This window comes from Tachysurus vachellii, chromosome 5, assembly GCF_030014155.1.
Source record: "Tachysurus vachellii isolate PV-2020 chromosome 5, HZAU_Pvac_v1, whole genome shotgun sequence".
In the NCBI taxonomy this organism is placed as follows: Eukaryota; Metazoa; Chordata; class Actinopteri; order Siluriformes; family Bagridae; genus Tachysurus; species Tachysurus vachellii.
In genome coordinates this window covers 4,377,445-4,449,533 of record NC_083464.1, presented here as the reverse complement: position 1 = coordinate 4,449,533, position 72,089 = coordinate 4,377,445, and the positions used below count along the sequence as shown (strand labels likewise).

The following is a 72,089-nucleotide window of genomic DNA, read 5'->3' as shown; positions in this document are numbered from 1 at the left end:
ACTAGGGATGTGTGTATGTGTGTGTATGTGTTTTTACTAGTGTACATTGTTCATACCATATACAGCACTGTATGTCTATCAGCTCTGTGTTGGCGGCTTTTAGTAGATTTACATGCAGGCTGTGATGTCCAAAAAACAATTTGAACCAAATGAATGAAAGACTGACTTTAGTAAACATTTGATTGCTGTGTTTTTAACAAACTAACAAAAAATTAGGACATGCCAGAATAAAACATATTAAAGTGTCTGCATGGACCACCTATATCTTATTTTATATATAAACTGTATAGTTGGTCCAAACATTTTTATTTGTCTTACTCTGGCTTTGATTATGTAAGTTTGATAATGTAAGTTGCTCTGGATAAGGGCATCTGCCAAATGCTGTAAATATAAGAATTCCCCAATCTCCAGTTCACTTGAATACAGAAGAAAATTCATAGCTCATAGTCCACTTTAACACTATTGCAGAGAAGTCATTTAAATGACCTTTAATTGTGGTCTATATTTCACAGAATTTGTATAAAGTATAAAGTTTCCGGTACCTAGATGTTCACATCACACAGGACCTGTCAGGACCTGACAGAGTCCTGTCACATCAATACCCTGGTGAAGAAGGCCCGGCAGCGATTGTACCATCTGAGACGCTTAAGGGACTTCAGACTGCCCTCTCAGGTGCTAAAGACCTTCTACACCTGCACCATTGAGAGCGTCCTGACGGGTAACTTCACTTCCTGGTTCGGGAACAGCACCATGCAGGACAGGCGAGCCCTCCAGAGGGTGATGCGGTCAGCTGAACGTACCATCCACACTGAGCTCCCTGACCTGCAGGAATTCTACAGCACGTGGTGCCGGACCAGGGCCAGGAAGATTGTAAAAGATCTCAGCCATCCCGACAATGGACTCTTTTCTTTGTTGTGTTCAGGGAAACGCTTCCGCTCCCTGAAAGCAAACACAGAGAGAATGAGGAGAAGCTTCTTCCCGCAGGCCATTCAGATCTTAAACCAGGAGACACCCAGGATCTAGCACTGGACCTCTCTCTCCATCCCAACTGTTCTATGCGCCCCCCCCCCCCCCACCCCCACCCCTTTTTTTTTTGCACTGACACTTTAATTCTGGACTGTCACTGTCAATTTAACTCTGGACTTGCACAGCACAGTGCCACTTTATACACTTTATACACTATTTACACACTATACTGCACCTGGACATTCTAAGGACACTTTAACTCTGGACTTGCACAGCACAGTGGCACTTTATACACTATTTAAACACCATACTGCACCTGGACACTTTAAGGACAATCTTTAAAAACCATATACATTTATGTTATATGTATATTTCTGCATATGTATATACATTATTTCACCATCTATATTTTCATATTTTTATATAGTTTTTATATAGTTTTCTTATATAGTTTATACTTTTTTATTATTCTATTATTATTATTATTATTTTTTTTGCTTTTTAAATACTTTTTATTCTTATACCGGACAGTTGCATAAAGCATTTCACTGCATGTCGTACCCTGTATGTATGTGTATGTGACAAATAAAATTTGATTTGATTAATTTGATTAAATCTGTGTCTTATTAAAGGTATAAAGGATATCATTTTGTGCAGGCTATAAATAGAACAAATATTGTAAGTGTGTTTAATGCCAGAAAATAACTGGTTAGGCTTTATTAGTTAATATTGTGCAAGAAAAACAAACTTTACGTCCAAGGACAGATACACAACCCTGTATGAGCAGTGCTAAAGCATGTAGTGTTGTCTAAGGTCTTACACTGAATATACACATTTAACTCAAGACATAATCTGCTGCATCACTTCCATAAACAGGGTCTGTTAATTTCATTACTGTGTCTGTAACCTTTGTGTTCATTATCTCGCTCCATTTGGTGTGTACAGCTGTGAATGAGGACAACGCTGCTGAACAATGAGGCTAGACAACATTTAAGTTTATTTGCTAATAGGTTGCTTAATTTCTGCTCATGCAAACAGCTTGACTGTTCATTAACAATGCAACCAATGACACAAAAAGGCTATTAAGGCTAGGCTGTGTGTTTAAGGCTGTCTTCAATTATTATGCCATGTACACACAGGCCCTAGCAGGTCGTGATAAGCATTAGCAAGTTCATTGTACTCTGGCTGTAAAAAGCAGTAAACCTGCAAAATTTGTGTTCTGAGTCATTCCATTTTAAAAGGTAATTAGTATCTGGAGCACATGGAGCCCATCCTCGCACCTTATTGTGTGTATTCACACAAGTTAACGTTCAGAATTATGCATTTCTTACATTCAGCTGCTGCAAATCAGTCTTTATGAGCTAATCTGTCTTTATGAGCTTTTGAGGTTTTATAAAAAGGTGAAAAGGAAGCGAGTGGAAAAGTGCTCATGTCATGCAGATTTATGCAAGAACAGGAAGTCATTTGTGATGAAGTGAATAACATTCGCATGATCATATGACCCATTAAGGGCTTTGGCAGTGGTTGACATTTGCATGCCTGACAGAACAAGCTCTCTCTCAGAAGGAAATTGGCTCTGCTGCTCTGTATGAATTCATCTTTGCTCCTCACTTCCCCCAGAGGCATTTTCAAATGATATCACAGAAACAGTTATAGAAATTGATATAAATGTATTCATTGATGGATGATGGGACAAGTTGTTTTGACACAGATTTCAGGTTCACTTAGATGTCTGTGTTTTATGCATGTTTCTTTGGTAGATCTGGATTTCCTGGTTTAAAACATTTTCTGGTTTAATATAGTGGGTTTAATGTAAATTAAAATAAAGTCCTTTCTACAACAGCTCTTAGTCGAGTGGAATGAATAAACAGGTTTGTAGATGGGTGCAAAAAACATTTCACTGCATGTCGTACCCTTATAAAATTGTGTGTAATACCTTTCAAATACATTACTGCATGTTATGAATGTATGCATTTCGTTCAGTTTGGTGTGACTAAAATGTGCATGATGTTCTTTTTATTTATTATAACACATTATGAATGCATTCATAGTCCAGGGTAAATATGGACTTCATAGACAATTTTCCCGGAAGTTTACTCATCTACAGGAGTAAGAAAACTTACTGTTTATTCATTCCACTCGACTTCAACTAGACTGTAAACTGTTGTAGAAATGACATTATTTACACTGACATTATTTCCTGTCCAGTGTCACCCAAATGAGGTTCACTTCTGAGTCTGGTTCCTCTCAAGGTTTCTTCCTCATATCATCTCAGGGAGTTTTTCCTCATCACCGTCACCTCAGCCTTGTTCATTAGGGATAAATGTTAAGTGATAAATAGGAACTTTACGATATTTATTCTGTTTCTATACTTCTGTAAATCTGCTTTGAGACAATGTCTATTGTTAAAAGAGATTTACCAATAAATTGAATTGAATTGCATTTTTTGTTGTATCACTGACACTTTTTACAAATGAAAGAATGTGAGAAATGTCTTTGGATTGTTGTCCTTCACACATTGTCACATCTTATAAGATGCCATTCTCTTAGCCAAAACTCAAATCTCATGGTGAAATCCCTTCTTTTTCACCTCTGATCCTCATGTCACTGCTGTCTGTAGCACTTAGACACCTTGCTTCACAGTCAGAGCAAGGCGAGGCTGCTCAGGTCACGCTGTCATTTCATAGCAGGAAAAGATCCAGGAGTATCCGTGGACAGTTTGTATCATCAGTTCCATTATTATTATTATTATTATTATTATTATTATTATTATTATTATTGCTAACATATTTATGCCAATCTGCTGGGAGTCACTGTGGTTCTTCCAACAGCTATAATTAATAATTGTCTATTACTAAAGGATGAATTACTAGAGCAGTGTTCTGACGATGACACCTTTTATTTGTCCTCTTTTTCAACTGTTCCATTCATGTCCACTAGATGGTGATGATAATCTTTGATATTCTTGCTTTCAGCTCTATATTTTACTTCCTTCAGAATAAAGCTTATACTAAACCTTCACAAGTAAATCCTTTTTTTCTCTTAACAAATTCCAATCAATCTAGTGTTTTTTCGCAAAAAATGTCATTTCATAGCAGAAAGAAGCAGGTATGCCAGCATTTCTTGCAGAAATAACAGATTATTTGAATTATGAAATACCTTGAATTATGCAAGCCCCGCCCATCCCCCATAAACCAGTGTAATATCAGCACCTTCATTTGCATACTGAAAAATCCTTTTTTATTATTTATTTATTTATTTTTTTTTATGAGTAATCCATTTGTTTCTCATGAGTTCAACACTAACACATATTTTCAGCTTCACGTGTTCAGCAAAATAGCCACAGTGAGAATTTTCACACACAAATAATTCCAATGTAAGTATATAATCATGAAGATATACATTTTGGAAAGATTAAGAAGACTTTAATTATGTTTTTTTCTATGATGACGTCACCTCACAGAAATTCACATTAGACCCAAAGAGACATTTATCATTGGGGCATTTCATATAAATTTTTTTGGTTTCAAATTTATGTCATCTATTTCCACTTCAGCTGGACACATAGGGATATGATTTATTGGTTTATTAATCATCCATCTCATTGAAGGTTTATTTCAGTGTCTGTTTTGCTTTCTTTTCATTACTTTTCATTTACAAAAAGTAAAAAAAGTTAAGTTTTTGCCTCCCATCTAAACTCACACCATGATTCGTAAAAGCTTATAACTCAACTCAGACTTAAAAATTACAAAGCAACTCAAGCTGGTCTCAGACCTTAAACTGTAAGCTTAAGAATTAGATTTGATTTCAAATAGTATGACTAGCCACTCAACCCAGATGTCAAAGCGTATTAGATTAGATTAGATTCAACTTTATTGTCATCATACATGTACAAGGAAACAAAATGCCTTATGATTCACAACTAGACTTCAATTTCAAATCTTATGACTCAAGACTCGACTCAGAATTGCAAGTTTATGACTCAAGTCAAACTTGAAAACGTATCTTGGACCTAGTCTTAAATTTTATGACTTACATCTAGACTTAGACTCCAGTGCAGACTAGGGATGCGGTAGCTTCATGGTTAAGGTGTTGGACCACTGTTTGGAAGATTATGAGTTAAAATCCCTGGTCCACCAAGCTGCCACTACTTTGCCCCTGAGCAAGGCCCTTAACACTCAGCTGAATAAATGAGATAAATGTAAGTCACTCTGGATACGTGTGTCTGCCAAATGCCTTAAATGTAATAAAACTAACTCAGATTACATAAAAGAAAAGAAAAACACCAGCATCAGAAATACATAGCTTAGTGAAATAAACTCTCAAAAAGACAATAACATTTCTGTGTGTGTGTGTGTGATATGCCACACCATGAAAATATACATATTTGATTTGATATCATGGATATACAAACCATGAAAAAAACACCATACTCCAATTCAGACATCTCGAATGAGCACTGGCCCCTGATGCAGGTGGAGTTTCACCACACTGAGTCACCTGGTGTTTTCTGCCCCCTGTCTCGTTCCCTGTGGAGAAAGCATGAATGTGTTCCTATGGTAACAAGGTCAGACTGGATGGAAGTCGCTGGGGTCAGGGAGTGAAGCTGTTTGTCCATCAAGATCATCAAACAAGACCTAGAAAAATATAATGATTTTTTTCTGCCTGTGTGAGAGATACAGTATAGATAATAACAAACGCAAAGCGTTTGGACACTGAATTCAAATGAAAATCTTTGCATAACAATTGAGAACATTAGTGCAGAGTCTGCTGTATCAAAATAAGAGGAACTGCTACATACAGGATGTTCATGTATAATGTTCTACACAGGACAGGTTTAACACTTAAAGCATACAATATTTCTCATTAAAGCATTATACAGCTGTATCAGCAATATTATACAGCAATATCACAAGTTAAACTAAGACCTTTCTTCTTCTTTTTTCAACTACCAGCAGGAGACATAGTTGGGCATTCAAAAGCCTTGCTTTTTTGCACTAAAACTGGGCTTTGCAACACCAAAAATTAAAAAAATGGTGATGTGGTAGCCTAGTGGATAAGTTGTTGATGAACCAATTGGAAGGTTGTATCCAATTGGAATGTATCATGTTGCTACAGTTGCTTGCGACACAAAATGTAAAATATTTTTACAATTGTTTAATTTCCCTATAGTTAGAAAATTGGTAAGTCGAACTATTGTAACTCGAAGAGTATCTGTACTCAGTTTTCAAACAGGATAATTTGACAATTCTGGTTCTCTGGCTTATGCTATTTAATAACTAGAAATATGTTTTGTGTCTGTTTATATGTGTTGTTTTGTGTAGCACCAGGCTCCTGAACGAACATTGCATAATTTCACTATGTACTGCATCAGCTATATGTGATTGAAATGCCAATAAAAGCTTCTTGACTTGACTTATCACTTTGAAGTACAATCATTGTTACAAAACTGCACTATAAAAAGTAGAGTTTATCATAGGAAAGGAGCAAAATAGAGGCTACACACAATAAGGAGAAACTTTAAGAGGGATAGAAATTTAAATTCACACAAATATTTACACTGAACACTGAAAGATAGAAGCACACAGTCCCACGTTTATGAAGGAAAGAATAACTATAAAACTGCTAATTAGAGTCTGATATTATACCAGATGTTTGCTACTGACATTCTCTTATTACCACTTGTCACCCAAACAGTACAGTACAGGATGAAAGAAAAGTATCTGCCCTGTGGCAGTGTTGTGAGATCAGTAACTTCATCCACAAACTATGAACCATTTTGTGTTACCAGTGGATTGCACTCATTCCTGTACTGTCCTTGGATCCCTGAGTCCTTATTAGACAGTCTCTCATTCCCCAGCATGCTTAGCAGCGTGAATAATTTGTTTAGTCAAATTTTATGTTAATGGACATTACATAGGCCAAGTAACATAAAACCTAGTGTAAATGCCTGATAGAAAAAACAACATGACATCATCCATGTATCATTATATACAACCCCTAAAATTGTGGGAAGTGAAAAGAAGTACATACTATTTTTTGTTTTCTTTTTTTGTCCATGTTTTCTACATATACTGTACTTATGATGCAAATATGCATAGATTTACTAAGAGAAGAAAATAATCTCAATACTAGTCAAATCTTACATAGATGTGTATCATTTATAGGTGAATGGATATAATGGATGCATTAAGAGACACATTAACCGTGGTTAAAAGAGACACTGATGGATTTTGTGTGCGTTAAGTGGTGTTTTTATGAAGGCTCTTAGAAACTAAACTAGAAAATATAGAAAGGTTACTGAGGTCTTCTTCTAAATGTGCAGAGATATTTAATTAGTGGCATATGTTTCCAACATTTTAGAGATTGATGTTTTTTATCTTTTGTGTCCTGCTGCAGCTAACAGAAATAAATAATAAACCATGTTATTAACCTTTGTAAAAAAAAAAAATAATAAAATTCTATGCCTTATTATTGTTTTATTGTATTAATTAGTGAATTATAGAATGTTACTCAGGCCAAGTATGTCGTCAACTTGTCACGGATAGCTTGGACAATTTGCTTATTTAATCAATTCAATTCTAAATTTTATTTGTATTGCGCAACAATACAATTGTTGTCTCAATTAGCAAAACATTGTCTCACAGCAGCTTTAAGAAATAGAGTACAAATAGTACCAGATTAATATTAGACTTTATATTAGGATTAGTATTTATCCACAATGAAGAGGTCTGTGTTGACTGAGGTGAGCAAAAATTCCTTAGATGGAACCAGACTCAAAAGGGAATCTCATCCTCATTTGGGTGAAACTGGAGTGTGTGTTTATAAACTGTTATAAACACCAGAGAGTGTTATTATGAATAATGTCCTTTCCACAGTCAAATACTGTCTGACAATTGCGTATTGATGAGGAGGCTGTTGTCCTCAAAGACCACATGGAGTTAGCATCTTCTCCTTGAAAGTCCGAAATGTCAGTTTATGGCCTGTCTCATGTGCTTTCATGTATGTTTTGTGTTCTCACGTATGTTTGCAGTGCCCAATCTTTATCTATCTTTTTCTCAATCGTCCATCCTCTGCAAACCAGTTTTTTATGTTTCACTAATTACCCTCCCTATTTATACCTACAGTTTTGTGAGTCTTTGTGTATTGTTACTTGGTTTTATATTTTTGGTTTTCATGTATCCTGTTTTGTATTTTTGTTGCTTATTTTTCCCCACAGTGTGTCCCTGTGTCTGGTTTAGTTATTTTATTAATAAAACCTCTGTCTGCTTTCCAGCCCTGCATTTGGGTCTTGATTTTGTTCCTGTGGAGGAATCTGACCTGAAACAACTTTAGTAAATCTACTGTCTTTTTTCAGTTTTAGAATGTATAGATTTAAGATTTAAATGTGATTTATTGATGCGTTACATTTATTTATGCAGTTTTTTTATTTAATAAATGTAAAATCTAAGAAGTAAATAATTGAGAAACATTCACTGTGCTTTCTTTTAGCTATCCAAATCAGGACCTGTTTAATTTCCAAAGGCTCACTAAATAAAAAATAAAGGCTAAATAAAAAAGTTTAAACGTGTCCAGCTGTGTCCAACTGTATGCTAGCAAAATAAATATCTCCTACTTTGTGGGGTTTAGTCAGTTTAATTTGCTTTCATGTATCTTCATGAAGTTGTTATGTTGTTGAAAGAAAGTAGGAGACGATTATAAGAAGACCAGGAAAGCTATGATCCTTCCTTGAAGCACATCTGATATAACAACGTGGAAAATATGTGGCAAACAGCAGACAGAACCAAGATCAGAAAAAAGTGCTTTGATAAGACAAGCAAGTGAGTTCAGTTACAACACTAAAGGAGATACAGAACTCCGGGATGAAATAGGAGAACCTGTAAAGAGCTCAACAACGTCACCAGCTCATGTTAGAAGCTCTAATAGCTTTCAGAAATATATGTTAGGATCTAATGAGACTTAAGTGGAGCCATTTGAAATAGAAAGCAAAGCATAATTTTTTGGTGCATACCAAATATAGCCAAACATCCAAGTAACACCTTGTGTGATAAAAAATCATTTAAAACAAATGTTTATGAACTACTGTAAAATGTGCATTTTATGTATTTATCAAATGTGCAAGTTACTGTCTATATTATTTGACTAAATTCTAAATGGATGACAATTTCCCAAAGGTCATTATACCATAAAGTTTTATCTGCATCATATATGCTAATGCAGGATGCTAAGTTTCTAAAAAAATTAGCAGAGCTAGTGCTATTTGTTAGCGCTAATTTACACAAATGTTTACCTAATGCTAATCTGGTGTCACTGTTAAGGTTAGACATTGTACTTAATAATAATTTATGCTTTAAATTATTAGTTTTAAACTTTATTTCAAAGTCATGATAATGTCTAGAAGTTAGAAAAATGGAGGCATAGAAAATGAAACATGAGGTGCGTTTAGAGATGAAAACGTGATCATAAAACTTTCCCTGAAAATCTGAACATGGGAAAAAAGTGAAACAAATCTTTCCCAAGTCCCACAAATCACCTGAGCATGAAGAACTTTTAGTCAGTGCTAAGTAAATGATTATACAGTATAATAATTGGAAAGAACTTGATCCCTGTGGGTTAATCTTGTTTCTTACTATGGCTAATAAATTACAGAGAACATTCAAGTGAACTTAAAATCCAGATGGTGCTAATACACTGCACTGAAAGTTATTATTAATGTCCAGGTTTCGCTTATTAACTTTATTCGCTAACCTTATGATCTTTTTCTGTCAGGCAGAAAAACTTCACTAGACTTAATGTTCAATTCAAAAATTACTAAAAAGTTGCTGAATTCATAAACTTTAAGTACTTTAGTTATGCTAAGCTTTTAATCCCAGGGAATTACAATGGCTTTTGCTCTGTGATTAAACCAAGATTGTGAAATGAGCTCTGTCTGACAGCACACACACACACACACACACACATGCACACACACGCACACACACGCACACACGCACACACACATACACACACACACACACAAAGTGGACAAAAACTAAATACTCTTTGCCATAATGTGATTTGATTTAAGTGTGATTTAAGTCAAGTCACAGGTTTGGACAAGTGCTTGGGTGCAACTGAATTCATGAAAGATTTCGGGCATTCAAAGAGAAGATGTTAACTTCATGTGGTCTCTGAGAACAACGACCTCCTAATCAATACACAATTGTTGGAGTGTATAAGACTGTAAAAAGTACATTATTCATAATAACACTCACTGGTTATTATGTTTTAATTAACACCCTCCAATGTCACCCAAATGAGGATGAGGTTCCATTTTGGTTCCTCTCACGGTTTCTTCCTCTTACATCTAATAGAGTTTTGAATAGAGAATTGAATTGACTGAATTGAATAACATGAATTCCACAGGTGCCAAAATTTATTTTTTTGGCAAATCCTCTCACTTTTTAAAAAGTAGTCATTCAAAAATAATATTATTCATAACTTACATAATGCTTAAACAGTGCTGAGTCCTGAATAACTCATGAAGTTATATCATGTTGTTACATAATTTTACCCCTGATGTGGCAAAGACTACAAATGAGTCAGATAAATTAGCATGATCATCCCTGGTTTTCATCTCAGGACTCCTTCAAGGAGAAAATATTTAATACAACTTTTTTAACAAAATATCAGACATTAGTCAATAAGAACTATAAAATGTATCTAGCAGCCTCAAAAGTGACTAGTGTTTTATTTCTAATCTGTTAAAATGTGCAGCTATAATAACAATATCACTTGTACTAATTTAGCTGTTACTAATCAAATTATTATATCTTTGGTCCTTAAGAAAATGCTTTGTGATACGGAGTGAATTCATGTATATTGTGGCGTTAAAACTTTGCAGCATTTGTTTTCATGCCTAATAAGTGATGTTCCTGAGTATTTCTCTTCTGTTAGCTCACTGGCTCTGTAACCTGAATAAAGGCTGCTGGGGGAGTTTGTGTTTCTGTAGTAATAAGCTGCTTATTTCATAAACTTACTCTCAAACCTAAACACACCCGGTCAGTGATTTGAGTGACACCATTAAGGCTGGCCATCAAGACTTTTATTCTGTTGATGTCTTTCCTCTTGACATCCATGCTAACAGCACGGTTTTGAAGGTAATTATTGTAGTCACTCTTGAGAAATGTCCCTGAATGACACTAAGGTCTTTACTTTTGTAGGCCTGTCAGTCCAGATTAAACACACACCTGATCCTTTTATAGATGTCAAATTGCCCTTTCCTTACTCTCCCACAAAAGCACATGATTTTCTGTCTTCAAGTATAGCCTTTAAAAGTCCTGCTCTGTTTCTTCAACCCCTTCAACCAACTTTTTGGCACGTACAAAATTTATGTTCCCACTTCACTATGAACTGACACCCAGATGCTAACTGAACAGAGCGGACTGAATTATTTATAAAAATGTGCAAAATTACTACTTGTTATGGATGTGAGTGCAGAAAACAGATTCATTGTGAGTGAGAACACATGAAACACAAAAAGCGAGAAATACAAAAACAAGGATAGGGAACAGGAAAACAGCTGAACATGACTTGAACAAGGGACAAAGATATCGACTACAGAAAAGCACTTGCTGTCTAACTTTTGTTTTCTGTTGTCTATGTCTTTACTTTGTTCCATCTTCTGGCAGCAGCAGCAGGAGTCGCAGCATATAAAGGACGAACTCCATGAAAAGATGTCAGTATTTTTGCACATTTTTCTTATTCATCTAATCAAATCTAAAGTAACTGTGCATTAACATGTTCACAAAAAATAGTTTGCAAAAGAGATTGTATTTATTTTTTTAACTTAAGAAATATTAAAAATATATTATTTGGTCAGGGGTGCCTTAACTTTTGCATAATGTATATAATAACAGATATCTAGCACAATTCCACATCAGCCTTTTTTTTCCCTCTGTCTCTGAAGACAAAAAAGTGGCTTCTGATGGCAGCAAGAAAACTTTATCTCTGACTGAAAGAGGTGACAATGGAAACAGCTTCATTTTTGCTTCCATAATCTCCTACAGATCACTTCAGGGTATCAACTAATCACAGTTTTTTAATCCATTTATATAGCATGTCCACCATATAGCTCCTTAAGCTGCTACTATAGAAAGGATAATGTATTAGAACAAGTGCATTAATAAAAGCGTTACAGACCGAACCACCGTCTTAAAAAGCTGCACTCTGACTAATCAAAATAAAAATTAAATCAGCACCGTGTTGTAAATGTAAGTAAATACCACTCTCAACAAATTTAATGGCATCCATTCGACAAAGTAGGAGCCAATATAAATATTGTGAGTGAACAACCATAAAAGCAAACATGAAGAAAGAAACACATTCGCTGTAAAGTGAAATATCTGTCTGTGCATTTGTGAGTTTGATGCATTTTTTTAAGCCAAGAATGAAATAAATATTAGAAATAAAATACAAATACAATACAAATGTTACAATAAAGTGTCTTTGTATATTGAGGTGGATTTTGTTTTGTGAAGCTCTGGTGAACTCCATGCTCAAGAGGGTTAAGGCAGTGCTGGAAAATAATGGGGTGTACTCACTTTTGTGGCCAGCGGTTAATGGCTGTGGCCAACAGACATTAATGGCTGTGTGTTGAGTTATTTTGAGGGGACAGCAAATTTTCACTGTTATACAAACTGTACACTCACTACTTTTTTCATTGTAGCACAGTGTCATTTCTTCAGTGTTGTCACATGAAAAGATATAATAAAATATTTACAAAAATGTGAGGGGTGTAATCACTTCTGTCAGATACTGTATTTATGCAACATATATTTTTGGCATTAATTAACTTCAAACTTCCAGGATGGTGATGGTGAGTACTTCACAAGTGCAAGGCTTTTACAACATGTGGCTCCTTCTTTTAATAAAATCTCCTTGATTATACCTGAAACATAATCCTAAATGACAGATACCAACAGTTCTGGTTTAAACCAGTTTTGTTTATCATCCTCGTCATCCGTTTGCTCCCATGTAATGCAGCAAATGATGATTTCACAAACACCTATTATGGTTTTGTACACTGTACATATGAACAACTACTGCCAGAGATTTGTTAGCATATGTACAGTATATTATTCATCAATATATTATATATTGATGAATAATATACTGTACATATGCTAACAAATCTCTGCCAGTAGTTGTTCATATGTTTATAGAGTTATGCTGCAAACATTTCTTCTGTTTAGAAATAATCTCTGACTTGCAATTTCTGGTTGAAAACCCTGTACACCATATATTAACAACATAAACACAAATGTGATGTCCTTTAAATCATAAACAGATTAATATTCTGGAAAAGAATCAAGTGTATATCAGTTTATTATATATATATTAGGGATGAGCGAGTACAGCATTATCTGTATCTGTACCTGTATCTGTTAACCATATGAATTATCTGTATCTGTACTCGGAGTGGGTGGGGTCTAATCTTGAAATGGGCGGGGCTTTAACCGGTATGTTATTTTAAGCATGCAATTGATATGGATTGATCAGAAATTGTTATATTTATTGCTGATTAGAAAAATATTTATAGGACAGCATCAGGATTGAGCTTCAGATCAATGGTTTTGATCACGATAGCAAACAAACTATATTACAGAACAAGTTTTGCAACAATGAAAACAAAACAATGCAGTGCAATTATGAAGTAAAATGTAATGAACAACATAACTTTCTTTTTTAACTTTAAATTTTTTTATGATCAGTGTGATTTTTTTTTTTTTTTGGTTCTTTTTTATTTTTTTATTTCCACACCAGGTGTTTGTGTGTGTGTGTGTAGCTTAATAATTAATTTGTAATATGTATAACACTAGCTTACTACCTTTATGTTTTTATGAAATACAGCAAAAATGTGTTTTTATGAAATACAGCAAAAACGTGTCTGGTTACTGGTTAGAGACAGCTGAAGGTTTAAAAAGAAAAAAAATCTCCGACAGGCAGAGACGCAATGCGAGTCGCATTCTACCAAGCAAGCACCACGTCTGAACGAACTCACGTTTACCAGAACTCTACTGGTTAGTAAGTATGTATTATTAACGTTACAACCCGAAGTAAAAAGCTGAAGAAACCCTAAACGTTAACGGAAAAGACCCGAGTGACTGAGGGAGAGACAGAGAGCTGTTCTGTGTGTGACTGTGAGTGAGCAGAGCGAGACACAGCAACACAATACATCTGTATGTGTGTAGGGGAGGGGCGCTGTGACTAGCCTATCACAGAACGCTGACACAATCAGCTACCCAATGATGATTTTCATTCAATCCGAGTACAGATATTGACTCGTATTACTCGTATAATACTCGTACTCGGCAGAAGTGCTTTATCCATACCGGATACTCGTTTCAGCCGAGTATCCGGCTCATCTCTAATATATATATATATATATATAAAGTATACCCGAGCCTGATGTACGTTCAGTCTCAAAATCCCAGTTTTTGTATGTATATATATATATGTATATATATATATATATATATATATATATATATATATATATATATATATATATATATATATATATATATACGTATATATATATATATATATATATATATATATATATATATATATATATAGATTTATCTCCTTCATAGTTCCAGAGCACAAACTGTATAAGCCCCAACGCCACCCCCCTACTGCTACTTACCTCTGCTTATTTCCTCTCTCATATGAAGAGGGATGACTACAGTACAGAGAGACTGAGACTTCACTGATAATAGCTGCCTGCATGATTGATGAACAGACACAGCGAGCCAGCTTTGTTTATACTTTACTTAATCATTCACTTTCTTTCAAATGTCAAAAAGATCTAAGAAAGAGAAATAAGAGAGAGAGAGCGAGAGAAGCACATAGGTAGTGTTTATATATACAGTATTTTACAGAAGTGAGTACACCCCTCACATTTTTGTAAATATTTTATTCTAGCTTTTCATGCGACAACACTGGAGAAATGACACTGTGCTACAATGTAAAGTAGTGAGTGTAAAGCTTGTATAACAGTGTAAATTTGCTGTCCTCTCAAAATAACTCAGCAACCGCTGGCCACAAAAGTATGTACACCCCTAAGTAAAAATGTACAAATTGTGCCCAAAATGTCAATATTTTCACTGCCTTAACCCTTTTGGGTATGGAATTCAACAGAGCGTCACAGGTTGCCACTGGAGTCCTCTTCCACACCACCATGAATACCACCTTCCACCCACACCACCTTCCATTTGAGGATGCATCACAGATGCTCAATAATTTTTAGGTCTAGAGACATGCTTTGCCAGTCCAAAGTGTCATTTCTTCAAATCAAGTCAAGAGTCAAGAAGCTTTTATTGTCATTTCTACCGTATATAGCTGTTGCAGTACACAATGAGACAACGTTTCTCCAGGACCATGTTGCCACACAAGACAGAGCTAAGGACTTAGTAAGTAGTCCTAGAAACCTAAAGTGCAACTGTGCAACCTGGTGCAAACAGTGCAAGACAAGACAGACAAGGCAGTGCAGGACAAAAGACAGTGCAAACAAAAAATTACAAGACAATACACAAAAAACAATACACAAAAGACAATAAACAGAAACTGCTGACCAGTGTAAATACCGTATGTTCAGACAATATTACATGTGCAGAAATACTGGAATGAAAACAGTGTTATAGCAGCAGTTACCAGAGATATTGTACAGGGTTGTGCAAAACAGCAATCAATCTACTGAAATGTCAGACCGAATGTGCAAAAAGTGTGCAAAAAACAGCCTGTAAACAGATTGATGGATATATATTGGAAGTGTGTGTATTTAGTGTAGGTCTGTGCAGTCCATACGGTTGATGTGTGTGTGTGTTGTGCTCAGTACAGTTCAGTTATTAAGGAGTCTGATGACTTGTGGGAAGAAACTGTTACACAGTCTGATCGTGAGGGCCCGAATGCTTTGGTACCTTTTCCCAGATGGCAGGAGGGTGAAGAGTGTGTGTGAGGGGTGTGTGGGGTCATCCACAATGCTGTTGGCTTTGCGGACACAGCATGTGGTGTAAGTGTCCATGATAGAGGGAAGAGAGACTCCAATGATCTTCTCAGCTGTCCTCACTATCTGCTGCAGGGTTTTGCGATCCGAGATGGTCCAGTTCCCAAACCAGACAGTGATGCAGCTGCTCAGAATGCTCCCAATGGTTCCTCTGTAAAAAGTAGTCAGTATGGGGGGAGGGAGATGTGCCTTTTTCAGCCTTCGTAATAAGTAGAGATGCTGCTGGGCTTTCTTGGTGATGGACCTGGTGTTGATTGACCAGGTTCTCCGCTAGATGAACTAGCTCCTGACGATCTCTACAGATGATCCGTCGATGTTCAGCAGAGAGTGATCGCTCTGTGCTCTCCAGAAGTCAACAACCATCTCTTTGGTGTTTATCAACATTCAGAGACAGTTTGTTGGCTCTACACCAGGCAGTTAGCTGTTGCACCTCCTCTCTGTATGCTGACTCGTCATTTTTGCTGATGAGACCCACCACGGTCGTGTCATCAGCGAACTTTTTAATATGATTCGATCTGTGCATTGCTGCACAGTCGTGAGTCAGCAGAGTGAACAGCAGTGGACTGAGCACGCAGCCCTGGGGGGTTCCAGTGCTCAGTGTGGTGGTGCTGGAGATGATTTTCCCGATTCGGACTGACTGAGGTCTCCCACTCAGGAAGTCTAGGATCCAGTTGCAGAGGGAGGCGTTTAGTCCCAGCAGCCTGCCAGGAATGTTGTCTGGTCCAGCAGCATTCCGTGGGTTAACTCTGCATAGAATTCTCCTCATGTCGACAGTGGATAGACAGAGTACCTGGTCATTGGGGGGGAGGGATGGTCTTCCTTGCCGTTACCTTGTTCTGCACCTCAAACCGAACGTAGAAGTCATTCTATGCTCGGTTTGAGGTGCAGAACAATGTAAATGTGACAGTGCTGTCACATGAAAAGATATAATAAAATATTTACAAAACTGTGATATACATAATATAATATTACATATAATACATATGTATGTATGTATGTATGAATGTATGTATGTATGTATGTATGTGTGTGTCACGGTCAGCGCACCTGCCCCGCCTCCCAACCGGTAACTCAGAGAAGTTATTTCCCTCAGTTTATATAGTGTGGGAAAGTGTGGGAAAATACTGCTAGGATGATAAACTGTTACAACAGACTTACACCAGGTTAAGTCTGTTGTAACAGTTTATCATCCTAGCAGTATTTTCAAGCATATCACTCCCACTTTTGAAGTGTTTCAAAGAGACAGTGACACAGCGGATGCTATATGATTAGATGTGTACACAGTGTTGTGGTAGGCTGACAGCTACATTTCACATAACAAACTAACCAAAAACAGACAATAATAATCACAAACAAGCACAGATATTAGACAGCTATTGAAGAAAAAAAAGAAAACCGTGAACAAAGTAGACTACTGAAGAAACCCAGTACTTATGTAGTGCACAGGTTATGAGACCTGTTTGTTTTCTGTTTCCTTCAAAAAACCAATTATGACTGAATGATTATCATAAATACTATTACATCTTATAATGCACTAATAAAATGTGAAATTACTGTACAATATATTAGAAATACATATTTATATTTTCTATGGTTATAAAAAATGCAGTGTATGCAATTGTAATATTCAGTACTTACTAGGCACATCTGTAAAGACCTCAACTGCAATTTGTATATTGATTATATTTTTATAATAATGGATACAAAGCAATCAATAATTTATTCACAAAGCTACAAATGAAGATATTTACACACAACACACTTTTGCCACACTCATTTGAGGTTTGTAACTCTTTTAATAATCCTTTAACAACCTTTTACTTTGGGTCAACTCACCACTAAATAAGATTTATTGAGAATTTAAATAAGCTAAATGAGACAGATTAAATAGAACACAACCGACAAAGATATATTGATTTACTTGTATTAGTTATCTAGAAGGTGTATTAAACCTTTTTACCATTGCATTGGTAATCCTTTGGGCTGGCAGAATGCTAACGGACTTATTGGACATTCTCAATTGGTATAAGCTAATAAACTTTAATACTTATTTACTGAAATTATTATAATTTACAGAAAGTCTGATATACAGACTTTTAAATCAAGTCGGATATACAGTTATTTAGGTTACATTTTGGCATAAAAATATGAGATGTTTGTTTTTCCATCACAAAATTTAACACCTTCAAATTGTGGATGCTTCCATGGGGCATCTCAGAGAGCAGAAATGGGTTTAATATCATAATTTACTTTACTTGAAAATGAAAAAAAATCCATTTTGCTTTAGTTTGGATCTTTTTATGAAGATATTGCCCTTGAAGGCTAGGGGAAAAGATTCTGAAGTGTTTGCTTTCAGTGTTTGCATTCAAATGAGTCATTAATTATCACAGTGGAGTGAAACATGACAAAGATATTCAGGATAATCTATGCTGAACACGGACACAACTAAACAGGCACTATTTCCATTTTTTGGGCCTTAGGTAGAGTTAATTTGAAAAATTCTAAAATAGAATTTTATTAGGAGAAACTGTAAAAATTTATCCACTTTTTGTGGTTTTGTTTTTGTTGCTGCATTTTACAGAGCTTCCATGTTTGTGCTCTTAAGCTCTGCTTGCGCTGTGTGAAGACATCCACATATATCTTTTCATTTTCCTCATCGTTTCCCCTTATATATTATCCTATCCACTTCCTCCTCCTCCTCACTGGCACATAGAGAACAACATATTCCCTGATGCCTGAAGCTTCTTTCATCATCAGATTTATTCATTATGTCTGTAGGGAAATAGAAAGCATCCAGGCTACCTTCATTTCCCATATTTTATCCAACTTAATCCAAAAATGGCTGCACTATATTGAACTTTAATTGTGAGAATTACCAAGGTAATATCACACAGAAAAAACAAAACAAAACAAGAAAAAAACATTTCTGTATGTATATTCTGTTCTGATATAACTGCTGCTATTATATTAAGTGTTCATTCCAGTTCTTTTGCACATGTATTGTAGAATATACAGTATGTACTCTGGTCAGCACTGCTTTTGTGTATTGTCATTTGAGGATTGTCTTTTAGTGTTTTGCATTGTTTGTTTGCACTGTCTTTTGTCCTGCACTGTCTTTTTGTCTTGTCTTGCACTGTTTGCACTAGTTTGCATAGATGCTCCTTATGTGTCTGTGACTAACTTACGTAAGTTCTTAGCTCTGTCTTTGTTTTATTTAGCACCATGGTCCTGGAGAAACTCATCTTGTATCATTTTATTGTCAATAAAAGCTTCTTGACTTGACTTGACTTGACTAAAGTCAATGAATTCAGTCTGAATGTTATGTGCTCATTAAGATAAGATAAGATACACCTTTATTCGTCCCACAATAGGGAAATTTCTCTGTTACAGCAGCAAAGAGAAAACAGTAATCCATTGTGTAATTATGGTGACTGGTTCACTGGGAGCAGCTTTGGTTGTAAAGTGTAATAGCAACAGGGAGAAAAGATCGTCTGTGTCGCTCCTTCAGACACTAAGGATGTAACAGTCTGTCACTGAAGGAGCTGCTCAGAGATGAAACCGTTTCATACTGAGGGTGAGAGTCGTTCTCCAGCAATGATGATAGTTTTGCTACCATCCTCCTTTCTCCCACCTCCTGTACACCTCCAGAGGAATCCCCAGGACTGAGCTGGCCTTCCTGATCAGCTTTTCCAGTCTCTTCCACTCTGCAGTAGAGATGCTGCTGCACCAGTATACCACACCATAGAATATGGCTAAAGCAACCACAGAGTCAAAAAAAGGGATACATTGATGCCGATACTATATCAGGTATTAGTTTGGACACAATACTGTGTCTTTTTTGCACATATTAATACAAAATGCTTTGAGATTCATCCAACATCTTCCATTAAAACAAGTAGCCTGATAAAATGTCTAAGAGCCAACAGCAACGTCAGCAATCACCACTCCACCATTGAAATTAACAGCTCTTTAACAGTATGTTGTCCTTGACAATCAGCTCCCTATATTGACAATAAGGGATTCCAACACAAGAAAAACAAAAGTGCTTGTCTTACAGCATCACAGAGGTATTTTTGGAGGTAAAACAATCCATGTCCTTCTACAATACAATCCTGTTTCAATCTAGCTAACTAATATAACTAGCTACTGCACTTTTATAAGATAATGTCATACAGAATGAGCCATAAGTGCATAAATGCACACACATACACAAACACTTGTCATGGCCATTAACTAAATACAAAGCTAAATAAAATATTTCAATCCCCATTAAGCACAATGACCAACAATCACAGACTTCCTCATTTACAGTCACTATCTTTATCTGCTGAAGCAGTACATAGTGAAATGAAACAGCATTTCACCAGGACCATGATGCTACATAGAACAAGCTAAAGTAAGTTGTTCTAGCCACTTAAAGTGCATCACATACAACCTAGTGCAAACAGTGCAAGAGGAAAGGCAGTGCAGACAAACAAAACAAAACAATACAGGACAAAAAAACACAAGATAGCGCCGACCAGTGTGCATTCTGTATGTTGCACAGAACATTGTGCAAAAGTCTAGGGTCGTATACATACAACTGTTATACTGTAGCGGACCCAGTGCTCAGTTCTGGAGATGCTGTTCCTGATCCGGACTGACTGAGGTCTCCCATTCAGGAAGTCCAGGATGCAGTTGCAGAGGGAGGTGTTCAGGCACAGCAGGCTTAGCTTCTCAATCAGGTATTGAGGGATACTTGTGTTGAATGCTGAACTAAAGTCTATGAACAGCGTTCATACGTAAGTGCCTTTATTGTCCAGGTGGTTGAGGGCCAGATGGAGCAGTGTGGATAATATGAAAACTGCATGGGCTCCAGCGAAGATGGTAGCTGGGTCTTGATGTGCCTCATGATGAGCCTCTTCATCACAATGGGTGTGAGTGTGGCCTGACAATGGTCATTGTCTTGAGGCATGTAGGAACAACAGTAGTACTCTGGGAAATGTTGAAGATGTCAGTGAAGACATCCACTAGCTTTTCTATGCATTCGCTGAGCACTCTGCCTGGAATGTTGTCTGGTCCAGCAAACATCCGTGGGTTAACTGTACATAGTGTGCACACTGTGCATGTGTGCGCTTTGCCACTCTGAAGGCTCAGGACATTTTGGCCCTTGCTATGCATTCGCTGAGCACTCTGCCTGGAATGTTGTCTGGTCCAGCAAACATCCGTGGGTTAACTGTACATAGTGTGCACACTGTGCATGTGTGCACTTTGCCACTCTGAAGGCTCAGGACATTTTGGCCCTTGCTGTACTTTAAAACCTTCTTGTCCCTTACTCTGAAGGCTAAGTCTCTAGACTTCAGCAGCACAGGCACCTTTGCAGTCATCCACAAGTTCTGGTTGGAGCATCTTGGAGACAATCACGTTATTAATGCACTTGATAATGTAGCTGGTTACTGATGCCATGCACCACTTTAAGTTGATGGCATTGACGTTGGTTGAGGCCTTCCTTGAACATGTTCCAGTCAGTGCACTCAAAACAGTCCTGAAGAGCAGAGGTGGCTCCCACTGGCCAGGTTTCCACCTGCTTCTGAACCAGTTTATTGATCACACACCTGTATTCACTCACACTGCACTCACAGCCACAGTTAAAAGGACTCTCTTTCATTCTGTTCACTCAGTTACACTCTGTCCTGATGATACAAGCCTTTGTTTTCTGTTTTATTGTGGGATTTACTGTCATTTTGAGTTTACTCTTTTCTCTGTTGCTTAGCCCCATTGTCACTGTTTGCTGATTCTGACATGTCCTTGTTTTTATTACTTTTCCTTTGCATGACATTTTGGGTCTGCAATTTCTTCATTTTTTTCCATTTACCTGCACTTGTATCCTCCTGACCTTTCACTGAAAAAATACTAAGTAGAATATTAATTTCAGTATCATCATCAGTTTTGACCAGAAAACCAGAAAATAAAAAAAAGTACCAGAAAATATGCACTAATTTGTAATTGGTGTAGAAAATGAGAGCCACGCATCCATAGTTTTACAAAGTACTTAAATATGCAATATAATCCTGTGAATGTCTTAGAAACAGAAGGCAAAAAAGCTATAATTTGTATGAATTACTTACTTAGTTGGTTTATTAGGCTATTTGCCTTTCTAATTAGACTATCTAACACTCACTCTGATCAGATAGAAATTTCCTTCAAATGAGCCTCCGTGTTTACTTTATTATATTTTTAGTGTATACACAAGCAGATTATTTGTCATTGAGCTATGACTCAGTAATGATGCAACAAATATGTTTTCGGTTTCTACTTCCTGTGGGTTTGAGCTATCATTGGTCTTTGTTCCCCTACACTTATGCATGTAAGGCCTGGATTTTCCAGCAAGATGGAAAGTGCAGTAGGTCCACTGCACTATGATACTTTCTTTCTAATGCTTTGTGTGTCAGCTTCACAGGCATCTCGAAGAGCGAGAGAGCTTTTGGGTCTCGGCTAGTTGACATCTTGTTCTATTAACAATAATTAAACAACAGTAGTATTGAATTCTGGATTCTAGTTCGTCAGAAGGTGCTGATTAATTTTCCATAACAGCAGCTTTGACTGTGGCCCATCTGCAAATACCTGCGTTTATTCTAATACCTTAATATTTTGTGTGTGTATTTATTTGTGTTTATTCGAAAAAGAGAAAGGAGCGATGATAGTGAGGAAACAACTGCTTATCTGACATTAATCATTTTATTTTTATTGCACTCTGTACACTAGTGTTTTTATTTATACTGTTTTTTTTTTACAATTAAATAATGGACAAGGAGGTAAGACATCTAAGAGGAGGACAGTTAGCTTTGTATATAGAGTATAAGCAGGTAGCTTTGTGTTTTGAACAACATAAAACATTTGAAATGGTCTGACATATTATTTTTTCTGCCAAAGCATGGATTAAAGTGAATTTGCAGTTAAAAGCTGTTTGGTAACTCTTTGACTTCATAACATTATTTGTGATTTTGTTTCCTTCCCATTTCATGTTGTAACACACTAAATGTTTTACATTTATGGTGTTTGACAGACACCCATATTCAGAGCAACATATACTTTTCTCTCATTTTATACAACTGAGCAATTGAGGGATAAGCGCATTGTCAGGGACCCAGTGGCAGCTTGGTGAACCTAGGATTCAAACTCACAACCTTCTGAGCAGTAGTCCAAAACATTAACCATTAGGCTACCACATCCCCATACCACATGCCCTCTATCTAAACATGCAAAAGGTTCTGTTCCAAACACATTTGCTTCTTTTCATCCTAGAAGCTTAGTACTTGTGGCCTAAGAGTGGCTCTATAGATGAAATGTAGCATGAAAATCCTGTATCCTTCTCGTTGACTCTTCTGGAAGCTGGTTGGAATTCTGGCAGATGTGTGATGTTAAGTGTCTCATAATGCTCTACACTTGCTAGAATAAAACACTGTAATTAATTCTGTCTCCATCGCAAGGTTTCAGCTGTAATATTTCTGAGATGCAGAAATAATTATTGGTGTTCTCCTCTGTTACCGTGGAAACCATAAAATACAGACAGCTGCAGGAAGACATTGCCCTAGCAACAATGTAATCACACCCTGCTGTCAGAGAAAGAAGGTGTGGCTAAGATCCAATCTCTCTCTCTCTCTCTCTCTCTCTCTCTCTCTCTCTTTCTCTCTCTATGAGTAATAATAATAAACTATGAGTAATAATAAGTGATAAATATTTCGCATACCCAGTCTGTCCTCTTCAGTCTGGCTCTTTCTGCTCTTTGCGCTTTTATGCTGTTTTTTTTCTTTCCCTGAAACCTCCTTTCTTCATTTTTTATCTCTCCATTTCTGGGAGTCTTGTCATACACTCATGGCATCAGCAGAGGATGTCTATATTAAGAAGCATTACTCAGAGAATCCAGGACACAGCACTTCAATCTCTTTTACATACTCCATTAATAAATTCCCCCAAACCAGATCAAAAACAACCAGAGAATGCTCACATAGTCCCACCCTCAGCATTTCACTTACTGATAGCAAGAAACCTGGCTCGTAGTATCTTATAGTATCTTATTCTTCTAGACACTTCGCAAATGATAAACTAATAAACTGTAGATAGAGTTAGTTATACAACTCCACTTTCACAAAGTGCAGTAAATTGAGTTTATCTAATTAATTTTATGAGGGAAGAACTCTGAGAACCTCTTTTGCTCATTGGACACTTTTGGGTAGGAGTTGCTGAACAGTAACAGAGATGGGAGGTGTTGGGTGTGGAAACTTTGTTCTGAGTAGACGGGAGACATGGGAAGGTAACTAGGACGAAGGCGGAGCTTCAGGTGTAGTGTTTCCCCATATAAAATCACATCAGTTGTTCTATAAAAGTAATCCTTTTAGACTGACAACTTAGAAAATAAATATGAGTACGGCTTTAATATTAGCCAGTATATTGGCAGACATGATTTCTGATGATAAACTACACTTAGGTTAAGAGCACTTTGAGTTTTAAAGGCATTCTCCTTGGAACTCTATCTGAAAAAGAAAAATGTATTCTAGGGTTTTATACAGAATAAGAGTTTGAGTCAAACAAAAGAAGACCAGACACAGGCCTGGAATTACAAATTAGAATAGATTGAAAATGTTATTTACATTTGTCACAAATCCAATCAGAGCACAGTGCCAGAACAACACATACTGTCTGTGCTCTTAAGGATAGTTTATAATTGAGGCATTTTCCATGCGCATTCAGAAACAGGAGCAATGTGAGCATCATTGTTTACATACTTACCTGCATAACTTATGTGCATCTGTAGAATTTCATAGTCAAACTGTTTAATAATTACATGTACTGCAATGTTAAACTCACTGACAAGCTGTTTCTCTTTTACACCTTCCTACTTTGTTATGATTGTTGTCATGAGCTGTGTCTCAAATCGAGAAATCAGACCTTACAAAAACAGACAGACAGACAGACAGACAGACAAATAGATAGATAGACAAATAGATAGATAGATAGATAGATAGATAGATAGATAGATAGATAGATAGATAGATACTTTATTAATCCCACTGGGGAAATTGGTTTGCATGAGCAGCCTTTCACTTCCTGGTCCTGTCTCTGCCCCAGTTCTGTCAATTGATTGTTTGTTTATTGTATACACGTTTTCAATTTCATGTTCACACTGCAGGTAAAAGTGGCCCAAATCTGATTTTTTTGGGGTCAAGTGACCAGGTCAGACTTCTTCAGGAGTAGTGTGAACACTCAAATCTAGCCCAGATCTGATTTTTTTTTCAAATCAGATTTAGACCACTTCCATATGTGGTCCTGAATCAGACCCAAATCCGATATTTTCCAATGTGGCCGCAGTGTGAACAACCAAGGCGGATTTGATGCGACTTTTACGTCAATCTACATCGACATTCGTCACAATTATGCGCCGGCGAGTACGCACACAAACTTGACAACCCCTACAAAATGGATCAAATAATCAAAAGTTGCCCTCGACATCCGAAATTTGCCCTCGACATCCGAAACGAGAATTTTCAAAACACTGCGTCTCTGTGCTGCTATTACACAAACATTTAGAAAGAACAGCGAAAATGCTTACTTCCTCCATAACCTCGCCAACTTTAGCGCAACGGCGTGCTGCGTGTGACGTCATTGTTATTCTTCTATTGCACATGCGGGTCAGTTCAAAACAGCAAACAGTTCATCTGTTATATCAGGTATCTGATATAGGCCACATTTTAAAAGGTAATGTGAACAGCCAAACAAAAAAATCAGATCTGAGCAAAATATCCGAATTGAGCATTAAGACTTGCAGTGTGAACGTGGCTTTAGTCTGGTTCGAAGTCTTGTGCCTTGTTGCATTTGTGTACTCTGTTTTGTTTTTTCTGATTTGTTTCTGCCTTTTTTTAAACGTATAAAATGAGAAAAAGTAACTTTTAGGGGCTGTAAGCTACATCATTAGGATTGTTATGTATAGCAAACCTGCCTTCATTCAAGGCCCTCTGGTGGCTCTGGGGGATTTAAGCTACAGTACTACTTTTACCTCTTACAATCAGAAACAACCCTGAGTGCATATTTGTACCTTCCCCAAAGGTACGTGGATGCTCTGATGGAAGCCCATATACATTATAGAAAGGCTTAAAAACATCTCTGCAGAATTGTCTCATAGTTATGTGTGTGTATGTCTGCCTGTGTGTGTCTGTGTGTGTATGTGAAAGAGAGAGACATCTTCAATTGGGTGGGCTGCATGACGACAATCTAAATGTTTTTTTCCCAGCAAAAATTAAGTGTTTAAAATGAAACTGAGAAAGAATTACATATATTTGTGTGCTTTGTGAGAAAATATTTATCATTAGACATAATGTAATACAAGGTCTAATGCTGCCATGCACTAAAACATGTACCATGTTCAGTAAAACAAACACATCGATGCATCAAACTAGAAATGTATGAAACTGTTAGATATTTTACATATTTTAACTTAATTATGAAATTTTAGATAATCTTTAACTACTGTAACAGCTTTTTTTTGTTGTGGTTAAATACCCCCATAGGAAAAGGAACTCTCTCTCTCTCTCTCTCTCTCTCTCTCTCTCTCCCTCTCTTTCACACAAACACAAACACACACACAAGCAGAGCATTTAGGGCATCCTGTCAAAATGACATATGACGACACAGGGTGTCTGCTGCTTTTGCAAAAGTAAGTTGTCACATGGTGATTTTTTTTTAACTTATTTTATTGTATTTTTATGCAAATCAAAAACACACAAACTCATTATGCTTGCATGACAAATTAAAAATTTAATTGAAATTAATTAGTGAACTTATATTAGAAACAATTTCAAGCATGTATGTTGAAGCACATCCATACTTGTGTTGATGTGAGTGGAAACATGAAACATGGGGCAGGATTAAATCACCATCAAGAGGCCAAAACTTTATTTTATATAAACTTCAATATTATACATAATATTTATTTTGTTAAATCATTGGCTGCATGAATTATGTAAGAATTGAAAACAAACAATTAAATTGCAGACACTAAATATGAATCAGCCACTAATTACAACTAAGTTGTTGATCTTAGTGAGCAGTAAATATCAACCAGCATCATATAAAAGTAGAATTAACCATGCGATTGGAATGCAATCTTTCCAAGTTAGCTTTCATGTTTTATCAGAGTTTTAATACCTTTGAGCGTCCCGCTAACTGAGACTTGACTCGTAGCTACATTGCATTCTGGGACTTTTACAGTGTTTGTTGTCTCCTCTACTTCTATCCTGGATTTCTAACAAACTAATTATCCTTCAAATAATTATTAAACCATAAGGCATAAAAATATTAATTTTTATGGTTTACACACTCATCTGTGTATCTTGAGGATTATAAGTTAGATGGCACATCAGAGTTGGCAAATCACTAGATGGCATGCTTCCCAGTCGACTGTAAAGTGTTTAGTGATTTCTATCAGTCTAAAATGACTTGTTTTTGTTTTTTTTGTGATTATTGTCATCCTTGGCCTCCTCTACTCTCACACCAATTAACTTACATTTCTGGCATTTACCAGACACCCTAATCCAGAGTGACTTACATTTTTATTTCAATTTATAAAACAGAGCAATTGAGCCTTGCTCAGGGGCCCAGCAGTGGAACCTTGGTGAACCTGAGATTCAAACTCACAACCTTTTGATCAGGTCCAACACCTTAACTACTAGGCTACCACAACCCACAACTTCATGTCCTCATTTAACACATTCATATATCTCCTCTTTGTCACTTGTTCGAAAACAAGGGTAAATGGTGATGTCTAATGATTATTTCTCAATTCAATTTTATTTAGATAGCAGTTTTAACAATTTACATTGTCTTAAAGCATTGCCTTATGTTACAAAACATATGAAATAGTTGAATAGTTCTTTTTTTAGTACAAATGGTTTATTATACAAATATTAATATTAGAAAAATGTTCAAGATTATATTGGACTTATATATACATGTGTTTGTATTTATTCCCACTGAGCAAGCATGAGGTTACTGAAGCAACTGTGACAAGTACAAGCTCCTTTATATGGAAGACGAAGAAACCTTGAGCGGAACCAGACTCAAAAGGGAACCTCCTCCTCATTTAGGTGAGATTATAAATTGTTAGAAACAACAGAGTGTTATTATGAATAATGTTCTTTCTACAGTCATATAAAGTAGATTAAATTTTGATTAGGAGATTGTTGTCCTCAAAGAGCCCATGAAGTTGGCATCTTCTCTTTGAATTTTTGACATCTTGATGAAGCAAAACTGAAGCTGGTACATCTCTAGATGCCTTAGGATCTTCACAGGGTTGGTCTCTTCTCACTGAAGGTCTTAAATGTTCATGAAGCAGAACACAACTGGAGCTGGTAAAATCTCTGGATCTCAGGATGAGTAAAAAAAGAGAAGCAAGTGGCGACAAATTAGTGTAGCTGCTGTTTATAATATTAGATAATGTGCATTTGATCAGATCTACTGGAGCACAAGGTTATGGTATGTGTTATGTGTATGCCTGGCTATTGTGTGTATGTATGATTTTTATAATGGGGAAAATGCTTTGGAATGTTTCTATTTTTTAATTCGAATATTATATAATTATAACTAATACATTTAAAAAAAAAACATTAAATATCCTTCATTTTTGGTGGAAAATGACTGTTCTATCTAGTGTCTCTTATGTCTTATGTGTAATGTTTATAATTAAATTCAACTAATTGTTGATTTGTTTGTTTGCTTGTGTTACATGTGTGTTTATTTGTGTGTTTTTGTTTGTTAAAACAGAAGCAGCTTCTCCTATTGTTTGGATGTAAAATTTGCACTATTGTTTGTGATGATTATTTTATGCAGTGACTGTGTTGCTCATTTTAAATGAAGGTGCCAATACTTTTGTAGCCTGCAGTAATAACACATAATTTAGAAATATATATTACTGCTCCCAGAATGAAAGCAGTAAAATCCCAGTTTAACTCCAGTGTGTGTACACTTGTCAGGACTCAGCCCGGACTTTGGCCACGTGCATGTGTTTACGTTTCTCGTCACGTGTCTGCCCCGCCTTTGTCTGTTCCTCCCTGTCGTCACACCTGATCCTTATTGTATCATCATTGTCTTTTGTATTTAACTGTGCCGCGTTGCCTCGGGCATCTACTGTGGTCTTAGTTTTGTTTAGTCCTGTCTCGAGTCCGTGTTCCTGTTTTGTGTATTTGTTAATAAATCCCTTTTGTTTTAGCTATCCTGCATTTGGGTCCGCTTCTGTTCCGTGTCATGACAGAAGATGCCGCCACATTAGGACCCAGCGGGATAGCGCCAACCTGGACTGGCCGATTGGGAGTACCTTTTTTTTTCCTTGTTTGATTCCCCCCCCTGGACTTGGCACTTTTGGTGAAATCGGTCCGCATTTTTTCGGTGAGGGACGCCGCCTCGCTTCCGGTTTCTCTGCGGGGGCGCCGCCTCACTTCCTGGTTGCGGGCCATGTCATCAGCCCGAGTTTTGTTTTGTTTTTCCGGTGTCCTGTGACATCGCCCCGCACCTGTCCTGTGGGGGGTGTTGCAGGCCCGTGTTTTGCCCCATATTTTGGATTTTTTTTCTGTGGACTTCTCTGTTCTGTGGAGGATTTTTTTTTTTCCTCTCCCGCCCTCCCTTTCCTGGTTTCTGAGAGGTGGGTCTGGCTATGGTGCGTCGGGGGTTGCGCTCGGCCCTTCAGCTCGGCTGTGGACGTCGCTCGGCCCTTCAGCTCGGCTGTGGACGTCGCTCCACCCTTCAGCTCGGCTGTGGACGTCGCTCGGCCCTCTCTGGCTGCGCCGCCGTGTGCCTTGCTCCCCCCACCTGCCTCGCCGTGTGCCTTGCTCCCCCCACCTGCCTCGCCGTGTGCCTTGCTCCCCCCACCTGCCTCGCCGTGTTGCCCTGTCGTCACACCTGATCCTTATTGTATCATCATTGTCTTTTGTATTTAACTGTGCCGCGTTTAACTGTGCATCTACTGTGGTCTTAGTTTTGTTTAGTCCTGTCTTGAGTCCATGTTCCTGTTTTGTGTATTTGTTAATAAATCCCTTTTGTTTTACCTATCCTGCATTTGGGTCCGCTTCTGTTCCATGTCATGACAACACTAAATAGCTAGCAGGGGTCTCATTTATAAAACTGTGCGTAGGATCCCTACTAAAAGTTTCCGTACGCCCAAAAGCCAAAAATGGCGTACGCCAAAAAAAAATCTGATTTATAAAACCGTGCTTACGCACTCCTGTAAGCAATGTTCCCTTTATAAATCACAGATCACCCACAGATGTGCGTACGTGAACCAGCCTCAAATCCCGCCCTGTACATGCCCATTTTTAACCATAAATAGTCAATGCAAATCACTGCGTGGGCACGAGAGTGGACCTCGTTATAATGAGTTTCCTCTGCTATCTGCGGGTTTAAAAATGGGTTGAGGAGCCAGCATCTCGGGGTTGCCACTGTAATTATATTAAAAGCAACATTGTTATAATTATATTAAAAACAAAATTGTTACAGTTTCTACTTTTTAATATTGTTAAACTCACCAAGAAGCCAGCCATCACGTACTGCGCCTGCATTTAGTCTGTTCCCTACACTGCTATGTGTCACGATAAAGGAATCATGTGTTGAACCAGGCCAGCGTGCCACAATGTTTGTGAGGGTCATGTTGGAGTCACATATGATTTGCACATTAATAGAATGCACATAAGCAAATTAATTTTCAGATGGTGCCCTTATAGCAACATGAGCGCAGTCAATTGCACTGATTACATTTGGGAAACCAGACATTGCTGCAAATTGCATTTTAATTTCGGCCTGTTCTCACACAGTGTAGGGGAACCTGATGTATCGACTACCCATATTAAGTATACCATTCAAAACGACAGATATTATGGCACTCAGGGACGGCTGTGATATACCAGACCTATAGGGTGAGATGATAGATTCCAATAGAATTATTTCATATACAAAAAGGTCTTAGACACAAAGTTGAGGATTACTTATATATTTTTATATAAATAATTTAGCTGTCTGCCAATTCCCGCTGGAAACAGCCGGTTGCCAAGAACCCCAGAGTGGTGAGGACTTGTATTTGGACTGGGAAGGCATGGTTCCGGGGTGTTGCCCTCTCTAATACTGGACCCAATTCAGCACATAGATCTAAGAGCACAGCTCTAGGCAATCTAAATCGGCTTATTAGCCAGTCATCATAATGGGCCAGGAAATCATCATGGACCCTGAAAACTCGTTCTCTCCTTATTCTGCCATTGGCATAATCCTCCAACAGTGCCAGCAGTGCCATCATGAAGCATTACATACCTGGGTCACCGGAGGAGTTATATGTTTCTAGCAATTAGACTGATCATTAACACCTTGACAAAATCACAGAATTAATTTGTGGGTGAAAATTTAAGACGAAAATTTATAGTGAACACATACTTCTTCATGACGGTTTTGTAATGAACACCGTAATAGTTAGGACCGATGATGAGTAGCGATTGTGCTTCATGACTGTATTTGCAGACTTTGTCATTTTATGATTTATGTACATTAAGGAAAATATTTCGTTTTTACACTGTTCTCTAATAAAAGGGTATTTCATGCCATTCTGTATCACACGTAGTCGCGCCATCTCTTCCTCCGCTCCCGTTGTGGACAATGTGACTGTAAGGCAGCGCTGATTATTCATTCATTCATTCATCTTCTACCGCTTATCCGAACTACTCGGGTCACGGCGAGCCTGTGCCTATCCTCAGGCGTCACTGGGCATCAAGGCAGGATACACCCTGGACGGAGTAACGCTTATTATTATTATTATAATGTTATTTTTAATACATTTTGAATTACGTTTGGATTTTACTAGATGTATATAGCCTAAAACAATCGGCACAAATAACACCGTTGGATTTAATCTTCATGATAATGTGGCTATAACGTATGAAATGGAGTGAAAATTGAATGTCATTAATTCTTATAATCGTTCTTCTGACATGTATTTTCTACAATCTAATTTCAGTTCACGACCTCACCATCTGTGTCGCCAATTCCCTTTGTCTCCAGAATGTGCGTACGCACATCTCAAAGTTTGCTTAAAGGTGCGCACATTTTCCCGTCAAGTTTGTTTTTTATAGATCACAACCTTTGCGCGAAAACTGGCGTACGCACGCTTTATAAATGAGACTCCAGATCATTATAAGCCATAAACAGACAGCTCTATGAATACATGACTTTTCAGATTATTAGTTTATATTTAAGCATGGTGGTGTGTGTGAGAGAGTGTGTGTGTGTGTGTGTGTGTGTGTGTGTGTGTGTGTGTGTGTGTGTTTGTGTGTGTGTGATTAAGACCCCCTGTGTGTTGGTTAGACTGCTGCATTATTCAGAGCACAGTTCTGGGTGCCTGCAGTTTTCATCCACACACTGTAATTGCTTCTCTTTTGGATGTTCTAATCAGCCACTGCTCTCCCACTGTAATCTACCTCCACTCTCAACCCAGCAGGGTGGAAAACACATTCACCACAACAGCACACAGACACACACACCACATCAGCACCAACACACCATCCAGAGCACCTGCATTTCTACCAGTTCACACCTATCATGATTGTTTCCAAAAATATCTCCAAAAACAGACACATACTGCTTTAAAATACCTGCACTGATGTCTCTGTTCTGTAAACACTTATAGCCTACATTATAAGACTGACATAACTGTGACATAAGCATATGATTAGTTGTGTAGCAGAGTATTGATTACATGCAAACTACTTTTATGGATAAAAATGACAATATTTTGTATTTCAATAAATTAAAATAAAGGGATGTGTTTTTATATGGAAAAAAGATTGCCATCATTTATTTCACATCTTGTTGTATTTCATTATTTTATCCCTTACTAGTTGCCATGATTATATTGTATCGTGTGCATAGATTTACAGTTTTGACTAAAACAATAGATGGATTCCCATTCATAGAATAGAATAGATTTCCATTATAGAAAAATAACTGACACCATTCATAAGCAAGTATTTACAGTAGTCATGGTATACAATCTACATTGACAGTATTGAAAAAACATCCGCTGAATGTTATTTTGAATTTTTTAGAAATTATGAAACTGTATGAGTACTTCCTAAGTGATGAAATTATTGTAGCAGCTTCAGCCATGGACTGCGTGTGCATTTTGGCTTGAGCTTGAGTTTGAGCTTTTTGGTCTGTGTTAGTAGTGACTGTAGAGACATGTTAGGATGGAGGCATTAACATGCTGCTCTCTGCCTTGGTGAAGCTCTGGGTCACTCTCTGATTGGTGCTCTTGGCAGGAGAAATGGCTATGTGCGGAGGCAGAACAAAACTAGCAACCATGTGGAGGTGCCAAGCTCTCATTAAGGCATCATGGAACTGCATCTTAAACACAAATATACACAAATATGCAGGTACTACATACACATATGCTGTATATATGTACATCTTTGCAAACCCAGACTGGTGTTATGATGTTTGTGGTATTTTTCTTATGAAGTATTACTTAAGATAAATAATTATCTGCATACTTTTTACCCTAATATGTATAATTAAAAATTTATTATGTCCAATAAAATGTTAACGGCCTTGCTCAGGGGCCCAGGAGTGGCAGTTTGTTTATGTCAGGGGAGGCAGATGTCTCAACAGAAAAGTACAGACCCAAATGCAGGGATAACAAAAGGGTGTTTATTAAGGGAAATGATGATGTGTAAGATGTCTTTTGTGCTCAGGAAGAAGAGGAGAGGAAAGATAGAAAATAAGATCAAGTGGTGGAAGAATGTTGTGAGGAATAGACAGAAGCTGAGACAGGCTTTGGGTGGTCAGGAAGAGCTTCCAGGTAACTGGGAAACCACATCAGAATTCATCAGGGAGACTGGTAGGGTGGTGCTAGGTGGGGCTACATCAAGGATTGGCTTTGAGTCCCTTCATGTTTGTTATGGTAATGGACATGTTGACAGATAAAGTCAGACAGGAATCTCAGAGGACGATGCTGTTTGAGGATGACATTGTGATCTGTAGAGAGAAGGTGGAGGAACATCTGGAAAGGTGGAGTTCTGCTCTGGAAAGAAAAGTAATGAAAGTCAGTTGTAGTAAGACAGAGTACATGACTTGTTCTTAGCTTCGGACAAGGACTGTATGTCACTATTAGTCCTACTTGACCTTAGTGCTGCATTCGACACTATAGATCACAACATTCTCCTAGATCGCTTACAAAATTACACAGGTATTCATGGACAGGCTTTAAGTTGGTTCAGATCCTACCTGTCTGATCGATACCATTTTGTAGAATTAAATGGTGTATTCTCCAGTTTATTACCAGTTAATCATGGGGTCCCTCAAGGATCAGTTCTAGGACCTCTCGATATACATGCTTCCATTAGGGAACATTATTAGAAGACATGGGATTAGTTTCCACTGCTATGCTGATAACACACAGTTATATATCTCATCAAAACCAGATGAAATAGCTAAAGTGTCCAAATTAACTCAATGCCTTAGAGAGATAAAAGACTGGATGAGCTGCAATTTTCTGTTGTTAAACTCTGATAAGACAGAAATACTACATATACAGTAGGTCCAAAAACCAGTACACAGGAACTCTCTAGTAAGTGTTACTAGTAGCTCGACAGTGAAAGACCTGGGTGTTATATTAGACAGCAACTTGTCTTTTGAATATCATATCGCCCATATTACAAAAACAGCCTTCTTCCACCTTAGAAATATTTCCAAGCTGAGAAACATCCTGTCTGTATCTGATGCTGAGAAGCTAGTTCATGCTTTCATGACCTCTAGACTGGACTATTGTAATGCGTTACTAGGTGGTTGTCCTGCATCTTTAATAAATAGGCTACAGTTAGTCCAAAATGCAGCTGCCAGAGTTCTCACTAGGACAAGAAAGTATGACCATATAACCCCAATTTATCATCTCTTCACTGGCTACCTGTTAAGTTAGAATTGATTACAAACTGCTGCTACTTACATACAAGGCTCTTAATGGTTTAGCTCCTGAGAACTAACGCTCTCCACGCTCTCTGAGATCACAAAACTAAGGACTTCTGGTAGTTCCCAGAATATCTAAATCCACTAAAGTTGGTAGAGCATTTTCTTATTTAGCTCCCAAACTCTGGAATAGTCTTCCTCCTGGAGCTCAGACACACTTTCCCAGTTCAAATGTAGATAAAAAACTCATCTATTTAGTCAGGAATACACATAATACATCCCATAATATTGTGCACTATTACATCAGACTTGCACATCTTTATGAACATCAGATATGTTAATCCCTCTCCACTGCTTCTCTCTTTCTACCCATCCCGAGGCATTCAGACATTGTACCAGCTCCGATCGTCTTCCGTGTGATGAAGCTTTTGGACCCCCACTGAGATGAGGCTGACTCTGTGAGAATCCTGAGACATCTACAGACCTACCAGTTCCAGTTGGACTCTGTGATACTAAAGAGGAGGTCTGAACTCCATGTGATCCTTAAACCAATACAAAATTTGTTTGACTGTATATTTATAATCACACCCTCTAGTTTCACCCATATGAGGATGGGTTCCCCTTTGAGTCTGGTTCCTCTCAAGGTTTCTTCGTTACCAATTTAAGGGAGTTTTTCCTTGCCACTGCTGCCTGCTGCCTCATTGGGGATAAATACATATACTTACATACATACATACACACTGTGAACTATATATATCTTGAATTTTTATTATATTAATTCTTTATATTTCTCCTTATGTTTAAGTTCTGTAAAGCTTCTTTGAGACAATGTCCATTGTAAAAAGCACTATACAAATAAACTTGAATTGAATTAAATTGAAGAAGGTGCAGGAGTTTGGAGTGTGGAACAATTCTGAAGAGGCGAGTGCAGGCGAGTTGGAGTAGGTAGAGAAAAGTGTCATCAGTGTTGTGTAACAGAAGAGTGTCAGCAAGAATCAAAGGAAAGGTGTACAAGACAGTAGTGAGACCAGCTATGCTCTATGGGTTAGAGACTGTAACAGTGAGGAAAATACATGAGGCAGAGATGGAGGTAGCAGAGATGAGGATGTTGAGGTTCTCTTTAGGAGTGATGAGGATGGACAGGAATGAGCACATTAGAGTTGATCAGAGAGCTCAGGTTGCCTGTTTTGGGGACAAGGTCAGAAAGTCTAGATTGAGATAGTTTGGACATCTACAGAGGAGGGAGAGTAGAAGGATGGATTGGTAGAAGGATGTTGGAGATGGAGCTGCCAGGTAAGAGGTCGAGAGAAAGTTCAAAGATATCGGAGATATATGGATGTGTTAAAAAAGGACAAAGTTAATTTTTGCGAGAGTAAAAGATGGTGTTTTGAGTTGAGTGTGCTGAGTTTGAGAACACAGGGTCAGCCATGATACAACACCCCTGAAACAGAGAGGGTTAACAACTTGCTCAACAGTTGCAGCTTGGCAGTGCTGGGGCTTTAACCCCAAACCTACTGTACAAGCAACAACCCAGAGCCTTTACTACCCCTTATGCATAGACAGGTATCAATATGCCAGAATAAGAGGTGGTGAGAAACAAACTTGGGGTATGTTCTGAATTCAGAAGTCAGTCTGAGTTTAAGATTTACTTTTTTTCCCTTTTACTTTTATGCATGGTGTCAGCTCGAGTGAGGAGCAGTATTAAGTTTTGGCTATAAATACACTCAGTTAAAGTGTGTATATTGTACCTTTAAAATGGATAGGATTTATTTATTGGATGGAGGGCATTGGAGAAGACAGCATTTTATTCAGAGGCACACGCAGCACACAGAGGGGGCCGAGGGACGTTAAACGAGTGTTCTCAACTTCTCACTGATACTTTTGTGATTCATGGACTGTAAATAGGTTGTATTTTAGGCCCACAATAAAGTAGGCCTATTCTTTTCAGTTTTTCTGAGTATATATATTTTATTTCTGATTTGAACAGAAACATGAGACACAAGGCAACCAAGACAGTTTTAAAAACCTTTGTAACAAGTTGTCAGTCGGAGTCTGTTGGGCCCCAGCTTTTGAATTGTGTTGGTTAAAATAAAATACTCTTCAGAACAGGTTAATCATTTGTGAATGTGTCTCCTAAATCAGAAATTGAAAACCAGACACGTTTAACATTTGCATTCAACAAAAATCATTCAACAAGTGTATTTTGTCAGGTAATTGACATTTAACCAATGTTTGAGATATGTGAAACACTTTTTTTTACTGAAATGTTTATCATTAATAATCTCAGTAATAATGTGTTATTTTAAAAAAAGACTACAATTTTTTGACTAAAACTAGACTAAAATTAAAAGACTTTTAGTCGACTAAAACTTGACTAAGATACTGTCGCGACGAGACAAAGGCGAGTGAGGATCCAAGTGCAGTTCAGTCTTTTAATAAACCAAGACAAGAAACAGGCAAGCAAAACAAGGCAGAACACTGAGCACACAGATAACAGGAACATCGACTCCAACATACAACAACAACCAACACCAGGGAAGTGAACAAACAGGGTAGATATAGCAAACAGGAACCAATCACCACGCAGAGACAATCAGTGACTAACACGATACACCTGGGGGAAGATAGAGTGCAATTAGTGTGCATGGTAACCAATGAGTGGGCAGAGCAAACAATTAACAGCAAGGCAGACAGCAGACAGAAACAGGGCAAAACACAGACAGACTCATTACAGATACCTTGAGTTTTCTTTTGACTAAAACTAGACTAAAATGACAAGACTTTTAGTCGACTAAAACTTGACTAACAAAAAAATTATATGTGAATGACTAAATACTAACAAGGACATTTGACACAAGACTAAGACTAAGACTAAATTAAAAATAGGTGACAAAATTAACACTAAAGCAAACCCATGGGCAAACACAGGTGATACGCAAAACAAAAACAAAAAGCACATGGCACAAGACTCTAAAAATTCTAATTTAGAAGAAAATTAATGCTGCAGAAAAATCAAGCATTTGTGGCAACAGCAATCACAAAAAAAATCCTGAAGAGACTGCACTTAACACACTCTCCAAGCTCACAATTATGTTTGACAAGGAAATAATTTCCTTGAACTCTTGATATTAAACTAAACTATTACAAACGAGCTGTTCCCATTGCAGGGAGAGCTTTATGGTTTCTTCTCTATTATATAAATATGTTTATTCTGACATTCACTTTGTGTACATTGTTATTTTGTGCACACCTTCTTACTAATCAGCAAAAATCAGCTTTTGATCAGCAATTTCATTTTGATCTATCAAATATCTGAAGGACAGGAATATTTCAGTAGTGAAATGAGGTTTATTGGGTTAACAGAAAATGCGCAATATGCATCAAAACGAAATTAGACAGGTGCATAAATTTGGGCACCCCAACAGAAAAATCACATCAATATTTATGAGCCTCCTTTAGCAGAAATAACAGCCTCTAGACGCTTCCTATAGCCTGTAATGAGTGTCTGGATTCTAGATAAATGTATTTTGGACCATTCCTCCTTACAAATCATCTCCAGTTCAGTTAGGTTTGATGGTTGCCGAGCATGGATAGCCCGCTTCAAATCACCCCACAGATGTTCAATGATATTCAGGTCTGTGGACTGGGATGGCCATTCCAGAACATTGTACTTGTTCCTCTGCATAAATGCCCAATTCGATTTTGAGCAGTGTTTTAGGTCGTTGTCTTGTTGAAATATCAACCCAGCAGCGGAGGACGCGAGTCGGGCCCCGGTCGAGGATCTCTCCACCTCCACCGCCGCCGGTCTTCGAGATCCCCACCCGGAACCGCTTTGCCCCCCTTCGCAAGATGTCCGCGACGCTGTAATCATCGGAGACTCCACCGTCCGCCACGTCCGTGCTACTGTGGCTAAAGGTAAGGCTTGCACTCACTGCTTTCCTGGTGCTCGTGTTCTATATATATATAATATATATATATATATATATATATATATATATATATATATATATATATATATATATATAATTTTTTTATTTATTTTATTAATTCTTTATATTATTCCTTATGTTTACCTTCTGTTCTGTGTTTATGTTCTGTAAAGCTGCTTTGAGACAATGTCTATTGTAAAAAGCGCTATACAAATAAACTTGAATTGAATTGAATTGAATAAAGAAAATGGGGGGAAAATGATGTAATCAAGACATCCTTAACACAATCCTTCTCCTCTCTATTTTAGTTTGAATACATCTTTGAGTACATTTTCTTAGCACACCTAAAATGCAACCAATCAAAGTTGTGAACTCTGATTTTGTTGTTACAGTTTGATACTTGTGTTACAGTAAAAAAATAATCAGAATCTCCTTCTGCAGCCTCAGACGTTGAACACTTACAAGCACCTTCTGCTCTTATAATTATAAAACATTCTAATAAAGATTGTCATTTGTGAATGTCGATTCCATTCTTAATTGTTTAGGGCCTTTTTTTGTGCCAAGCTTAATGAAAAGAGGAGTAGCAGAAAAGCATTTCCGTTCAGTTATCATTAAATTATGTCTATAACAGATAGTGCATGATCAACGAGAGTTAAGTTTACCCTGACATAGCATCATGACTTATAATTTTATATTCATGAAGGATATTCATGAAATATTTAACATTGTAAATTAAGCTCTTAGCCAATTAAACCCATCTGCATTTATCCTCAATTTTTGTTGGTATTTCCCCATATTAGGCTCACTAGTGTGTTCCTCATCCAACCACTAAAATTCTCACACAGTGCCTTTTTAGGCTCATTAAGTCTTGCACCATCCAACTGCCAGTTGCAACTGTATCTGATAAAAAAATAATGCTTTGCATAGCTTTGTGAAAGCACCCCATAGAGAGAGTCTGTAAACCACAGCTAAGCTTTCAGACAGCTGTTTCTCTGTGTGTTTCTCCAATCAAATCTCCATCCAAATCTGATCCATGTGCAATTATTCTAAAATGGAAAATAAGCTTGGCCAATCTACAGAAAAGACCCCGGTCCTTGTGTTTCAGAATCTCACAAGCTATGTCAGTGGATGTGGTACATACTGTGTCTTCACATCTGCATTTTTATAGGGACCAGTAGAAGGAGACCACTTGATATACCATCTGGTATGTTGTGCTGACTTAAGGGGATGTGCTTACCCTCGGCCAGCTGCCTACAGCCTTGCAGGGCACATCTCAGCCAGACAGACTCCTTCACACTTACCTGGCACTGGCAATACCATGATCAAGGAGGTGGTATGCCCAAAGCGAGCCATGGCCGTTGCACTTGGGCTGTGCTGACCTTTGCAAATTCCCCAAATGCGGGAATCTGGACTGCATAATTTCTGATAGTGGGGGACTGCATTCGCGCTCTCCCCTGTTTTGTGACACTGGTTCAAAAATGAAAACAAAAAGAAATAGGCTCTGAGCTAGTTTGTTTGACATGTTTTTTTTTTGTTTTTCTTCTTGCAAGTGTAACGGTGTGTAAATAGTTAAATTGATGCAGAAATGGGGACAGCGCCATCTGTTTGCTGTGTGATGGCATTTAGCACGTGAAATAGGGACCGCCCACAGCAGAGATAATGAGACTGTGCTGTGGGTAAGTCACACGTTTTCAGTAGTGGAGAATTAAATGTTTAAAAGGATTAAAAACACATAACTAATTGCTGTATTGTGAATTTACCTTGCAATGAACTACTGGTGGAACCATTGATATGTGTTTGGCGTCGAATGTGGTGTTTTATATTGAGTTATTTTTAGTTTGTGTTACGAGGCCTAATTGTGCATTGTCTGTCTTTTATGTAGAAGTTTTGTTTTAATTCTCCATGTGGGTTTCTTTATTTCCTGCGTTCTCCATTGTGCAGGTATGTTGTAAGATGTGTTGTTTTAATGTGTTTAATATGTTAATTAATTGTTTTAATTGAACTATGTGTTTGCTGCTAGGCGGGGATGTTTACTCTCCAATTCAACTTAGTTTAATTGAATTGTTAAGTTTTACACTGATTTAACAATTTATTGAAAATGTCTATTGAATACTAGGGATGAGCAAGTACAGCATTATCTGTATCTGTATCTGTTAACCATATGAATTATCTGTATCTGTATCTGTACCTAACCCGGAAGTGGGCGGGGCTTGTCTTGAAATAGGCGGGGCTTTAACTGGTATGTTGTTTTAAGCATGCAATTGATATGGGTTGATCAGAAATTGTTATATTTATTGCTGATTAGAAAAATATTTACAGGACAGCATCAGGATTGAGCTTCAGATCAATGGTTTTGATCACGATAGCAAACGAACTATATTACAGAACAAGTTTTGCAACAATGAAAACAAAACAATGCAGTGCAATTATGAAGTAAAATGTAATGAACAACATAACTTTTTTTATGATCAGTGTGATTTTTTTTACATTTTTTTGGTTCTTTTTTATTTTTTTATTTCCACACCAGGTGTGTGTGTGTGTAGCTTAATAATTAATTTGTAATATTTATAACACAAGCTTACTACCTTTATGTTTTTATGAAATACAGCAAAACGTGTCAGACACTCAGTGTCTGGTTACTGGTTAGAGACAGCTGAAGGTTTAAAAAAGAACAAAATCTCCGACAGGCAGAGACGCAATGCGAGTCGCATTCTACCAAGCAAGCACCATGTCTGAACGAACCCACGTTTACCAGAACTCTACTGGTTAGTAAGTACATATTATTAACGTTACAACCCGAAGTAAAAAGCTGAAGAAACCCTAAACGTTAACGGAAAACACACGAGAACCCGAGTGACTGAGGGAGAGACAGAGAGCTGTTCTGTGTGTGACTGTGAGTGAGCAGAGCGAGACACAGCAACACAATACATCTGTATGTGTGTAGGGGAGGGGCGCTGTGACTAGCCTATCACAGAACGCTGACACAATCAGCTACCCAATGATGATTTTCATTCAATCCGAGCACAGATATTGACTCGTATTACTCGTATAATACTCGTACTAGGCAGAAGTGCTTTATCCGTACTGGATACTCGTTTCAGCCGAGTATCTGGCTCATCTCTATTGAATACACTATACGATCACAATGCATAAAGATTTAATTGATTCAAAAAGATTAAAAAAGAAACTGTTCTAAATAAAAAGCAGAGATGAGACTGTGCTGTGGAAGTTTTGTTTTAATTCTCCATGCGGGTTCCCTTATTTCCTGTGTTCTCCATTGTGCAGCTCTGCAGAAAGGACTGCCTAGGCAAGACGGTCACACAGGCTTGAAACAGAGTTTGGGGCTCAGACATTGCCAGATGAGCTCCAGCGCATCTCACTCATTGCCAAAACCCTTGGCCAGCTGCCTACAGCCTTGGAGGGCACATCTCAGCCAGACAGATTATTTCATACTTACCTGGCAGGGGCAATACCATGATCAAGGAGGTGGTTTGCCCAAAGCGAGGCTCAGCCATTGCACTCGGGCTGTGCTGACCTTTGCGAATTCCCCAAATGCGGGAATCTCGACTGCATAATTTCTGATAGTGGGGGACTGCGTTCGCGCTCTCCCCTGTTTTGTGACACTGGTTCAAAAATGAGAACAATAGGCTCTGAGCTAGTTTGTTTGGCTTTTTTTTTTTTTTTTTAGTTTTTTTTCTTGCAAGCATGAAACAGAGTTTGGGGCTCAGACATTGCCAGATGAGCTGATTTCAGGAAACACTTGTAGGTGAAAGTCATGTCCATATCCTGCTTGAGCAGTAGAGGGAGCCCACTTGATATCTCCTCTTGTATGTCTTGCTGACTTGGAAGGGGATGGGCCAAAGATTATTCAAAATCCCTGAGGCCTTGCTTGTGCTTACCCTCGGCCAGCTGCCTACAGCCTTGGAGGGCACATCTCAGCCAGACAGATTATTTCATACTTACCTGGCAGGGGCAATACCATGATCAAGGAGGTGGTTTGCCCAAAGCGAGGCTCAGCCATTGCACTCGGGCTGTGCTGACCTTTGCGAATTCCCCAAATGCGGGAATCTCGACTGCATAATTTCTGATAGTGGGGGACTGCGTTCGCGCTCTCCCCTGTTTTGTGACACTGGTTCAAAAATGAGAACAAAATGACAATAGGCTCTGAGCTAGTTTGTTTGGCTTTTTTTTTTTTTTTTTAGTTTTTTTTCTTGCAAGCATGAAACAGAGTTTGGGGCTCAGACATTGCCAGATGAGCTGATTTCAGGAAACACTTGTAGGTGAAAGGGGGCTGCAAGTTCTAGTCATGTCCATATCCTGCTTGAGCAGTAGAGGGAGCCCACTTGATATCTCCTCTTGTATGTCTTGCTGACTTGGAAGGGGATGGGCCAAAGATTATTCAAAATCCCTGAGGCCTTGCTTGTGCTTACCCTCGGCCAGCTGCCTACAGCCTTGGAGGGCACATCTCAGCCAGACAGATTATTTCATACTTACCTGGCAGGGGCAATACCATGATCAAGGAGGTGGTTTGCCCAAAGTGAGGCTCAGCCATTGCACTCGGGCTGTGCTGACCTTTGCGAATTCCCCAAATGCGGGAATCTCGACTGCATAATTTCTGATAGTGGGGGACTGCGTTCGCGCTCTCCCCTGTTTTGTGACACTGGTTCAAAAATGAGAACAAAATGACAATAGGCTCTGAGCTAGTTTGTTTGGCTTTTTTTTTTTTTTTTTAGTTTTTTTTCTTGCAAGCATGAAACAGAGTTTGGGGCTCAGACATTGCCAGATGAGCTGATTTCAGGAAACACTTGTAGGTGAAAGGGGGCTGCAAGTTCTAGTCATGTCCATATCCTGCTTGAGCAGTAGAGGGAGCCCACTTGATATCTCCTCTTGTATGTCTTGCTGACTTGGAAGGGGATGGGCCAAAGATTATTCAAAATCCCTGAGGCCTTGCTTGTGCTTACCCTCGGCCAGCTGCCTACAGCCTTGGAGGGCACATCTCAGCCAGACAGATTATTTCATACTTACCTGGCAGGGGCAATACCATGATCAAGGAGGTGGTTTGCCCAAAGTGAGGCTCAGCCATTGCACTCGGGCTGTGCTGACCTTTGCGAATTCCCCAAATGCGGGAATCTCGACTGCATAATTTCTGATAGTGGGGGACTGCGTTCGCGCTCTCCCCTGTTTTGTGACACTGGTTCAAAAATGAGAACAATAGGCTCTGAGCTAGTTTGTTTGGCTTTTTTTTTTTTTTTTTAGTTTTTTTTCTTGCAAGCATGAAACAGAGTTTGGGGCTCAGACATTGCCAGATGAGCTGATTTCAGGAAACACTTGTAGGTGAAAGGGGGCTGCAAGTTCTAGTCATGTCCATATCCTGCTTGAGCAGTAGAGGGAGCCCACTTGATATCTCCTCTTGTATGTCTTGCTGACTTGGAAGGGGATGGGCCAAAGATTATTCAAAATCCCTGAGGCCTTGCTTGTGCTTACCCTAGGCCAGCTGCCTACAGCCTTGGAGGGCACATCTCAGCCAGACAGATTATTTCATACTTACCTGGCAGGGGCAATACCATGATCAAGGAGGTGGTTTGCCCAAAGTGAGGCTCAGCCATTGCACTCGGGCTGTGCTGACCTTTGCGAATTCCCCAAATGCGGGAATCTCGACTGCATAATTTCTGATAGTGGGGGACTGCGTTCGCGCTCTCCCCTGTTTTGTGACACTGGTTCAAAAATGAGAACAATAGGCTCTGAGCTAGTTTGTTTGGCTTTTTTTTTTTTTTTTTTAGTTTTTTTTCTTGCAAGCATGAAACAGAGTTTGGGGCTCAGACATTGCCAGATGAGCTGATTTCAGGAAACACTTGTAGGTGAAAGGGGGCTGCAAGTTCTAGTCATGTCCATATCCTGCTTGAGCAGTAGAGGGAGCCCACTTGATATCTCCTCTTGTATGTCTTGCTGACTTGGAAGGGGATGGGCCAAAGATTATTGAAAAGCCCTGCCCTGAGGCCTTGCTTGTGCTTACCCTCGGCCAGCTGCCTACAGCCTTGGAGGGCACATCTCAGCCAGACAGATTATTTCATACTTACCTGGCAGGGGCAATACCATGATCAAGGAGGTGGTTTGCCCAAAGCGAGGCTCAGCCATTGCACTCGGGCTGTGCTGACCTTTGCGAATTCCCCAAATGCGGGAATCTCGACTGCATAATTTCTGATAGTGGGGGACTGCGTTCGCGCTCTCCCCTGTTTTGTGACACTGGTTCAAAAATGAGAACAAAATGACAATAGGCTCTGAGCTAGTTTGTTTGGCTTTTTTTTTTTTAGTTTTTTTTTCTTGCAAGCATGAAACAGAGTTTGGGGCTCAGACATTGCCAGATGAGCTGATTTCAGGAAACACTTGTAGGTGAAAGTGGGCTGCAAGTTCTAGTCATGTCCATATCCTGCTTGAGCAGTAGAGGGAGCCCACTTGATATCTCCTCTTGTATGTCTTGCTGACTTGGAAGGGGATGGGCCAAAGATTATTCAAAATCCCTGAGGCCTTGCTTGTGCTTACCCTCGGCCAGCTGCCTACAGCCTTGGAGGGCACATCTCAGCCAGACAGATTATTTCATACTTACCTGGCAGGGGCAATACCATGATCAAGGAGGTGGTTTGCCCAAAGTGAGGCTCAGCCATTGCACTCGGGCTGTGCTGACCTTTGCGAATTCCCCAAATGCGGGAATCTCGACTGCATAATTTCTGATAGTGGGGGACTGCGTTCGCGCTCTCCCCTGTTTTGTGACACTGGTTCAAAAATGAGAACAAAATGACAATAGGCTCTGAGCTAGTTTGTTTGGCTTTTTTTTTTTTTTTTTAGTTTTTTTTCTTGCAAGCATGAAACAGAGTTTGGGGCTCAGACATTGCCAGATGAGCTGATTTCAGGAAACACTTGTAGGTGAAAGGGGGCTGCAAGTTCTAGTCATGTCCATATCCTGCTTGAGCAGTAGAGGGAGCCCACTTGATATCTCCTCTTGTATGTCTTGCTGACTTGGAAGGGGATGGGCCAAAGATTATTCAAAATCCCTGAGGCCTTGCTTGTGCTTACCCTCGGCCAGCTGCCTACAGCCTTGGAGGGCACATCTCAGCCAGACAGATTATTTCATACTTACCTGGCAGGGGCAATACCATGATCAAGGAGGTGGTTTGCCCAAAGTGAGGCTCAGCCATTGCACTCGGGCTGTGCTGACCTTTGCGAATTCCCCAAATGCGGGAATCTCGACTGCATAATTTCTGATAGTGGGGGACTGCGTTCGCGCTCTCCCCTGTTTTGTGACACTGGTTCAAAAATGAGAACAAAATGACAATAGGCTCTGAGCTAGTTTGTTTGGCTTTTTTTTTTTTTTTTTTAGTTTTTTTTCTTGCAAGCATGAAACAGAGTTTGGGGCTCAGACATTGCCAGATGAGCTGATTTCAGGAAACACTTGTAGGTGAAAGGGGGCTGCAAGTTCTAGTCATGTCCATATCCTGCTTGAGCAGTAGAGGGAGCCCACTTGATATCTCCTCTTGTATGTCTTGCTGACTTGGAAGGGGATGGGCCAAAGATTATTCAAAATCCCTGAGGCCTTGCTTGTGCTTACCCTCGGCCAGCTGCCTACAGCCTTGGAGGGCACATCTCAGCCAGACAGATTATTTCATACTTACCTGGCAGGGGCAATACCATGATCAAGGAGGTGGTTTGCCCAAAGTGAGGCTCAGCCATTGCACTCGGGCTGTGCTGACCTTTGCGAATTCCCCAAATGCGGGAATCTCGACTGCATAATTTCTGATAGTGGGGGACTGCGTTCGCGCTCTCCCCTGTTTTGTGACACTGGTTCAAAAATGAGAACAATAGGCTCTGAGCTAGTTTGTTTGGCTTTTTTTTTTTTTTTTTTTAGTTTTTTTTCTTGCAAGCATGAAACAGAGTTTGGGGCTCAGACATTGCCAGATGAGCTGATTTCAGGAAACACTTGTAGGTGAAAGTCATGTCCATATCCTGCTTGAGCAGTAGAGGGAGCCCACTTGATATCTCCTCTTGTATGTCTTGCTGACTTGGAAGGGGATGGGCCAAAGATTATTGAAAAGCCCTGCCCTGAGGCCTTGCTTGTGCTTACCCTCGGCCAGCTGCCTACAGCCTTGGAGGGCACATCTCAGCCAGACAGATTATTTCATACTTACCTGGCAGGGGCAATACCATGATCAAGGAGGTGGTTTGCCCAAAGTGAGGCTCAGCCATTGCACTCGGGCTGTGCTGACCTTTGCGAATTCCCCAAATGCGGGAATCTCGACTGCATAATTTCTGATAGTGGGGGACTGCGTTCGCGCTCTCCCCTGTTTTGTGACACTGGTTCAAAAATGAGAACAATAGGCTCTGAGCTAGTTTGTTTGGCTTTTTTTTTTTTTTTTTTAGTTTTTTTTCTTGCAAGCATGAAACAGAGTTTGGGGCTCAGACATTGCCAGATGAGCTGATTTCAGGAAACACTTGTAGGTGAAAGGGGGCTGCAAGTTCTAGTCATGTCCATATCCTGCTTGAGCAGTAGAGGGAGCCCACTTGATATCTCCTCTTGTATGTCTTGCTGACTTGGAAGGGGATGGGCCAAAGATTATTCAAAATCCCTGAGGCCTTGCTTGTGCTTACCCTCGGCCAGCTGCCTACAGCCTTGGAGGGCACATCTCAGCCAGACAGATTATTTCATACTTACCTGGCAGGGGCAATACCATGATCAAGGAGGTGGTTTGCCCAAAGTGAGGCTCAGCCATTGCACTCGGGCTGTGCTGACCTTTGCGAATTCCCCAAATGCGGGAATCTCGACTGCATAATTTCTGATAGTGGGGGACTGCGTTCGCGCTCTCCCCTGTTTTGTGACACTGGTTCAAAAATGAGAACAATAGGCTCTGAGCTAGTTTGTTTGGCTTTTTTTTTTTTTTTTAGTTTTTTTTCTTGCAAGCATGAAACAGAGTTTGGGGCTCAGACATTGCCAGATGAGCTGATTTCAGGAAACACTTGTAGGTGAAAGTGGGCTGCAAGTTCTAGTCATGTCCATATCCTGCTTGAGCAGTAGAGGGAGCCCACTTGATATCTCCTCTTGTATGTCTTGCTGACTTGGAAGGGGATGGGCCAAAGATTATTCAAAATCCCTGAGGCCTTGCTTGTGCTTACCCTCGGCCAGCTGCCTACAGCCTTGGAGGGCACATCTCAGCCAGACAGCTTATTTCATACTTACCTGGCAGGGGCAATACCATGATCAAGGAGGTGGTTTGCCCAAAGTGAGGCTCAGCCATTGCACTCGGGCTGTGCTGACCTTTGCGAATTCCCCAAATGCGGGAATCTCGACTGCATAATTTCTGATAGTGGGGGACTGCGTTCGCGCTCTCCCCTGTTTTGTGACACTGGTTCAAAAATGAGAACAATAGGCTCTGAGCTAGTTTGTTTGGCTTTTTTTTTTTTTTTTTTTTAGTTTTTTTTCTTGCAAGCATGAAACAGAGTTTGGGGCTCAGACATTGCCAGATGAGCTGATTTCAGGAAACACTTGTAGGAGAAAATGTGGGCTGCAAGTTCTAGTCATGTCCATATCCTGCTTGAGCAGTAGAGGGAGCCCACTTGATATCTCCTCTTGTATGTCTTGCTGACTTGGAAGGGGATGGGCCAAAGATTATTCAAAATCCCTGAGGCCTTGCTTGTGCTTACCCTCGGCCAGCTGCCTACAGCCTTGGAGGGCACATCTCAGCCAGACAGCTTATTTCATACTTACCTGGCAGGGGCAATACCATGATCAAGGAGGTGGTTTGCCCAAAGTGAGGCTCAGCCATTGCACTCGGGCTGTGCTGACCTTTGCGAATTCCCCAAATGCGGGAATCTCGACTGCATAATTTCTGATAGTGGGGGACTGCGTTCGCGCTCTCCCCTGTTTTGTGACACTGGTTCGAAAATGAGAACAATAGGCTCTGAGCTAGTTTGTTTGGCTTTTTTTTTTTTTTTTTTTAGTTTTTTTTCTTGTAAGCATGAAACAGAGTTTGGGGCTCAGACATTGCCGGATGAGCTGATTTCAGGAAACACTTGTAGGAGAAAATGTGGGCTGCAAGTTCTAGTCATGTCCATATCCTGCTTGAGCAGTAGAGGGAGCCCACTTGATATCTCCTCTTGTATGTCTTGCTGACTTGGAAGGGGATGGGCCAAAGATTATTCAAAATCCCTGAGGCCTTGCTTGTGCTTACCCTCGGCCAGCTGCCTACAGCCTTGGAGGGCACATCTCAGCCAGAGGGGAGGGGCTGGGGATGGGCCAAAAAATATGCAAGGCCCCACCCTGAGGCCTTGTTTGTGCTTGTAGCTGAAAGTGGGTTGCAAGTTCTAATCATGTCCATATCTTTTTTGTGCTGGTAGCAATTTCATTAGCGCAGGCTGCACAATATGGCTACGCCGACACAAGCTCTATAACAAACAGTAGTTACAATGAGCTAGTACACAAACCACAGCACACAACCTTTCAAAACCGGCTTCCTCCTGGAACTCTTGCTGGCATGGTTTATATGTCCACCAGAAATTCCCATCCAGCTAATAGCATGGGGAAGAGGCAGGGCATGGTGTGTAATATAAGGATCTGCCAATCAAGTTACAGGTGAAAACATGACATAATTAGAAGGGCTGAAACAAGAAACAGACACAAAAGTCACCCAGCCAATTTTTTCAGATGAGCAGCTGAAAAACAAACACTACCTAGGATGATCCCATGCATTTCTGGAGAACAATCAGATGGTGGCACTCCCATAGAGACAACAGTTTCTAAAACACCTGCTGGAATTGAAGAGCAAAAAATGCTACTGTGTATGCTAACTGTGTATGCTACTGCTTTTCGGGTTGTCTTGTGTTATGCCATACGGAACCGGGGGCCACTGAACTTGCATTAACAACGACAGTGGGGGCTCTCCGACAGCCTTAGCCACTGGGTTGGCACATATGGTTGTGTTGCAATTAGATTGTAGCGTCTATGGTCATATAAATGCGGTGCTTGAATTGTTTGCCGCATCGCATTTGTTTGCTTGGAGTATTTTTATTCAATTTCAATTTATCTTGTGTTTATACTTTAACTCCTTACTTTTTTACAAAGGGTGATTACATCAGCAATAGCATCTTAAAAGTAGAATAATTGCTTGAAATACTTTTTGATATCTTTATTTATTTGTTATCCCAGTGCCCACTGCTAGCTGGTTAGCATCACTAGCCTGTTAGCCCAGTTTCTGCTAGTACACCTTACACTTTGACTCCTTACTTTTTACAAAGGGTGAACACATCGGCAATAGCATCTTAAACGTAGAATAATCACTCGATATTCGTTTTGATATCGCTAACATCTTATTTATTTGTTTTCCCAGTGTCCGCTTCTAGCCGGCTAGCATCACTAGCGTGTTAGCCTGGCTACCGCTAGTACACCTTTTCACACCAATCATCTCTGTTGTACTTGCTCTATATCATGATGTCGGTTGTGTCTCTGCCTTTGAGTGCAGGTGAGGACAGTTTCGAGCTGCACTCAGTGGAACTGGAATCCATGGAGAAGCAGATCTGCGACCTACAGGTGAAGCAGGTTGAGCTGCAGGAGCGGAAAGCCGCGCTGGAAGCTCCCCAGTCGGTCGCTCACCTGTTTCAGGTAAACTCCCGACGTGTAATTACTACTCCCTCCACCTGTACTTCATGTGTTTCTTTGTCCAGGCCGAGCACACCCAGGAAGCTGCCTGCCCCGGCGCTGTTCACTCCGGTGCCAGGGTACCGCGGATCCTGGGTGCAGCAGCGGAGGACACGAGCCAGGCCACGGTCGAGGAACTCTCCCCCTCCACCGCCGCCGGTCTTCGAGTTTCCCAGCTGGAACTGATTCGCCCCCCTTCGCGAGACGAACCACGACGCTGTGATCATCGGAGACTCCATCGTCCGCCACGTCCGTGCTACTGTAGCTAAAGGTAATGCTCGCACTCACTGTTTACCTGGTGCTCGTGTTCTTGATGTTGCTGCACAGGTACCTGGGATTGTGAGCAGGAACACCAGAGCTGTGGTTCTTCATGCCGGCACTAATGACACCAGCCTGAGGCAGTCGGAGATCCTGAAGAGGGACTTCAACACCCTGGTGGAGGCGGTTTGCAGCACAGCGCCCATGGCGAGGATCATTGTGTCCGGACCGCTTCCAACGTACCAGCGAGGAATTGAAAGATTCAGTAGACTGTTTGCTTTAAAGAATGGCTACAGTCATGGTGTCAGGCTCAGAATTTACTCTTTATTGATAACTGGAATTTTCTGGGAGCGTCCTAGGCTGTTCCGTGCTGACGGCCTGCACCCCAGCAGAGTTGGAGTGGAGATCCTCTTGGACCACATTTCCAGAGCGCTGCACACCTTCTGACTGGTAAACTATGATTTAAATCTAAATTTTAATAGCCATCCTTCACCTCAACACATTGACACAAATGCACACATAGCTCATCCTATAGAAACTGTGTCTGTTCCCCGAGTAGTGAGATCAAAAAGTAAATGCGTGAGAAGTTCTCGAAATAATCTTACTGTAATTGGACCAGAAAAATGCCAAAGAAACAAACAAAAACAGTTCCTAAAGTTTGGGCTTCTGAACATTAGGTCACTTGCACCCAAAGCACTTATTGTAAATGAAATCGTCTCAGAAAATAGCCTTACTGCACTCTGCCTTACAGAAACATGGCTTAAACCAAATGACTACATCGGTCTAAATGAGTCTACACCATCAGGATATATCTACTGTATAAGCACGAGCCTCGTCAGACTGGTTGTGGAGGTGGTGTCGCCACTATCTTTAATGATTACCTTACTTTTACCGAGAGAACACGTTATAGATTTGACTCTTTTGAAGTGCTTGTTCTTAATGTTACACTATCGCACATGCACACAAAAAAATCCCTGATGTCTCTTGCTCTATCGACCATGTACAGACCCCCAGGTCCCTACACTGATTTCCTTAGAGAATTTGCAGATTTTCTTTCAGACCTATTGGTTAACTTTGATAAAGTGTTAATTGTAGGAGATTTTAACATTCATGTTGACGACACAAACGATGCTATAGGACTCACATTTGTGGACTTACTAAACTCATTTGGGCTTAAACAACACATCACTAGAGCAACTCATCATCTTAATCATACACTAGATTTAGTAATATCACACAGAATAGATGTCACTGATATAGATATCATACCTCAAAGTGATGACATCACAGACCATTACCTCATAATGTTCACACTATCTGTAGAACAGACTAACTGTGTCCCACCACGTTATCGACTCTGTAGAACTATTATTCCGACCACTAAAGACAGATTCACAAATAACCTACCTGACCTGTCTGGACATCTTACTGTACCCTTAGACAGAAATGATCTAGATGTAATGACTAACAGCATAGGCGCTATATTCACTCGCACATTAGACACTGTTGCCCCAATCTGATTAAAGAAGGTTAGAGATAAAAAGCTCACACCCTCAAGAGAGACCCATAACCTCAAGCGAAAGTGGAGAAAATCTAAATTTTTTAGAATTTATTATTTTTTTTTTTAGAATTTATAGTTTTTAGAATTGTGTATAAGGAAAGTATGTCCACCTATAGACAGGCTCTAAAAGCTGCCAGGGCTGAGCACCTGAGCCAACTCATAGAAAATAACCAGAACAATCCCAGGTTTTTATTTAGCACAAAAACACAAAAGCACAAAAATGTATTTATTTAACAAAAAAACAGAAATCTGAACACACTATTCCATCACAGTTCAGTAGTGAGGATTTTATGAGATTCTTCACTGATAAAATCGAAAGTATCAGGAATAAAATAGGTGATGCTCAACATATGAGAGCAACTAGTGACCCAGTCTCACCTAAGGCTCTAGACACACAACTACAGTGCTTTACAAGTACAGGACAGGTAGAGTTAGATAAGCTTATTACTACAGCTAAATCAACAACTTGTTCACTAGACTCCATTCCAACTAAATTACTGAAAGAAGTGTCACATAAAGCTGGTGAGCCTCTTCTTTATATTATTGACTCCTCGTTATCTTTAGGTTACGTCCCTAAATCCTTCAAGTTGGCAGTTATTAGGCCACTCATCAAAAAACCTAATTTAGATCCAAATTAACTATCAAATTACAGACCTATTTCACAACTTCCGTTTATGTCTAAAATACTTGAAAAGGTTGTGTCTGTTCAACCGAGTTCCTTATTACAGGAGAACAATATTCTTCCTCGAAGAGATTCAATCAGGTTTCAGGCCCCATCATAACACAGAATCTGCACTTGTAAAAGTCACAAACAACTTGTTCTTAGCTTCGGACAAAGACTGTATGTCTCTATTAATTCTATTTGACCTTAGTGCTGCATTCGACACTATAGATCACAATATTCTCCTAGATCACTTACAAAATTACACAGGTATTCATGGACAGCCATTAAGTTGGTTTAGATCATACCTGTCTGATTGATACCATTTTGTGGAATTAAATGGTGAATCCTCCAGTTTATTGCCAGTTAATTATGGGGTCCCTCATGGATCAGTTCTAGGACCTCTGCTCTTCTTGATATACATGCTTCCATTAGGGAACATTATTAGAAGACATGGGATTAGTTTCCACTGCTATGCTGATGAGACACAGTTATATATCTCATCAAAAGCAGATGAAATAGCTAAAGTGTCCATGTTAACTAGATGCCTTAGAGAGATAAAAGTCTGGATGAGCTGCAATTTTCTGTTGTTAAACTCTGATAAGACAGAAATACTACTTATAGGTCCAAAAACCAGCACACAGAAACTCTCACAATTTAACTTCCATTTAGAGGGATGTACTGTTACTAGTAGCTCGACAGTAAAAGACCTGGGTGTTATATTAGACAGCAACTTGTCTTTTGAATATCATATCACTCATACTACAAAAACAGCCTTCTTCCACCTTAGAAGTATTGCCATGCTGAGAAATATCCTGTCTGTATCTGATGCTGAGAAGCTAGTTCATGCTTTCATGACCTCTAGACTGGACTATTGCAATGCGTTACTAGGTGGTTGTCCTGCATCTTTAATAAATAGGTGACAGTTAGTCCAAAATGCAGCTGCCAGAGTTCTCAGTAGGACAAGAAAGTATGACCATATAACCCCAATTTTATCATCTCTACACTGGCTACCTGTTAAGTTTAGAATTGATTACAAACTGCTTCTACTTACATACAAGGCTCTTAATGGTTTAGCTCCCATGTATCTAGCTAGTCTTCTAACACGTTACAGTCCTTCGCACTCTCTGAGATCACAAAACAGGACTTCTGGTAGTTCCCAGAATATCTAAGTCCACTAAAGGTGGTAGAGCATTTTCTTATTTAGCTCCCAAACTCTGGAATAGTCTTCCTGATAGTGTTCAGAGCTCAGACACACTTTTCCAGTTCAAATATAGATTAAAAACTCATCTCTTTAGTCACTCGTACACATAATACATCCCATAATATTGTGCACTATTACATCAGACTTGCACATCTTTATGAACAGCAGATATGTTAATCCCTCTCCACTGCTTCTCTTTCTACCAATAACGAGGCATCCAGACATTGTAACCAGCTCCGATTGTCTTACGTGCGATGAAGATTTTCGACCTCCACTGAGATGAGGCCGACTCTGTGAGAATCCTGAGACATCTACAGACCTACCAGCTCCAGTTTATACTCTGTGATACTAAAGAGGAGAGCTGAACTCCATGTGGTCCTTACACCAATACAACATCTGTTTGACTGTATATTTATAATCACACCCTCCAGTGTCACCCATATGAGGATGGGTTCCCCTTTGAGTCTGGTTCCTCTCAAGGTTTCTTCCTTTACCAATTTAAGGGAGTTTTTCCTTGCCACTGCTGCCTGAGTCACCTCAGACTTGCTCATTGGGGATAAACACATACACATTGCGAACTATATATATCAATTTTTTATATTTATTATATTAATTCTTTATATTATTCCTCATGTTTTCCTTCTGTTCTATGTTTATGTTCTGTAAAGCTGCTTTGAGACAATGTCTATTGTAAAAAGCGCTATACAAATAAACTTGAATTGAATTGAATTGGAAAATCAGACCAAACTTTGAGCTGGAAGCTGAGAATACAAAATATATCAGCTTTATTGCTATTTGAGACCAATATTATCTACATGAATATGGCACTTTATTCATTTCTCAATTGCAAGTGTTATCTGGGTAGACTGCAAATTTATGCTTACCCAGGATTATTAATTTCATTAAATAAGTATTGAATGAAGGGGGGCATGGTGGCTTAGTGGTTAGCACGTTCGCCTCACACCTCCAGGGTTGTGAGTTCGATTCCCGCCACTGCCTTGTGTCTGTGGAGTTTGCATGTTCTCCCTGTGCCTCGGGGGTTTCCTCCGGGTACTCCGGTTTCCTCCCCCGGTAAAAAGACATGCATGGTAGGTTGATTGGCATCTCTGGAAAATTGTCCGTAGTGTGTGATTGCATGAGTGAATGAGAGTGTGTGTGTGCCCTGCGATGGGTTGGCACTCCATCCAGGGTGTATCCTGCCTTGATGCCCGATGACGCCTGAGATAGGCACAGGCTCCCCGTGACCCGAGGTAGTTCGGATAAGCGGTAGAAGATGAATGAATGAATGAAATATTGAATGAACCTTTGGTGGGCCATAAACCCAGTAGAAGTTGATCATTCAAACTTTCAGAAAGCTTCTTATATTGATAGAAATATTACCAATAACTCGTTAATTTAACAGTTCAAACTGGTTAACTGACAGTTTAATAGAATAAAATGCGGACATATTACAATTTCTAGATCTTGTTTTAACTTCTTATATCTTAAGGATAATCATAAATAAAATGCAAAATAATAGGACATGCTCAATTAAGTGCTATTAGTTGATGTGCATGTTCACTACTACTCCACATGCATCAGTATATAGACAATATACTAGAATATTATTTATTTCAGTGTTCCTTTTTAGATGTCATTACAATAAACACAAATAAGAAAAATGTTAATTAATTCTTCCTTTCATATCTTCTATTGCTTATTTTGTTTTGGGGTTTTTTGTCTTCAAGATACAGTATGTACAGTATGTGTAAAAAAATTATGGCATCCTCAAATAGGTGTCCAAAATTCAAAACTAGTTATATATTTTTGGACTATTAAAACCAGTCCTTAGAATGGGAGAAAGCAAAATAGGAGTGAAAGACGATGAATAAATTCATACATAAAAAATTAAACTGCAAACATGTGAATGTGCCCAACAAAGTTATAAAAGTTTAATACAATAAAAATGGCAACAATTTTATAGACATTAGGAAAAAATAAATAATATATTGCATTTTGAATACACACAACAGAAATACTTCAATGCCCAATTTATGTGTCCTTTTCTACTAGTATCATTTCCTCAACCTGAAGTGGTCTTTGGGTTTTTATTGAAAGTGTATAACTCTTGTAAAAGTGAGAACAGGGGTGCTGTCTGCTCTTCCCTTTAGCTCCTAAGATCTCTGAGACGATATGACTATGTCTTTGGGCCCAACATCCACAGACACACACAATATCTTATTTAACCTTTAAAATTCAACAGTATACATTTCAGACTACCACTACATGTAGTATCACAATGGGTTCAGTTGCTGATCTTAGCTGATTTCTTCTAAGACCACCTGCATTTGGGCTGATTCAAGAGTATCGGTTTCATCCTCTTATTCTTTGTGTGTGAAAAGCATTCTGAGAGAGTGTGCACTTTTTTAATGGGCCATAGTGCTGTCCAGATTGTTGTCATTTACGTACTTGCTTGCAATGTGTAATAGTTACTGTATGGGAACTATGGCTTGTGTGATGCTGATTATGAATTGAGAGAGGCTTCTTCAGTTGCTGATTATTGAAAAAAATCTATTTTGAAGGAAAGAAAACTAGCTGCCTCTATCTTTCACATTCATTTGTCAGGTAGGAACCCTGACCTGCTCATTAGGGAAGGTATTGTCCTTGAGTAAATGAGTAGCTTCATCAGTCCATGTGACATTTCTTTCCTCATCACTCATCACGCATTTTCATTACCTTGCAGGAAATAGACATAATTTTTTCTCTTGGGCTCTAATATTTTAAAGTTTTGTTTGTGTAAACGTGATAACCCCTATGCAAACAATAGCCAGATGTTGATTGCGTCTACCTGTTTTGTGCATTTGATGCAATGAACATAGATTTTGAGGAGTGTTTACCTGAAGATACAGGATGGACAATTCAAATCAGTTAATTGAGCACCAACAGTGTGTCATAAATAATGCAGCCCAAATATTTTGTTTGAAATGCATGCTACCATGCATATTATTATTTTGTTATAGTTTGTTTACATGGTTGTGGTCTAGGATCACCTTGCCATATTACAGTTTCTATAAAGGAACATGTATAAAAGAAAGTATTCAAACAGTATAAATTATTTGTATATACAATAGCCTAGCAATCTCTTTCTTTATGTAAACAGTTATATGTATTCAGAATACAGATTGTATTTGCAGACATTTGTTTACTTTTTTTATTGATTTTTATTTTACCAAAACACTGGTCATTCATTCATTCATTCATTCATTCATTTTCTACCGCCTATACGAACTACCTCGGGTCACGGGGAGCCTGTGCGTCAGGCGTCATCGGGCATCAAGGCAGGATACACCCTGGACGGAGTGCCAACCCATCACAGGGCACACACACACTTTCATTTACTCACGCAATCAAAACACTGTTAATTATTTTAATTTAATTTTCACAGAAGTAGTTCATATCAATTTAATAAATAAATGTCATATTCTTCAATGAAGTCACCACTTCACTGTAAAGCGTGTTTTTCTTGAATGTCTTCATTTATCTACAGTATCATTAATTCATTAATATTTTATTATATTTTATATTATGATATTTTATTTTGCTACAAGAAAAGATGAACATTAACCACTGCACTGTGTCTTAAGACATGTTCATCAGTTTAGTTTTTTTGTCAGACTGTGTTTCTGATTGTCTAGTAATGTTGAAATATATTATTCCGTGATTTGCAGTCACTTAAGGTAGTCTTGATGTAATTTAAGTGCACTAGTCTTGATGTACTTTAAGTGCCTGAATTGTGAGTGAAATTCTATCCAGCAATAGTTTTAAAACAAGACTCTACTCTCAAATCTGGATATAAAGTTCTTTAACAATATATCATGATTGTTATTGTTGATTTTATGAACTGAAAGTATGTTCATCTGGTGCAACTGGTCCATGGTATTACAGTAATTGCTACCTACTATTTGGTGTTATTTAAATATTTTTTGTTGTACGTTTTGCTTGAATGGGAAGTGACCTTGGCAAGATCAGGTAAACAGAAATGTATTTAACAAACAAAAAGTTTGAGATTTCTTGGCCATTCACATTGACTTTGGTTTGCAAACAACACCATATGCATTCCTCTATGAGCTACAAAGTTAAAGAAAAACACTAGAAACTATATTTGTTACAGTGAACATAAATTAAAAAGTGGCCATAGACTCTGTTTTCCCTCCTGTACTGTACTAATGAAACAGATGTTTATGAGCTGAATTAGCCTTATTAAAGGTGTATTAGCACTGAGATTTCACAAAGCACTGTGGCACAGAGGAGCCTATGGATAACAACTGAGAATCACTGCCTCACATGAACCACAATGGATGAGAAAAAAAAATGTATTTCCTCTATTATCACATTTAAAACTTTTAAATGAGTTCTTAAACAAGAAGATAATCTCTTTAGGGGCATTTTTAAGCAATGCAGCTTCATGAAGCTCATTTAAAAGTTTTTAGTTGTAATAACTGTTGGTTTAACTTTTAAGTTTCTTTACAATACACTTGCTATGCTCTGACCTCACATGCTGCCATGTGTACCTGCAGTTATCCTAACAGCTTTGGCTAACATACCATTTCAGATACAGTGGTCCAGATGTTCTCTCTACCCGAGACTACTTCATAGACAGATTCCCAATCCTTAAACACCTTCTGTTCTTGATTAAGAGAAATGATACCAATGGGCTGTCTAGTGCTGTGTAAACATGTTTTTGAAGTAGGAGATGTTTCAGCATACAAGCAGCAACAAACCTCGTAACATCTGCAAGATTATGAGCACAGAACAGAAAATTATCAATCTTTGTTGATTTAGTAAGCAGAAAATTATTAGGTTTTGTTAATCCTTTTTCCCCTCTTAATTTTCAAAATATAAATAAAAAATTATGAATGTGGAAATAATTCATGTGCTATTTTGGCATGTTTATTTTAAATTTAGAATGAACAAATAAAGAAACACAACATACAAAAACCAAGTAGTTTCCAGTCTTTTTATTATTATGTATACCAATATTTCAATATAAAGCAAAGAACACAATAAGGCATTAGCTTTAATTTTATTTCATGATTTTATAATGCCAATAACTGCCAATACACAGAGATGTGTATTGTTTTACATAGAAGCCAGTCTGATTGATCAAGATTCTGAAGCTTATGGCCTGCATACAATTTCAGATCAGATGCTTTGTTTGAGGCAAAAAATACCACACCAACAACTGCCCACAAAATCAATGGCCAGCCATTATGTAACCAGGCAAGTGCCTACCAGTAGGGGGGTGTGTGGTAGACTAATTATTCCAAGACTTTTTAAGCAGGCACTGGGAAGAGGCTTCAAGATTTGGGCCTTGTTTTAAAAGCACATGGGATATAATGCTGCCTTGTTTGGTTGTGTCTGAATTTGCCCCAGATGAGGTAGGCTGGCTGGTTATTCTTATATTGTTTGATTTGTTTATTTAGGGACAATTTTTCCAGAGATGCCAATCAACCTACCATGCATGTCTTTGGACCGGGGGAGGAAACCCCCGAGGCACGGGGAGAACATGCAAACTCCACACACAAGGTGGAGGCGGGAATCGAACCCCGACCCTGGAGGTGTGAGGCGAACGTGCTAACCACTAAGCCACCGTGCCCCCTTTAAATGTTAAGTGTTTTAATAAAATATAGGATGTATTGTTAATTTTGTTTTCTTCTGTTTTAGATTTGAGTCAATTGCTGCTTCTCCTGTGTTGTTTTGTTTGGTTCCCTGGCTGGCCGGTCTCAGAGGTGTGTGCTGCATGGTGACAGCACGTGTACTTTGTGGATTGTTTGTGTACGAGTCCGGTTGGCTGGGGTTTTGTTTTTGTATTTCTTTTTTTTTAATAACACCTTCCCAGCCTTATGTCGCCAGCTTGATTTTTAGTGCTTGCTTTCTGTATGTGTGCGGGCCTTTCTGTGTATGGGATCTATGTTTGCCATGTTTTCTTGATGTGGTTATGAGTGAGGATTTATGTTTTGAGTTGTTAGTTTTATTTGAATTGTGGTGTTTTTTTGCTTTCCAGTGTGAATTATCAGGGAGATGTCTCCTTACGCTTTAAGGGCCTGCCACATGCTAGGAAACTAGTTAATATAGTTAGTGTGAGTTGGCTGTTAACATCTTATTTAGTTATTTACATATCATTTTATGTCTGTGTTTTGTGTATATCCTTTTGATGTCCTATTTTTGTAATAAATCTTTGTACCTTGAGTGACTTGAAGTGTTTCTCTTTCAACTCATTTTGAAGGAGAGGTCCAGTGAAAACCTTCTGACTATGAAACAGACAGTGGAACTGTCACCCAAGTCTTAATTTCACTTATCAAAGATCCCGAATCTCTGAGGTTCTCCAACTTCCTAAACACAAGCAAACTCACTGTATTCGTAATGAAGGGCAAAACATTTAAATTGGTTTACCATCTACACACTATGCAACAGCACACATTTATGGTCAAAATACTGTTATGTTCACCCCTAGGATTCCTTAAAGTTTGACCCGTCACCAGTGGTTTGGGTGAAGATTGTAGAAGCAGCATTTCACAGTACAAAGAATTTCCTTAAGAAGCATCTGTGACATTTTGTTTTCTTCTTTTATTTATTTATTCATTTATTATAATTTTTTTCTGTGGGAGGGGGAATTTTGTCTTTGATCATTATTGTGCTTCATCATTCAGAAAATCTCTTGTGTGATTTTCTTTGTTGTTTGTATGTTTGTATCTGAGGTTATTTGTTTGATTACTGAAGTTGGCGAGGGCCACACAATTCCAAATATATAAATATACATGTATAAATATAATCTGTCTTTTGTCTTGCACTGATTGCACTGGGGTTGCACACATTGCACTTTATGTGGCAAGGACAACATACTAGCTCTGTGTTTTATGTAAATTTGTCTTTTTCTTTTTCTTTTTTTTTTTTTTTTTTTTTTTTTTTTTTTGAAGCATCATGGTCCTGTAGAAACATTGTTTCATTTCAGTGTGTATACTGTCAGCTATACAGTTGTGCTCAAAAGTTTGCATACCTTGGGAGAATTTGCCAATGTGTACCATGTTTTAAAGAAAACATGAGTGAGAAGGCGAAACATTTTTTATTTCTTATTGAACTCAGGTTAATATTTAAGGCATAATAAAATGGCACAATCATCAAACAAATCAAAACTAAAAAGAAAATAATGAAATAATCCCTGTTCAAACGTTTGCATACCTTTTTTTTAGTTCTTAATATCATGTATTGCCCCCTTTAGCAGCAATGATGGCGTGCAGTCTTTTTTTTTTTTTTTTTAACAATTGTGCCTGAGGTCCTTAATTCTTTCAGGTTGTAGAGCTGCCCCTTCTTTTTAGCAAAATGTTAAATTTTTTGGTTGTCTTGCACAAACTGCAGGTTTGAGATCTCCCCAAATGGCTCAATAATATTGATGTCAGGGGACTTTGATGGCCACTCCAGAACTTTCAACTTTTTCTGCTTTAGCCATTGGAGGGTCAACTTTGCCTTGTGCTTTGGATCAATGACATCTGAGAACTTTCCATGTGCAGCTTTCATGCTGTAGATTGCAAATTGTCTGCCAGTATTTTCAGAACATGCTGCATTCATCTTGCCATCAATTTTAAGTAAATTCCCTGTGCCACTGGAGCTCACACAGCCCCAGAACATAAGAGATCCACTACCATGCTATACAGTGGGGCTGGTGTACTATTCACCGTAGGCCTTGTTGACTCCTCTCCAAATGACTCCAGAAGCTGTAAGTCTTGTCTAGGTGCTGTTTGGCATACTGAAGGCAGGCATTTTTGTGGCATTGGCATAGTAACGGCTTTCTTCTAGTAACTTCCCCTTGCAGGTCATTTGTGTTCAAGTACCTCCTTATTGTGCTAACAACACCATTTTTTTTTTCCAGAGCAGCCTGTATTTCTCTCAAAGTTGTTTGTTGGTTTGTGTGGAAGAACAATTATTCTGGCAGTAGTGAGTGAAATCTTTCTTAGTCTACCTGATCGTGGCTTAGTATCAACAGAACCTCTTATTTTCCACCTGTCTATCATATTTTGAACAGTACTGACTGGAATTTTCAAGTCTTGAGATATTTCATTGTGTCAACCTGTATGTTTTATTATGTGGCCAAACATTCAAGGATATGTAAACTTTCGATCACAGTTGTTTAATTGATTTCAGTTATCATTAGGTTTTAAAAAGGAGTCAAACAACTATGTAATAACTTATGACTTCATGTGACCACTATCCTAAAATAAGAAAGAATTCTTTTGCATTATCAGTCATATTTTCCAAATAAATGGCAATGATTTACACTTTCTTTCAGGGTATGCAAACTTTTGAGCACAACTTTATATGGTTGAAATGACAATAAAAACTTCTTGACTTGAGAGATAGAGAGCAAGATAACCCAAGTTTGTGCAATTAAAATTAAATGTTAAACTTGCTATAAATCAAGGCAGTCCAATCAACATAATTAATATTACTAAAACAGAAGCTGTTAGGGTAATAGCTATTCATCAACATACACATTCAAATATGAAAAATAAAAAAAAATGGCATAAATCTGTCGGTTTGGTTTAAGAAAATAACATTTACACACAACTTGACAAAGAATGATTAGTAAGGCTCATTATCTGTAGAAACAACCACATGCTAGCTGGCTAAATGAGTTGAATAGCAATGAGTTGTAAGTCATGTGATCCCATGCTCTTTTTATTTTCTTTTGGACAGTGAAGATATGTGTTTGTATACGTAGCACAGTAGGATCCTTATTGTGTGTGTGTTTTAAACTGGGGTGTGTTTTTTTTCCTTCATGGCGAACATGGATTTTCTTGGTACAATTGTGAACATCTGAGAAAAAAAATCTAAATCTACACAATACACAAGTGTACACATATAAATGAGAAGTAAATATATGTATAATTGCTCGAATAAACAGCTGCATTAACAACTGCTCTGTGTAATGGCTCATAAAAATAGCAACTGCCCTTGAGCTCTTTATTCATAACTCATGAATATGTGAATAGGAATGCAGCTCTATAATGTGAGATTCATGAGAAGAAAAAAACTTGTGTTATTTGTGATAGCATGTTAAGAGAATGTTAATGCTAACTGACCCCTTAGTATTAGAAATAGACATCTAAATTAAATTGTTTACTACCACTTTTTTTTTTTTTTTTCCTAATTTCAAGACCACAGTGGTGTTGAATTTATTAATCTGACTGGTCAGAAGCTGTTATAAATCTCTAACAGCAGATACACATCATAAGTATATATTAATATGTACATTCAATACATTATTGTTTCTATAGTAACAGCACCTGCAGGATTGGAGCTGCTAACAAAGAGACAAATAATCTTTGCTATGGTGAAATTTTCTGTCAGGTTTGGTATTTATGCAAAAAGTGATCAGGTGTTATGTTTTGTTTACCCAATTGTTAATAGGTTTTCCATTCAATAGTCTTCAAGACAGAGGATTGTAAGCTTTGTGATTTCTTAGTAGCATTAAAAGTTTTTTTTATTTTATTTTTTATTTTTTTGTCATATTAATGAACAATTATGTCTGTTTTTCTTACACCAATCAGGAGCAGCGCTCGTAATTTCGTTGTATGCAGGAAAATAAAATGACAAAGGCCTTCTTCTTCTTTTTCTTCTTCTTCAAATTGAGCGAAGAGGGAACGACTGTTCATACATAGCTGCTATAACATGTGAGAACTGGAATTTACATTCCACAACATTACATTTAGCTGTAAATGGATACAAAATATTTGATGTGTTGCTCCTTATTTAATGCCTTAGGAGCAAAAAGCGAAAGTATACATTAAAGGCAGGGTCTCCGATTTTTGAAAACCAATGTTGACATTTTAAATCACCAAAACAAACACGCCCCTAACCCAAATGGGTCCCACCCCTGTATTGATAGCTCTGCCCACATATACATACGTAACCCAGGCAAATAATGGAAAGAAATGTGTCTATCATAGCTGAAGGGAAGAACAATACGATTGCAGAGAAGCAAACAAGCAAAAATGACACACAAACATAATCATGCAAAGGACGGCATATATTAGTTCTGTGAAACAAAGCAAGCCAACGTTACTCACCTATTGAGAAGGAAAAAAGCAACCTCGGTGTCTTAAGTAAAGTTGGCCACATATTCACAGATTTGAGTTTCCCGAGTCAATAACTCCTGAGCTAAAAGCTGCTAGCAAAACGTGGTTGTAGCTGCCTCTCTACATTACTACGATAGAAAAGAGGTTATTTGTTTGTGTAGTAACAGCGTTTATCTCAGGAGTTATTGACTCGGGAAACTCGAATCTGTGAATATGCGGCCAACTTCCTGCTCCTTCAGTTCTCTCCAGCGCTGGAAAGCTGATCCTATATTAACATGGTCCTACTTCTTGCCTTATCGTAAGCCTTTCTACACTTTCTTTCTTTGTTTTTATCCTCCATGTCAATGTTAAAACCGCTTTCTGCTGATGTCACACATGCACACTGAACACTCTCTCCGCCGCATATTGACAAGCCCCGCCCACCCCTTTCTGCTAATTGGCTACACGTTTGTTTTGATTTTTGTTTTTATTCGCCCCAACTCAGTTTTCTGAAGCATTTCTCAAAAATTGGAGACCCTGCCTTTAAAAGAAATAAAACCCATTGGGAAGTGCTGTTATAGCCAAATAATTGGTATGGGGTTTTCCTGCAACATTATTCCCAAATTGTTTTATTACTGTATATTTTCTTCAGAAAAGTGAAGTAAAAAGTAAAATATTTGCTCTTTTAATGACGGCACTTATAATGGAGGCACACACAGCATACATATTTTGTCCAACAGTAATGTGATAATACAGTCGTATGCAAAAGGTTAGGTCCAAAATACATTCATCCAGAATCCAGACACTCATTACAGGCTATAGGAAGCATCTAGAGACTGTTATTTCTGCTGAAGGAGGCTCTACTAAATATTGATGTGATTTTTCTGTTAGAGTGCCCAAATTTATGCACCTGTTTAATTTCGTTTTGATGCATATTGCGCATTTTCTGTTAATCCAATAAACTTATTTCACTACTGAAATATTACTGTGTCCTTCAGTTATTTGCTAGATAAAAATTAAATTGTTGATCCAGTCACCCAAATATTTATAAATGAAAATCATGGAACTTGTCAGGGGTTCCTAAACTTTTGCATACGACTGTAGGTCTTTACTGCTAAACAGTCCTAAAGATTTATTTTATGCTACTGAACTTGAAGCTGGCAAATATAATTGCTAATAGTGTAGAGAAAATGTTTTTGTTTTCAACAGTTTATTACTAATAGCCTATTTATTTTGCTACCTGTACAATTTTGGCTTTGGCTTTTGAAATGGCTGTTAATTTTGACACAATCAGAGATCTCTCATAACTGTAGCCTTAATATGGAACAAGACATAGTGTAATGATCACTGCAGCTCTTAATGTGTCCCAGCTGATCTTCTATCATCTTATCATACTATGGAACAGCTGTTTGTCTTACTCTCTAACCACATTAAGCTTACTAATGGAGAAGCGAAAGCAGTATGTGCCCTGGACACATCAGAGACATCCCCGGTGATGCTGTAAGGCCTGGAACGTTCTGATCTGGACTTTCACCAAAAAGGCTTTCTTCTGGACACCCAGGGCTAGATGGGTCTGATTATTGGCCCGATCACAGCAGAGTCTCAGATGTTGAGAAAAGCTTGTGCCTTCAATATCTTTTCAAGATTTATGAGCTAGTCAAATGTTTTACTTGGACAGTGTGAAATTAATTGTTTCTATGTTTAGTGTAAACAGTGGTCAAGATTTTTTTTAAAGAGTTTTTTTAAAAAGTCAATCAATGTTTTTGTTAAAAGATTCAGTTAAATAATTACATCCATGACTAGAAAAACTATTTTTCACTAACAAAGACTATTAATGCATGCCCTGATTGCAATCTTATAATTTGATAAACTGCATAAAGCTGGGGGGGCACGGTGGCTTAGTGGTTAGCACGTTCACCTCACACCTCCAGGGTCGGGGTTCGATTCCCGCCTCCACCTTGTGTGTGTGGAGTTTGCATGTTCTCCCCGTGCCTCGGGGTTTCCTCCGGGTACTCCGGTTTCCTCCCCCGGTCCAAAGACATGGTAGGTTGATTGGCATCTCTGGAAAATTGTCCGTAGTGTGTGATTGCGTGAGTGAATGAGAGTGTGTGTGTGCCCTGAGATGGGTTGGCACTCCATCCAGGGTGTATCCTGCCTTGATGCCCAATGACGCCTGAGATAGGCACAGGCTCCCCGTGACCCGAGGTAGTTCGGATAAGCGGTAGAAGATGAATGAATGAATGAATGCATAAAGCTGACTATATTCAAGATAAGGCAAAGCACAGAAGATATCTAGAAGGCAATGTTCAATCATCACATACAGTATGAGTCTTATGGTCAAGTGTTCACAAACAATTTGCTACATATTGTATTTTCATTGCTAACATATTTTTAGGCTGTAAGATTTTTACAGCATATGCAAAATCATTAACAAGAATAAAATGGCATTTTACTAAACTCTAAACCAATAAACATGATTTGGGTTCATGAGTTGGTGATCTTTAATTTTCTCAGTCTTAAACAAGATTTTTAATTGTTCTCACCTTTACTGAGTAAGCTGTGGGGTTTTTGACAATATACTAGAATCTTAGTTATAATATCAATAAATTCCATTTAGTTAGCTCTGTTTTTTTTTTTTTTTTTATCTTATGCTTAGACCTTCAATGCATTATGCAAAATATGGAAGGTTGCATTTTTACCATTTGGCATATGCCCCAACTTACATTTTATCTTATTCGATAACAACTAAACTATTAAATGTTAAGGGCCTTGTTCGGTGGTGCAGCAGGGGCAGCTTGGTGGATCTGGGGTTTGAGAGGTAGTCCAACACCTTAACCAATAGGCTATCACATCCCCATTAGATTCTGAGCACAGCATATGCATCTGTTATGGCATCATGGGCTTGTAATTCACAAATATGTATGGCATCTTTACAGATTATGTAATTTTATTTTATTTAATAAGGAAGAAACAGAAATACCCATTGCCTTATGTTTGCCTGTACAGCTTTTCTTTATAGTGGACTCCAAAAGTCTGCACATGTGTTATCAAATCAAATCAAATCAAAATCAAATCAAATTTTATTTGTCACATACACATACATACAGAGTATGACATGCAGTGAAATGCTTTTTGCATCTGTCTGGTATTCAAACATAAGGAATGCAATTTTTATTCATTTATAAATGTAAATAAATGGAAGGAAGAATTGCTAAATATTTAATATAAAAGAAGTGAATGTAACCCAATGGGAAGTGTAAGGGTTAAACTTCCCAGGGGTGTTTTCTTGCCATCTTATCTTAGGTAACAGCCATGTGACACACTGTGTAAATTACATACTGAGTTTGGTTACCAAAGTTTTGTTTTACTTCTAAGTTAAAAGAAGTGTAATATAATAATGTTTATGTGTAAATATTGATGAGCATGTGTGAAACCAACTTTTCTCGTGACTGATACTGACCATTTAGGGAACAGGGTGAAAGGTTAATGACTGAATGTAAGACACCCATGCATGAGGTGATTATATTTTCCCGCTTCTGCCATTTGGTGAAGACCGAAAAAGACACTTCTGTTAAGAGTAACACAAAAAGTTACATTTAATATCTAATGTCTGTTTTCTTTGCTGTCCCAGAGATAGCAGAGTTTGGCAGTATCACACACTAATCGTTACGGATTGTCTCGGGAGGACATTGTGTTGTTAATTAAATGTCAGGTGGATCAAGGCGCTATAAGAGTTGTTTCACTAAGGAGTTTTTGGGACAGAGACTCACTGAAGGATACATACTAACATGACTAAGTTGTTGGTTCCATGTTTTTTGTTGTGCAATTTGCACAATGTGGCTATTTTACTTAAAGGTCTCACCGCTCACAAGCTTTGTCTTAGGCTTGCAACATATATGATCATTAGGGTTTCCTGATAGACTTGAATGTCAACTTGGTTTAATTTTATAGAAGTGCTCCATAGATAGGGTGATGCGCAAACAAAAAGAAAAAGGAAGTGGTAGCCTAGTGTTTAAGTTGTTGGCTTCCATTGGGATCCATGTACTTTTGATTTTGGGCATGAGTAATTGACTGTGTTTGAGTGTATAAATTTGAGTGGTACTGTGTGCAATTTTTTTCGGTTTTTGTTGTTATTGTTCATTCTTTACTTTTTGACTAGCAGAAAGAAATAATATTATGCTTAAGAAACATTTTTTTAAAACTTCTAGCTTAACACAATATAAATGTTTTAAATGTTGTATGGAGTGTAGTAATTCATTCAGAGTCAATGATTTGGAGGTTATTACTGAGCAGTAATGCACGTATATTGTAGATGATATGATAGATATCAATGATAGAGACTTAAGCACTTCTGTATGTCACTCTGGATAAGGGCGTCTGCCAAATGCTGTAATTGTAAATGTAAATGTAGATGCTAAGGTACATAATCCATTTGTCTCAGTTAGGAAATTATTATTAAGTTGTTTGTCTGTTTTATTAGTAAAGCGGTAATGTGAAGAGATATTACCCAGCATCAGCGTTGCTATGCAACCTTTAAAGCAACTATGTTCACGAAGGTAAATGTAGTTCCTGCACTTTCCAAAAATAAATCTCGCAATGTTTTCGACTACATTATATACCTTACAGTGTTTATCGAAATTAGTATAAGTGCACGTGTTCCAGATCATCATGTTTTTGCCACCGTAATTAGGATTTTGTTTTGGTGTAAATAAAAAGCTTCCGCTTCTACACGACAAATCTGATGATCACTGGGTATCAGAATACGTGAGGTACCTGGATGACGGCTGCACGGCAGTTGTTTCACCTAGCGAAATTAAGGACATTAACTACGACATGTTTGACCAAACTCAGGTTTATTGGGTAGCTACGATGGAAGCAAGACTTCTTCAGGGCACAAATACTAATGCTTAAAGGTATGTAACTTAAGCAGTAGCTGTTTTATCGTAACTCGTTCACTGCACAATATAAACAAGTGAGTGATATATAGTTTTGTTTCTTATTTTGTTTCTATAATTTTTCAGAGAATAAAGAAGACATAAAGCAGGAGTTGTCTAAAGGCAAACGACTCCGGGTAGCACCTCTTAAAAAAACATGGTCATCACCACCACATACTACTTGTTCCTCGCTAAAAGAGAGCGGAAGCTAAGACCAAAAATGTGTGTTGTAAAGGTTATATTGTGTAACGTTATTTGTGCACGTGTGTAAATTAGTGTGGTGGCAAATGTCATTGTCCAATAAATATTTTAAACAAACTTATATACACGTGTGTGTATGTATATATATATATATATATATATATATATATATATATATATATATATATATATATATATATATATATATATACATATATATAAAATTGTCTTGATCTTTATTTAACTATGAATATGCACTAAGAAATGTGATATGTAACAAATGGGTTTTGTACTAGCATCCAAAAGACAACATATGTTGACCAGCACACCAGCATCCCAGGCTGGTCGGCCAGCACACCAGCAACCAGCACCTAATGCTGGACCAGCATACCACCATCCCAGGCTGGTCGGCCAGCACACCAGCAATAGGCACCTAATGCTGGACCAGCATACCACCATCCCAAGCTGGTCCCAGCATGCAAAACATACCTTATGCTGGACCAGCAATGCTGTTTTTTTTTTAGCAGGGATAGAAGTAATATAATTTTTAATGAAAGACTAATATTGTTAAAAAAAAAAAAAATAGAGACAAATTACCACCCATGGCAAATTTGCATCAATATTAAGTACATAATGTTTATATACTCCAATGGGCTTGAACAGTCCTCCAATAAGGTCACTCACACAAATGGATTAGGGTCAAGTTATTTAACATACTTAATTACAACCACTATTATTTTGCATTGTAATAGCAGTAGACTTTATTAATATGTAAAAAAAGCAACCATACAAAAGAGAAAATGCCAAATTACAGCATGCTTTTATTATCACACATTTTAATTACAATTTGCCATTTGCAAACTAGTTGTCTTGGATTTTCTTACACTGTAATCAGAGCTGATGATAAAGTGGAGACCAGCCTGACCACAATTCTCCAAATGAGCACATTTAGCCTCTCTTGCCACAAAAACCTTTTTCTTTAATGATACTTTTTTCTTGAGGTTTTGAGCTAATGGCAGTAATGCACAGAGAATTTTGCTGTTCCAGACTCTCTCTCTCTCTCTCTCCCTGTTAGTGTTGTTTCTGTGTGTGTGTGTGTGTGTGTGTGTGTGTGAGAGTGTGAGAGAGAGAGAGAAAGAAACAGAAACAGAGAGTGAGTGGGTCTAATGAATTTTACGACCCCAAAATGGCTATAAAAGGCTTTTTTTCCCCTTCTCTCCCCTGTTCCAGCTTCCACCAGCTCACTCCAAAGTGGCTGGCCTAAATATTTTGTCATTGTGATCCCGATTCCACCATTCAATTAAAATGAACTGCTGTGCATTACATTAAATGGTCACTTAAAAGGGAAAAAGACTTGCTTTTGTAATTAGTGAAATTATATCAAAGCGTTCCTATCATTGCAGTCTTTTTTTAGCTTTTGTGTTGTTATGAAGGCAGACGTGAATTCTTTTGCGTGAAATGAGTTGCAGGTATGTTTAAGCTGGAAACAGTGTTTCACGCTGACCTGCTGATAATAGCACAAGCAAAACCACTCACAAGCTAATGTTTTTTTTTTGTTGTTGTTGTTGTTTTAAAAATGTGACCGGATTTGACATTGTTTGGCAATCAGCACTTCACACTCAGCCTTATTTAAACTGGAGCTCTTATGGCAAAATTCCAGACTGCTAAGAAGCCAATTTCCAAATGACTGCATTTTGCTGAGAAACTCATTCACTGATGAATCTTAACAGTCCTTAGATGATTTTAGGCTTCGAATCAAATTGTAAACTCAGAGATGAATTTTGAACTCTTAACTGAAATAAAAAAATGCTTATTGAAATACCGTATATGGGCATTAAAAATATCTATTTATGCGTAATAATCTCTTAGCAACTTTATATTTATTTTGTATGTACAAAATGAAACACCTCTGGATGAAACACCTCCTGATGTAATTTTGTCAAGTAATAATTGTGAAAGCAGATACAAGTGCAGATTATTTATTAATTAAAGTACTAATAAAAGAGACATGAAAACAAGGAACACAACTATAAACACAGTAGGAGACAAACAGGTTAATAACAACACTCCTGCACAGACAGAAAATGAACAATTCAACTAAAAATAGGTACAAATTTTCACACAGGTGAAAATGTTTGAGCCATGTGACATGCCGGGGCTGATGGGTAATATAGATCAGTGCCCCTTTGTCACTACTGAGACAAGTTACTTTCTCTTAAACTACAGCAACTATTTTTTTTATTTGTTTATGTAATGGTACCTTGAATTTTTAATCATTTATTATTTTGTTTAATGTTGTTTAATACCTGGACATGTTAGTTATTTTATTCGCTTACATTTTAGCAGCTTAACTAGCCTCTTTTTCTCTAAAATGGAACTTGTGACATATGGCCATAATGCACACTGTCTTCTGTCAGACAACTTACGATTACAGCTTAACCTCTGACATATATGAAGTGTTCATAGTGGAGAATATACTTTTTCAACTCTTTGTTTCTCTCTCAGTTCAATTCTTTTACCAACTCTCTCTCTCTCTCTCTCTCTCTCTCTCTCTCTCTCTCTCTCTCATTACTTTGGATAACCACAGTCTCT

General features: G+C 38.4%; 14 non-coding genes across 14 annotated transcripts; all 14 read left to right on the top strand.

The window, feature by feature from the left end:
• Nucleotides 1-40,200: 40,200 nt before the first annotated feature.
• Nucleotides 40,201-40,364, top strand: LOC132846498 (U1 spliceosomal RNA). The gene has a single exon (XR_009648526.1). It is a non-coding gene; the product is annotated as a U1 spliceosomal RNA (small nuclear RNA).
• Nucleotides 40,365-42,356: 1,992 nt separating this feature from the next.
• LOC132846497 (U1 spliceosomal RNA) lies at nt 42,357-42,520 on the top strand. Its single transcript, XR_009648525.1, has one exon. It is a non-coding gene; the product is annotated as a U1 spliceosomal RNA (small nuclear RNA).
• Nucleotides 42,521-42,862: 342 nt separating this feature from the next.
• LOC132846496 (U1 spliceosomal RNA) lies at nt 42,863-43,026 on the top strand. The gene has a single exon (XR_009648524.1). It is a non-coding gene; the product is annotated as a U1 spliceosomal RNA (small nuclear RNA).
• A 367-nt stretch (nt 43,027-43,393) lies between these two features.
• On the top strand, nt 43,394-43,557 carry LOC132846494 (U1 spliceosomal RNA). The gene has a single exon (XR_009648522.1). It is a non-coding gene; the product is annotated as a U1 spliceosomal RNA (small nuclear RNA).
• Nucleotides 43,558-43,924: 367 nt separating this feature from the next.
• LOC132846493 (U1 spliceosomal RNA) lies at nt 43,925-44,088 on the top strand. The gene has a single exon (XR_009648521.1). It is a non-coding gene; the product is annotated as a U1 spliceosomal RNA (small nuclear RNA).
• A 359-nt stretch (nt 44,089-44,447) lies between these two features.
• On the top strand, nt 44,448-44,611 carry LOC132846492 (U1 spliceosomal RNA). The gene has a single exon (XR_009648520.1). It is a non-coding gene; the product is annotated as a U1 spliceosomal RNA (small nuclear RNA).
• A 365-nt stretch (nt 44,612-44,976) lies between these two features.
• LOC132846495 (U1 spliceosomal RNA) lies at nt 44,977-45,140 on the top strand. The gene has a single exon (XR_009648523.1). It is a non-coding gene; the product is annotated as a U1 spliceosomal RNA (small nuclear RNA).
• Nucleotides 45,141-45,503: 363 nt separating this feature from the next.
• Nucleotides 45,504-45,667, top strand: LOC132846491 (U1 spliceosomal RNA). The gene has a single exon (XR_009648519.1). It is a non-coding gene; the product is annotated as a U1 spliceosomal RNA (small nuclear RNA).
• Nucleotides 45,668-46,034: 367 nt separating this feature from the next.
• On the top strand, nt 46,035-46,198 carry LOC132846490 (U1 spliceosomal RNA). The gene has a single exon (XR_009648518.1). It is a non-coding gene; the product is annotated as a U1 spliceosomal RNA (small nuclear RNA).
• Nucleotides 46,199-46,566: 368 nt separating this feature from the next.
• On the top strand, nt 46,567-46,730 carry LOC132846489 (U1 spliceosomal RNA). The gene has a single exon (XR_009648517.1). It is a non-coding gene; the product is annotated as a U1 spliceosomal RNA (small nuclear RNA).
• Nucleotides 46,731-47,079: 349 nt separating this feature from the next.
• On the top strand, nt 47,080-47,243 carry LOC132846488 (U1 spliceosomal RNA). The gene has a single exon (XR_009648516.1). It is a non-coding gene; the product is annotated as a U1 spliceosomal RNA (small nuclear RNA).
• Nucleotides 47,244-47,603: 360 nt separating this feature from the next.
• LOC132846506 (U1 spliceosomal RNA) lies at nt 47,604-47,767 on the top strand. Its single transcript, XR_009648533.1, has one exon. It is a non-coding gene; the product is annotated as a U1 spliceosomal RNA (small nuclear RNA).
• A 358-nt stretch (nt 47,768-48,125) lies between these two features.
• On the top strand, nt 48,126-48,289 carry LOC132846505 (U1 spliceosomal RNA). The gene has a single exon (XR_009648532.1). It is a non-coding gene; the product is annotated as a U1 spliceosomal RNA (small nuclear RNA).
• Nucleotides 48,290-48,653: 364 nt separating this feature from the next.
• Nucleotides 48,654-48,817, top strand: LOC132846504 (U1 spliceosomal RNA). Its single transcript, XR_009648531.1, has one exon. It is a non-coding gene; the product is annotated as a U1 spliceosomal RNA (small nuclear RNA).
• Nucleotides 48,818-72,089: the final 23,272 nt, after the last annotated feature.